The 52,956-nt window shown below is 32.7% G+C and overlaps 1 protein-coding gene across 1 annotated transcript; it reads left to right on the forward strand.

The window, feature by feature from the left end:
• The first annotated feature begins 378 nt into the window (after positions 1–378).
• On the forward strand, positions 379–52,736 carry LOC126892998 (uncharacterized). The gene is made up of 7 exons (XM_050662933.1): positions 379–583; positions 638–719; positions 26,398–26,562; positions 31,841–31,969; positions 32,720–32,979; positions 43,668–43,849; positions 52,157–52,736. Exons 2-7 carry the CDS (start codon positions 668–670, stop codon positions 52,602–52,604), a joined length of 1,236 nt encoding a protein of 411 aa, XP_050518890.1. The 5' UTR covers positions 379–583; positions 638–667; the 3' UTR covers positions 52,605–52,736.
• The last annotated feature ends 220 nt before the right edge of the window (positions 52,737–52,956 follow it).

Below are 52,956 nucleotides of genomic sequence, written 5' to 3' on the forward strand. Positions count from 1 at the left end.
AATAACTAAATTTCTCGTCCAAACTGTGACGGGCATTTTTGTATTTATAATGTATTATGTATATAGTACCCAAAAAAACCCATTTGCAACCTGGCTGCTCAAGTGTCCCGTACATGGTATATTTTTGCCTTATTTCCCTGGTGTAATATGTATTATTCATTTTTGTTGATTAAAATCTTTAAATAAATATTAAATTAATGAAATCAGTTAATATTGATCATCAATCCGTTCGGAGGGAAATCAAAGCTTGTGGTTTTCATTATCTTTCATCTCATAACATTGCAATTTTTAATTATAATGACAAACTTATTGTCAGTAGGTCGAAAGCGGATATGCCGCGCTATCAGCGGTCTGACGAATAGATTAAGTATTTTAATAATTTTAGATATATTTCGGTATATACAGATCACACTAAAAAGACAGCACTGTAAATTACAGGGCGTGGGTATAGAAGAGAGATGGCAATGTCAGAGTTCGTGATACACTTTTTACGCGAGTTTAAGTGCTAGCTCTGCTTTAGCGACCTGTGGGGCCAAAATGATATTTTCACATTATGATTGAGTTAAAAATAGACAGATGTTAGGTGACTAAAAGACACTTTTACCGTTTAAATCTACAATAATTAGTGTTGTTTTAGTTAGAAGATATTCAGTTTTTGTCAGTTACAATGGGAAGTGATTTTGAACAAATGTATTTTGATTTGAACGCACTGCTGCAAGGTAGGTACCTAACTAGTTAATTAGATTTAATTTTTAACAATTAACTTAAGTAGGTATGACGGTCTTAGTCCATCAGTATTAATTAACCGCATTTATAGCAGTCTTTTCTTATGTTAAAACATTACTTCATTAAGTAGAATCTTGCAATGTGCGATTTTCAAGAACCCTGTTTTCTATAACTCTGTATTAGTAGATACCTATGTTAAATTTAATTTACTTCTTTTTCTTATTCTCTTCTCTTTATATATCTAATTTCTCCATAGTCAATGTAAAACAATTGTTCATCTTAAATGTTGTTCCGAAACTATATCATGTTGGAACTAAACCACAGATTACAAATAAGTCGTTATTATTTTTGACGTTTTGATTTTCAAAATAATGTCATGTCATTAAATAATTTGTTTTGTTTTGCTATATTGGAAACAAAATAAACCGATTTTATCTCATGAATAAATATTAACTGCTTCAGTTGTATATTGTATACCTACATAATTTGAAAATGTTATTATACAGGGTGTAACAAAAATGCAGGTCATAAGTTAAATCACATATTCTGGGGCCAAAAATAGTTCGATTGAACCTAACTTACCTTAGTACAAATGAGCACATAAACAAAGTTACAGCCCGTTGAAGTTACAAAATGAAAATCGATTTTTTCCAATATATCGAAAACTATTAAAGATTTTTTATTGAAAATGGACATGTGGCATTCCTATGACAGGAAGATTTAAAAAAAAATTTGTAGTGAAATTTGTGCACCCTATAAAAATTTTATGGGGGTTTTGTTCCCTTAAACCCCCCCCCCCCAAACTTTTGTGTACGTTACAATTAAATTATTATTGTGGTACTATTAATTAAACACAATATTTTTAAAACTTTTTTACCTCTTAGTACTTTTTCGATAAGCCGGTGTTTATCGAAATATTTTGAATATTTGTCGACCACACATTACTATACAGGGTGATTGATTAGTAGGGTAAAGCAAAATAGCTCCGCTATAGTAATAGATAGCAATAAAAGTTAATAACAAAAATTTTAGCCACCTTTGAGCTTCACATTACAAAATTAGTTAGAATGTTACAGGGTGTTCGATAACACAGTGGCAGACCTAACTTATGTTTTTTTTTTAAATGGGACACCCTATATTTTATTTTATATTCGAAATCCTGTTAACTTCTCAATCACAAAAATATAAAGGTTTGTAATGTTATACAAGGTATTTACAAAGTTATAACCAATTTTGTATGAAAATCGTAACAAGTTCAACTCCCTGTATAAATAAAAATAAGCACAACAGCAGTGGTTTATTAATGCTATATTTTTTTATTTATTGTCAAAATTTTTAAGAATTATTGATATTGCTAATTTTCTTTATATCAAATACAGGGTGAGTCAAAACGCAATTACATTATTTTCTCAGTAATTTTAAATGGAACACCCTGTATTTTATAGCATTATTGAAAAGTAACATTAACGTACTTTAATTTTTATATAACATTCCCTATGCCCAAATTTATTAGTTTTCGAGATATTTTCATTTTTCAGAGCAAATTATTTTAGGTGTTTAAATTTATCTAAATTTTAAGTAAGCCATGACTGAATTGACAATTGAAGATAACCGATTATCAATCCGGTAATCAATGTAACACTGTAGCAAATAAAGAAATAAAAAGAATTTATTAGTAATACATTTTACACACAAAAACACAACCACTACATGCAACATTTTTGAAACAATTAAAAACTATCTTTTTATGTAAATGCAACAAATAAACAAAGAAAATTAGTAAGAAATTTTACAAAAAACACACAAACACAAAATACAATATTTTGTGAAGACAATTAAACACTACTTTTGTATGTAAATGTAACAATGTAACAAATAAAGAACGAAACATAATTTATCAGTAATACATTTTGCAAAAAAAACATGTTTGAAAAAAATAGAAGGTACTTTTAATAAAATATTTTTAATATTTAATTACATAAGGTGTTCAAAATTATCTCCTAATGCATTTATGTACGCCTAAAAACGATCATTGAATGAGCTACTTACTCTACGGAGCATTTGTAAATTAACACATCGAAATACACTTTGTATTCTATTTTTCATCTCATCCCTTGTTGTTGGAGGTATTTTATAAACTTCATTATTAACGTAACCCCAAAAAATCAGTCCAGTTTATTAAATTCGGGTGATTTGGGTGGCCACACTACTGGTCCATTGAAAAATGAAAATATCTCGAAAACTAATAAATTTAGACATAGGGAATGTTATCTAAAAATTAAAGTAAGGTAATGGTACTTTTCAATAGTGATATAAAATACAGGGTGTTCCATTTAAAATTACTGAGAAAATAATGTAATTGCGTTTTGACTCACCCTGTATTTGATATAAAGAAAATTAGCAATATCGACCATTCTTGAAAATTTTGACAATACGTTAAAAAATATGGCATTAATAAACCATTGTTGTTTTGCTTATTTTTATTTATACAGTGGGTTGAACTTGTTACGCTTTTCATATAAAATTGGTTATAACTTTGTAAATACCCTGTATAACATAACAAACCTTTATATTTTTGTGATGGAGAAGTTAACAGGATTTCGAATTTAAAATAAAATATAGGGTGTTCCATTTAAAAAACATAAGTTTGGTCTGCCACTGTGTTATCGAACACCCTGTAACATTCTAACTAATTTTGTAATGTGAAGCTCAAAGGTGGCTAAAATTTTTGTTATTAACTTTTATTGCTATCTATTACTATAGCGGAGCTATTGAGCTTTACCCTACTAATCAATCACCATGTATGGTAGTACGATTTTATTGATATGAAAATTTATTTTTTATAATTTACATTTTTAGGTATATATGTATTTTAAATCATATTAAAAAAGAAGCCACATCTCGATAAAAGGTGACTTAAAGAAAAAATACTAGGAGGCAAAAAAGTTTTAAAAACACTGTGTTTAACTAATGGTACCACAATAATAGTCTAATTATTGGAACGTACACAAACATTTGGGAAGTTTAAAGGATCAAATCTTTTATGTAAAAATATTAAAAAAGAAGTGGCATCTCGATAAAAACTGGCTTATCGAAAAAATTCTAAGAGGCAAAAAAGTTTTAAAAACATTGTGTTTAACTAATGGCACCACAATAATAATTTAATTGGAACGTACACAAAAGTTTGGGGGGTTTAAGGGAGTAAAACCCCCATAAAATTTTTATGGGATGCACAAATTTCACTATAAATTTTTTTAAGATATTTCTGCCATAAGAATGCCACATGGCTATTTTCAATAAAAAATCTCGAATAGTTTTCGATATATTGAAAAAAATCGATTTTCATTTTGTAACTTCAAAGGGCTGTAACTTTTTTTATGTACCTACACATTTTGTACTAAGGTAAGTTAGGTTCAATCGAACTATTTTTGGTCCTAGAATATGTGATTTAATTTATGACCTGCATTTTTGGTACACCCTGTATATTTTAAAATATACTTCTTCACTGCAAAAAGTTGCACTGATGTTGTGTTGAAACAGGTTCTGAGGTTCTTCAACCAGGATGTTCTTCCTCCTGGACCTCGCTTTCCAAATATTTTTCCTTGCAGGATGGCTTGTAGAAGAGAATATCTGGATTAATTTCGCATAATGTGTTCGAAGTATAGTGACTTTCGAGATTTGATGGTAGTCAGTACCTCTCTGTTCTTCTTTGTTCTTCTGAGGACCTCCTCATTTGTGACTCGGTCAGTCCACGGGGATTTAAGTATTCTTCTATATAGCTACATCTCAAATGCTTTCACTTTTCTGCACATATTCGCAGAGCTGTGCGGTACATCTTTTCAATATGATGCAAGTCTTCGAAATGCCGCCCCCTAAATATTATTGAAACTTAATAATAGTATTTATTTTTATTAAATGAAATTACACAAAATGAACGAAAACCTTTATGTTAAAAACAAAACATACTTTAAATTAAATGAAATATGTATTAACATTAAATAACATTTATCAAAATTAAAATTTTATCCTTTTGATTTTAATTTTGGCAAACTCGCCAATCAGATTGGTGTAGTCTAAAGTAGCAGCTAGTGAGGACTCTATCGAAATAAGTGCTACTTTTTTTAGTTTTATTTGTCTTATGGAGCTTCGTAAATAGTTTTTAATCATTTTTAATTTTGAAAAACTTCTTTCCCCAAGCTACCGAGACAGAGAGTGTTACCTAATAAAATTCTTAGGGCCGGTACTTTCTGCACCTCGCATGACAAAATTCCTCTAACCGTGGTTTAATCGGGACAGATAATACCGGCCCTTAGTGATTCAACTATATTTGGATATAAATAAATTAGGTTATTTTGGCACAAATAGTTCAAACCTCTAAAGGTTTCATGGAGTATGGTATCATTTGGGATAAATCATGCAATAATTCTACCAGAAAATCATTTGCCTCCATATCCGATTCTTTTTCTATGAAAAGTATTGAATGAAGATTTTCTAGTATTTTATCATCTTTCTCTTTTCCCTTTTCTTATATTTCCCTCAATTTAAAAATATCATATAAAAATTTAAAATTTTTATTATATGAGTTTCTAAAAGCGAAAATCGATCAATCAAAGAATAAAAGGCAATGTCTAAAATATAGATGAAAAAATATACTTTAAATTTATCTTCCTCTGTTGAGAGCTAATCCACAGATCAAATTGAAGCATTTTTCTCTTGCCTCAATATTCGTTTTCAGCAGGAAATTTGGAACTTTTTTACAAGATTTTCTGCAATTTCATTATCAGTAATTTTCATTTGGTCATAGCCAAATTGTCAGTAAATTTTCATTTTTTCCATAGTTTCTGACAATATTTTTACACAATCTGACAAATTTATAGTTACATGTTGCAACATCTTCGAGACTGAATTTATATGAAATAAAATATCATTCCAAAGGACTACACGGCATATAAATTTATAATTTTTAATATTTTTTACTAATCCTCCTGCTTTGACTTTAGTTTCTGAATCATTGTTAACGTCTTCTATTATTTCGAATAAGGCATTATATATTTCACAAAATTGAAATCTTAGAGGTTTCAATGCATCTATTCGACTTAACCATCTAGTAGTACTCAACGGTTTTAGTATTAGTTGTGAAATATGTTTTTTTCAGAACTTCCCAACGCTTTGTAAGACCAGACAAGTGTACAGTTCTTGTATACCTAATACAAAAAAAGGTTGTTTCTGTAGAAGAAGTCGCTGCGTCATTTATGACTAAGGTGGCATGCGCAGGGCACGTAAAACGCCCTCGGATATTTTTCAAATATTCTGTTTTGCACACCCTTTCTTATTCCTTTCATATTAACCCCGTTATCATAGCCTTGTCCTCTGAGCCGTTTTAAATCAAGAACTAATTTTTCCAAATTTGTCAAAATAAGTTCTGTTAAACCTTCACCAGTTAAATATTTTCGGCTGACACTTGGTCCTATATATATATTTTTAATTATTGAATGGCTCAATTAGTATTTTGATTTTACTGATTATGCCGCCCCTCTTGTGATGCCGCCTGATGCGGCTGCCTCACCGCATCATAGCACCGCACGCCCTGCATATTCGTTCAAAGTCACGATCCAATACAATAAAAAAGAACAGAGAAGACATCGCAGCATTCTTAATTTTATACTAAGGCCGCTATTATATGGACCGTGATAGTGTGACGTCAAAACGTCAAAATTTTTCCAAACACGTTGTGTCTAGGTATATGCTAACGTGTACGCAAATAAAAAAAGTTAGGTAGAATTAAAGGTCATAACAAATATTTTTCTATCAAACAAACACTATACATATCAAAATAGCGTGTATCAAAATATACAGTCACTGCCCACGCTAAATAGTCACTAGCTTGATGAAGTTTAACTTTTTTATTTGCGTACATTTCAGCGTGTACCTAGACACAACGTGTTTGGAAAACTTTTTTTGACGTTTTGACGTCACGACTATCGCGGTCCATTAGGCAACTGGTGACGCCACCAAGTTGCTCCACCAGTGACTCATGACGTCACGGGGCATTTAAGTAAATGAGACCTATAAGACCATTATTAGACTAGGTAACTGGTGACGCAACTAGTGGCGCAACTGGTGGCGTAACTAGTGGCTCCACCAAATTAAAGCACACAAAATATTATGGGCAACTGGTGGCCGATATGGGCAACTGGTGGCGCAACCAGTTACCGTAGTCTAATAGGTCTCATTTACTGAAATGCCTCGTGACGTAATGAGTCACTGGTGGAGCAACTTGGTAGCGTCACCAGTTGCCTAATATAATACTGGCCTTAGGGCTCTATTAGTCTAGGTAACTGGTGGCGCAACTAGTGGGCCCACCAAATTGTGAGCACGGGCAACTGGTGGCCGGGAATAGCCACCAGCAAAAATAATAAAATTAATTGGAATTGGAAAAATAATCAAATGCAATTGAACTTGTTTGTTATCAATTTTACGAAAAAAAATTATTCTTCATAAAATGCTCTTAATAGTATAAAATATAAGATGCAACCATCAGATTCAAATTTTGTGAATTTTATACGAGGTATGTCAAAAAAGATGAATTTCGCTCAAGAGTAAAGTATCCTTATATTAAACAATATCGAAAAATGTTTTATAAAAAGTTGTTCGGAATTAAAAGCTATGTTTGAATATGCAATTACATTCTTCTAATTGAAATATTGTGAACTGTAATTTACAGTAAAGATGAATTTCGCTCAAGAGTAAAGTATCCTTATATTAAACAATATCGAAAAATGTTTTATAAAAAGTTGTTCGGAATTAAAAGCTATGTTTGAATATGCAATTACATTCTTCTAATTGAAATATTGTGAACTGTAATTTACAGTTCACAATATTTCAATTAGAAGAATGTAATTGCATATTCAAACATAGCTTTTAATTCCGAACAACTTTTTATAAATGTTGTTTTACAATACGTTTTATAAAAAGTTGTTCGGAATTAAAAGCTATGTTTGAATATGCAATTACATTATGTAAACAGTAAAACAAAAATTACAACTGTAAATTACAGTTCACAATATTTCTTCTAATTGAAATATTGTGAACTGTAAATTACAGTTCACAATATTTCAGTTAGAAGAATGTAATTGCATATTCAAACATAGCTTTTAATTCTGAACTGTAAATTACAGTTCACAATATTTCAATTAGAAGAATGTAATTGCATATTCAAACATAGCTTTTAATTCCGAACAACTTTTTATAAAACATTTTTCGATATTTTTTAATATAAGGATACTTTACTCTTGAGCGAAATTCATATTTTTTAACATACCTCGTATAGAATTGATAAAAGTGTATATATTATGATTGCATCTTATATTTTAGACCATATAAACTTTTTTGTAAAAAATAACTTTTTTCGTAAAATTAATAATAAAATACTCATTAGTATTTTATATAATAAAATAGATATCTATAATAAAATTATGTTGGGTATCCGTAATTTAAAAAAAATTGCATTTTTTTTCAATTAGAATGATGTAATAAAATTAATACGTCCCAAAACATAGTTTTTTTTTTAATTCTTAACAACTTTTCATAATAACAATGTTCGATGTTGTGAAATCTAAAGGTACTTTACATACAATATTTTTGACATACCTCGTATAACATAGAATATGCAGAGCATTTTATAAAGAATATTTTTTTTTTCGTAAAATTGATAAGAAAAAAGTTTCCCATATGGTTCCAAGTTACGCAGACATAGTGTACTTATCTATATATAAAAGCTCAATTTTTTTAAATTTTCCAATTAACGTCACATTCGGATTCAGCATAATTAAAAACAAAATGGAAACGTTTTTGATCAAGGTAAAGTGATGAATTCACCGATATTTCTAAAATATAAAAATAGCTTTTATTGTTTAAACAATGAATAAACAATTAACGGCTAAATGTGCGAGAAGAACTTTTTAATATAGCATATTTATAAATCAACAAAAAAGGTTTTAGAAAAATATACGCTTGTTAATAGAAAATATAGAAGTTAATAGAAAAGAAATACGAAGCACTCGATTACAATACAAATGAACTAGTGGTGGCCGACACCAGTTGCTCATTCTAATAGGGTCCATATAACATAATGCCCCGGCTTGGTGGCGCCACCAGACCCGGTTACCCGGCTGGTGGACTGGTTCGGCCACCAGATTGACAACAATTTCTGGTGGCGCAACCAGTTGCCGTAGTCTAATAGGTCTCATTTACTTAAATGCCCCGTGACGTCATGAGTCACTGGTGGAGCAAAGTGGTGGCGTCATCAGTTGCCTAACAAAATAGAGGCCTTATAGACTACGGCAACTGGTTGCGCCACCAGAAATTGTTGTCGATCTGGTGGCCGAACAAGTCCACCAGCCGGGTAACCGGGTCTGGTGGCGCCACCAAGCCGGAGCATTATGTTATATGGACCCTATTAGACTGAGCAACTGGTGTCGGCCACCACTAGTTCATTTGTATTGTAATCGAGTGCTTCGTATTTCTTTTCTATTAACTTCTACATTTTCTATTAACAAGCGTATATTTTTCTAAAACCTTTTTTGTTGATTTATAAATATGCTATAATAAAAAGTTCTTCTCGCAGATTTAGCCGTTAATTGTTTATTCATTGTTTAAACAATAAAAGCTCTTTTTATATTTTAGAAATATCGGTGAATTCATCACTTTACCTTGATCAAAAATGTTTCTATTTTGTTTTTAATTATGCTGAATCCGAATGTGACGTTAATTGGAAAATTTAAAAAAATTGAGCTTTTATATATAGGTACACTATGTCTGCGTAACTTGGAACCATATGGGAAACTTTTTTCTTATAAATTTTACGAAAAAAAAAATATTCTTTATAAAATGCTCTGCATAGTCTATGTTATACGAGGTATGTCAAAAAAATTGTATGTAAAGTACCTTTAGATTTCACAACATCGAAAATTGTTATTATGAAAAGTTGTTAAGAATTAAAAAAACTATGTTTTGGGACGCATTCATTTTATTACATCATTCTAATTAAAAAAAAATGCAATTTTTTTTAAATTACGGATACTCAACATCATTTTATTACAAATATCTATAAGTATTTTATTATTAATTCTACGAAAAAAGTTATTTTTTTACAAAAAGCTTTATATGGTCTAAAATCCAAGATGCAATCATAATATATAAACTTTTATCAATTCTATACGAGGTATGTTAAAAATATGAATTTCGTCCAAGAGTAAAGTACCTTTACAGTTCACAATATTTCAATTAGAAGAATGTAATTGCATATTCAAACATAGCTTTTAATTCCGAACAACTTTTTATAAAACATTTTTCGATATTGTTTAATATAAGGATACTTTACTCTTGAGCGAAATTCATCTTTTTTGACATACCTCGTATAAAATTCACAAAATTTAAATCTGATGGTTGCATGTTATATTTTATACTATTAAGAGCATTTTACGAAGAATAAGTTTTTTTCGTAAAATTGATAACAAACAAGTTTCCAATTGCATTTGATTATTTTTCCAATTCCAATTATTTTATTATTTTTGCTGGTGGCTATTCTCGGCCACCACTTGCCCGTGCTCACAATTTGGTGGGCCCACTAGTTGCGCCACTAGTTGCGTCACCAGTTACCTAGACTAATAGAGCCCTAAGAGAAAGGTTGTGGCTCTTGAAGACGGCCCCCATCCGATTGAAGGTGGATCTAGCTTTTCCGATGCGTGCTCTTATCTCTTGGTTGTTGGTCCATTCTTCATTTATTATAGTACCGAGGTGTTTGTAGTGCGTCACGCTTTCTACAGGAGTTTAGTTGAGGTAGAGTTGACCTTCTGTTATCATTTTCTTGCTAATTATCATGAGCTTTGACTTCTTTACGTTTATAGTCGTTTGCATAGGTAGTTCTTTACATTTTGAGTCCGTACTGTTGATTGTAATACGTGATTTTGTTTATAAGGACTTGCAGGTCTTCTAAGTTGTGTGCAAATACCATGGTGTCACCTGCACATCTGATGTTATTTTAGTCGATAGCCGTTTAATAGAATATCTTTTTCAGTTTCGTGCAAAGCTTCGATAAATATTCTTTTGAGAGATAGAATAGAGATTGAAAATTAGAGGAGACAAGATCAAAATACAGGCTTGCCTCACTCCACGCATGATTTTCACATATTCGGTGTGTTCACCTCCAACTCTGAGATTTGCGGTCTGATTTAAGCATAAGTTTCTAATTATTTTCAGATCTTGGTTGTTAATTCCAGCTTCATTTAGTATTTGCATAAACTTGGCGTACTGTACCGGGTGTCCCAATAAGAATGGCGCTCGGCCATATCTCAGGAACCGTTTATAGTACAGCTTTGGGAAAAAACAATGATAACAAAAGTTGCTTCGAGAAAAGCCTGGAAATTATTTTCATAATTGTAAGTCCACCGCTAGAGGGCGTAATTGAATATCAAAAATTTAAAAATCGAAATTTTACAAAATTTGCCTAATGAAAGGGCACTGAAAATCCGATTATCGTATTCTTCATAAAATTCTGCGCGTATTTTATTTCACAAGTGTAAGCCTACCTGTGCAAATAAGAGGTGGGGGTGAGTGGGAACCTTGTTATGAAAAAATCGCTGTAAGTCCGGTTCTGCTTAATCGATTTTTGCAAACTTGGTCTTGTTGAAAACAGCTCTTTTTCGTCAATGTAATAGTTATAATTTGGAAACAGTCTATTACGTAATATGCCGGCTAGGAGGCGCTATTTATTTTATTTTTAGAAATCTAGTTTTCTTTGGAAAATATTAACTACAAGTATGTATTTTTTTTCCTGTATTACAAAATTAGACCAAATTAGCAATAGAATACCGAAAACCGCATGTCTATACCTTTTTTCTATCTCGAGATATCTTAAGAAACGTGTAAATTTTAAACATAACTGTTGCTGTCATATAAGTGGAAATATATAGAAGCAAGTAGTGTGCAATGGAAAAAAACAAAGAAACATTTTCCAGATGTCACCGTATATAATAAATCAAAACAAAATATGAAAAACTCTACTACTGGGGACGTCTTTGGGGATATTTCATTGCATATATTCTAGCCGCAACAGTTGCATTTCTTATGCATTCAAAGAATGTGGCTATCATGTCAAATGCTTCTTAGTTTGTAAGAATCATCTTGAATTTCACTCTGTAAAAATTTTATATAAAATTTAATAGAAACAAACCGCAACAAACAATCAATGAACAAATTTTCATGTTTTACTGATTTGACACATAATGACTTTTTGAAGTTAATACTTCTAATAGTTCTATTTTTTCCATAGCACACTACTTGTTTCCACTTTGACTTCCTAACTTAGTTTACCGGTGACAATAACAGTTATGTATTTATCTTAGTTGGGAATAGGATAATTGCTATTAAAATATAATGAAAAAAAAATTAAAAATTTGTGTAGAAAATCAGACGTTTTACATTTTCTACGATTCATCGAGAGAAAAGCAAATGCGCGGAGGCAACAATTAATAAAAATTTACATATTAACGCTATTTTTTTGGTGTTATTTTAAGTATTAAAATTAGTGTAATATTTAAATAAAAATAAAATTAAACTGTTTAAAATATATTTATTTCGTTAAAATCATAATAATAGAAATATAACTTCTTACTCGCGTACAAAGTACACACACTATTTTTTTGTTATATTTTATAGTGTTATTTGTCTTATTGTTGTTTTGATTTATTATATACGGTGACATCTGGAAAATGTTTCTTTGTTTTTTTCCATTGCACACTACTTGCTTCTATATATTTCCACTTATATGACAGCAACAGTTATGTTTAAAATTTACACGTTTCTTAAGATATCTCGAGATAGAAAAAAGGTATAGACATGCGGTTTTCGGTATTCTATTGCTAATTTGGTCTAATTTTGTAATACAGGAAAAAAATACATACTTGTATTTAATATTTTCCAAAGAAAACTAGATTTCTAAAAATAAAATAAATAGCGCCTCCTAGCCGGCATATTACGTAATAGGCTGTTTCCAAATTATAACTATTACATTGACGAAAAAGAGCTGTTTTCAACAAGACCAAGTTTGCAAAAATCGATTAAGCAGAACCGGACTTACAGCGATATTTTCATAACAAGGTTCCCACTCACCCCCACCTCTTATTTGCACAGGTAGACTTAAACTTGTGAAATGAAATATGCACAGAATTGTATGAAGAATACGATGATTGGATTTCCAGTGCCCTTTCATTAGGCAAATTTTGTGAAATTTCGATTTTTTTATTTTTTATATTCAATTACGCCCTCTAGCGGTGGACTTACAATTATGAAAATAATTTCCAGGCTTTTCTCGGGGCCACTTTTGTTATAAAAATTTTTTTCCCAAAGCTGTAGTATAAACGGTTCCTGAGATATGGCCGAGAGCCATTCTTATTGGGACACCCGGTACAATCCGACAAGCGAGAGCTGGCGGGTGATCTTAATCGCAGGTGTCACAAATAGGTGGTTGCTGTATCAAAAATTTAGTTGGGATCTGAAAATTACCTTAGTAGATATTATTCACTACGATGTGAACTCCTTGCAGACAGCAATAGCAATGAGCAATCCCTTCCACTTTTCAATTTGTTCTACGGGCAACCCGCCAGCACTCACTTGTCGGATAGTACTCGATCAAACGCTTTCTCGTAATCAACCAGACATGCGTATACGTCACTTTTGACGTCTCTGCATCTCTTGAATAAGACTTGTGCGAACAAAGCCTCTCCCGTACCAATAGCATTTATAAACCCGAACTGGCTGGAAGAAATTTGACTTATCTACGCACAGCTTTTAAATTTTATTATGGATTATCTTAAGAAATATTTTTAGGAGATGACTCATGAGGAATATCGTACGGTATTCTTTAGGAATTACAGGTGTATTACAGAGACGCAAATATTGACTAAGAACACTTATACTCAATTTACCTATTACTTTTTCTGTCAATATTAAACAAAATTTAAATCTAACACGTGTATGATCTTTCTATACTAAGATGCAGTAGAATAAACAAACCAAGACACGTTAAATGCACTGAAAAAAATATTGTACATAGTACCAATGAACGCCAATCATTGACTTTTTTTACATTGATTCAATGAAAATTTCGTTAATACTATGAACACGTAGTCATTAAGTAATGACCATATTCATTATTACAATGTAATTCTATTCATTAAAAAATAATAAATAGAATCATTAATCCAATGAATCGTTTTTTCTATCCAATGACTTTTTTCATAATACTAATAGTTTGTTCATTGTATATATGAAACTATACATCAGGATTATGCGGTTAAATTAATGAATATAAAACGTTGCACTGATGTACAGTGTTCTTTAAATTACGAACTCGTTTATTGAATCAATGTTTTCGTAACATTAAATTAATGTTTTCGACTTTGATTAATAACTCGATACATTGTTTTGATGTAACGCAATCATTGTATTAATGTAATATACCTGAATCAATGATCAATACATTGTAGCAATTATCTTGTGCATAAACCGATACATTTCTTAAAACTCTATAAGCATTTTTATTGGTGTAAAAAATCACGTGACAACAGTTGCAGCCTCCTAGCAGACAGTCACCCTGCAGACTCTGAGGAGCGGTGTTTGGCACTAGTGATTTGGTTGATTTTTCTAAGGTATGTATTTACATATATTTTTAACTATTTATAAATTATTTTGTTGGATTTCTATAAAAAAAAGTTGTACTTCTATTTCCACTTTTGTAGATTGATATGGACTTTGGAGTGGCATTTGGAAATGGAAATGGACTTATTTATGGATGGGACAGCAATTTCGAAAGAATTATCTCATTTCTTCGGTGTGAAAGTCATATCAAGGATAAAATAAATAAATTTTTATTTGAAAAGATTACCCATGAAGACATTACGGAATATAAGTACCTATTTCATTATTCAATCCTGCATATAGTTGTAAATTTTTTCAAAAGCTAATTCGACACATAGGTAAAAGAAAATAGGAACCATTTGAAAATATTTCTAAATGGTATAATCTTATAAAAGATTAGTAAATTAAATCTTTAGGTGATTAAACCGTAAATAATTGAAAAATATTAATAACTCTTGCAGTCGGTAGTATCTATCAAAGTAAAAATAAATTAATTAAAATAAAATTAATAAATTAAAATATTTCTATAAAAAAGTGATACCCAAAAATACAACTATGTTCACTATTTAGATTTATTTTTTTATAATAATTATTAATATAAATTGTAGATGGCTAACATGCAGTTCTTCTTTGGGTTCTATATCGATATTTTATACGAACTAATAAAATGGTTAAAAAAAGATCTTAATGGACAACCAAATATATAATAAAATATACCATTTTAACTATTTAGAATGGGAAATAAGCCACAATATTATTAAAAAATGATTTTTATTAACGTTTCGACGCCCAAATCGGGTGCCGTTGTCAAAATACGATTATTATTTTGACAACGGCACCCGATTTGGGCGTCGAAACGTTAATAAAAATCATTTTTTAATAATATTGTGGCTTATTTCCCATTCTAAATAGTTAAAATTGTAAAAATGCCACAAGAAAATAGCTTCAGAACAACAATAAAATATACCATCAGAGATTTCCAGTAATCATTCTTACATCGGGAAGACCCAGCAAGAAGTCGAAGATCATATTAGATTTTTGAAGTCAAAGAAAAATGCCATTCAACCATTTGTTTTTTGTATGGGTGGTGATAGTTAATCCCAGAGAGATGTATTTATGGAGATGTTATTGTAGATGTATTTATTTTCAAGATATCAGGTATACATTTTTTATATAATATAAATATATTATATATATTTTTATATATTTTAAAGAAGAATCAATTTCTGTTATATTTAGTTTTTTCCAAATTACATTATAAAAAGTTGTTTGTGTTAATTAAAAATATAATGTTTGTTTTTCTTTAAACTTATAAATACTTAACATTAGTTTGAGAATCGGCAAAAAATCGTTGCTTCAACCTATAGGTTTGTTCGTAGTACGATCCAAACGATCAGCAACCGTTGCCAACCATCAGACGCATGCGCAGTTAACAGTTGGCGCTGCGCAGTTAACAGTTAGAGTTCGTAGACTACGAACACGCATGCGTTTGATCGTTGGCAACAGTTGCTGATCGTTCTACGAACAAACCTTATATTTGTAATATTTATGTAGATATTAAGTTGTCATTTTGTTTACTTATTAACTATTTGTATTTTATATACAAATATACATGAAGATGACATTCACTGAACCAAAAAAGTACGTAAATAAAATGAAAAAAACATTGATTCAAAAACGAGGAGCATTATTTTCGTCCAAAGATCAGTATCGTTGGTCCAATGTAAGTAGATACATTAACTAATGCTCGAAAACATTAACTTCTATGAATTAGTACGTTCATTCAATGTACTTTCTAGTTAAGAATTAATCTACCGATACATTGATTCAATGTACCGATCCATTGATTCTTAACTAGAAAGTACATTGAATGAACGTTCTAATTCATAAAAATTAATGTTTTTGAGCATTAGTTAATGTATCTACTTACATTGGACCAATGATACCTACTGATCTTTGGACGAAAATTAATGCTTCCCGTTTTTGAATCAATTTTTTTTCATTATATTTACGTACTTTTTTGGTTCAGTGTGCTACTAGGAGCACTCCCGAATCATAATTTACAACGTATATACATTTTGAATCCCAAATCATGATTTCCAAAGTTTATACATTGTAAATTATAATTCAGGAGTGCTCCTAGAATTACGAAAGTCAGGGCCGAAAACGGGTTTTTAAAAAATTGTCTTTCCTAATAAAATTTATTTTTGAGAACGGATTTCGAAAATACAGTAACAAGGTACAAACTAATAGCTAAAACTAACTAAGAACTGAGAAACAGCGAAAAAGCCCTGAAATTATAAAACATTCGTATATATAGTCTCTGTATCCTGCGTCATACATTGGATAATCCAGGGACGTAACACCTCCACCCTCAGAAAAAAGCATATTCTTGTGGTGTGCTTCTTACAAAATAAATCCTTGGGATTCTTCTAGTTTTCTTTCTTCTTGTCTTCTTTGACGCACGTTTATCAAATATTTAGTTAAGTAATTTAAAATTAAAATAAAAATTATTATGTATATACAGATTGTCCAAAAACTTGTTCTTTTATAATAAATTGAATTAATGTCTTTTAAATTATTTTTCTGAGATTCTAATTTTTCTAATATGTCTTTAGTTGTTCTAAGGTTAATTGTATTAATGTTATTGAAAAACATTAATAGAAGGAATAATTTTTGGAAGATTTATATGAGCAAAGTGACTTTTACTGGTTTTTACTGTCTGGAAAACTTCATTCTTGATTTTCATGGTACATTCAGGAACTGATTCTAAATCGTAGTTTCCATGTACTGGTAGATTTTCTTTCGAGTTTCGGCACTCGATAATTGCTAATTCTTCTTCTGGAACTGCAACTATCCATTTTCCGTCGCTGATTCTTGTAGATTCTATCTTCTTTATTTCCACTTCGAAATGTTCACATGGCAATGTCTTTTTCTTGAAATTTATTAACTGTACTGCACAAGGGGCATCTTCGGTTATCATTAATTTATTACTTCCTTTACATATGTATTCGTCTTTGTCTATTTCTGTGCATAAATCTTCCATATAGATATAGCTAAATTCATTAAGTGCAAGGAAATGTTTGTAAGGTAAATGAATAAGGTATTTTGAATTGTTCATAGGAATGGGAATAGGGAATAATTGGTAATAATCATATACCTTCGATTCAACTAATGGAATCTCTAATACAAATGTTATTATAGAATTTACTGAATAGCTCTTAATATTTATTATTTTCTCATACTGAATTATTTTTTCTAGTGTAGTTTCAAATGGCATTAATATTGACTTTGTCTGAGATTTTGCTTTCTTTATTTCATTTTTTAATATGTCGTTTATTTGTCTGCTAACTTCTTTCTTATATACTTCTGGATATCTATAGTTTCTTGTATAAACTGGGGTATCATTAGTTAAATCTATTTTGTGCTTTATTTCATTCGTAAAACTAAGTTGTGTTCCATCTATATAAAAAATATCTCTACAGTACATATATTCATAACATAATTTACTTATGGCTTCGTATTCTTCTTCGTTGCAATGATTAAGTCTAAGTTTCTTTTGTAAATAATCCATTTCTTCTTCGTCTATGTCCATCTCCTCAATATGATATGACGTATTTAAATTTTCTTCTTGGATATAATCTACATTAAGTGGTTCTGAAAATTGAATTTCTGCTGGGGTTTCTCCTAGGTTACTTATCATAGTAGATGCTTTGGCGTTGTGATTATTTAGCTCAACTAAACATCAAGGGATTAACTGGGACTTTAACTTTTTGAGCAGTTCTTGCAGGTATTATTATTTTACTGGGCTTAAAATATTTTTTGTTTATTTGGATCTTGTGAAGTAAAAAATATAGGGAGAGAAATATTTGGGGTCTTTAATTTTGAGATTTTAAAATCAATAATAGCATTGATTTGTGACAAAAAGTTGCACCCTAGCCAACCGTCAAAATTAGGAGAGAAATCGAATAGATAAAATTTATGAAAATTTGAATTTGCGAAACAAGAGAATATTGAAATGGTCATTGTTTCATTATGGACTGATGTAGCGTGTGCAGTATGCACAGCAAATTGCTCAGGAATTATATATTTCGAAAATAGTTGTTTTGCGAGGTCGGGTCTGAAAAAACTTTGTTCCGATCCTGTATCTATCAAAAAGTAGCAATAATTTCTGAGACTATTATTTTAGGTAATTTATCATATTGTTTAATAGCATTAAAGTCTATGTGGCTGTACTTGTTGAGGCTTGGACTGGAAAATTTTCATCATTAGATACTCTTCTTTCATGTTCATTATATCCTCTTTCATTATCATTATATCTTCTTAAATTATTATTATATCTTCTTGAATTATCATTATATCTTTCTGCTTTTACATTATTGCTTGTTATTTTATGGTTAAATAAATTATTTGGAGAACGTCCATTATTTCTAAAGTTACTTCGTAAACTAAAGTTATTGGAACTTGTGTCCATTGACTCTGGTTGTATTGTATTTCTACTTTGATTTTGGGTATGAATTGATTGCTGATATCTAGGCATATTTGAAAATTGTCTTGGAAATTGATTATCATTATTATTATTAAAACTACTGTTCGAAAAACTTGGTTGATTTTGAAAATTATTATTAGGATTTCTGAAAAAATTATTATTTTTGTATTGACTAGAACTTTGGGAAGAATGGCGATTTTGAAAATTATTGTAATTTGAAAAAATATGATTTCTAGAATAATTATTTCTATTTGAAAATGAAGAATGTGAATTATTATTTGAATTTCTGTGAGAAAGATTAGGGGATCTAGAATTATTAAAATTTGAAGGTCTTGTATTATTACTTCGATTTTTTAAGTAATAAAATTTTCCTCCTCTTTAGCGAAAGCCATTGCTTGTTCTATGGAATATGGATTCTTTAATCGAACTGAACTACTAACTGCATGTGATAATTAAGGCCATTAATAAAAGTTTTAAGACAAATATCTTCGTATTGCTGTATCTTTAATAATTTTACATTTAATTGGTCATTAGACCTATTAATTTTAGAAAAAAGGATGCTTCTAGCATCTTGGATTCTTAAACCAAAATTTTGAGGATTTTCATTCTTTTCTGGTTTCATAGAAATTATATCTTGAACTAAGCAATCAATGGATCTCTGGTCAGAAAATGTTACTATGAGAGAATCTTTAACTTTTACCCAAGAATCGAGTTCGGTTCTTGAAGCAATAAGGTCTGCTGCTCTATCAGTTAATTTACTCAAAACATTGTCAAAAAAACAAACATTAATAGGATTATTTGCATCTCTGTTGCTATGATTATTTAAAAAAATTTCACATGATCTAATGAATCTGTTTAGTTGCTTTGGGTTGCCATTGAATTTAGGAATATTATCTGCCTGGTATTTAATAAGTTGAAAGTTAGGTTGAGCCATTTCCTTAAATGTTAAATTAATTAAACTTTCTAAAATATCCTCCAGTATGAATCAAAAATATACAAAATATCACTTTTATATGTAAAAATATGGATTGGTAAAACATAGGAAACACTTACATGAATATTTTCATTTTCTATAGACTTCGGACTATTTTGTTCTTCCGTCTGCAGTCTGCACCAATAGGAATCTGGACGATGCTGGTTCCTTTTCCCTGGTCTTGGCTTCTCCAATGGGTTGTGGACAATGCTTGTTCCTAGCCCTGGACGTTTGACCATTACCGTACCCGAAAATAAATATTTTTCCGTTAATCTTTAAAAAGAAAAATTGCACGCGAAATTCGGCAAAGGTTAACACGAACACTTGTACAATTCCGGAAAATCCTACTGTCTGGCTGCGCCAATTACGAAAGTCAGGGCCGAAAACGGGTTTTTTAAAAATTGTCTTTCGTAATAAAATTTATTTTTGAGAATGGATTTCGAAAATACAGTAACAAGGTACAAACTAATAGCTGAAACTAACTAAGAAACGAGAAGTGGCGAAAAAGCCATGAAAATTATAAAACACTCGTATATACAGTCTCTCTCTGTGAGGCCCATGGAAGCGGGGGAAGCACCGCTTCCATATACTTCGATATACCTAAGAAAATATATTATTAATTAATATTTAATTATCAACAAATTTTCCCTAATCTAAGTAATCTATTATGTAGGCAATAGGATCGAAAATATTAAAAATTTATCGCATAAACGAACTCAAATAATAATATAATACACACAATTTAACGCATCCTATTCGCTTCGAGCGTTAACAAAGTGTCAAAGCAAAATCGACCGACCTGCTCATGGTGGCGGTTTTTTGAAATTTTATAAGGACGCTTTGTGTATGTTTAAATGAGACATTTAAAAAAATGTCGTGTCACGCTAGTGATATTATGTATTAATATAAACAGAAAATAAAAACGCACTATAAATTCTTCACTTTCCAATATTGATTTATCAGTTTGATTTTGTATGCATAACCTCGCTATCGCAGTTTATGTCAATAAATATTTATTAACGAAAAAGAAAATATTTTGTTGCACTATAAATTACAGTATAAATTAATAACTAATGAATTCTAACAATTGTATTCGGTTATTATCACTACAAAATAAAATATTCAAGTTTAACAAAATAATCCCATAAGACTCAATGTTAAAACGTCCTTACAAAATCTGACAGCGTATCACGTGACTATACGTAGAGGGGAGACGCACGGAGCCAATACCAAGGGTCCGTGTCTGTACGGAAGCTCTTGCAGTTGATCCATCCAAATGTTGGCCAGGGGTGGTCAGGGTTTAATGACCTCACCCACAAGTCATCTTGAGTTCGCGCGAATTTTCTAAAAGCGATTCGCTGGTCGCCTTTATGGCCAGTATTTACTTAAGTCAGTCGAAATTCGTAGTGTTATGAGACGACGTTTTTTTAAATTGTAAATTTTGTGCTTTCGTTTATCTTTTTCTGCAATGGAAGGAGCGAGTGGACCGTCCTGTGGATTTATGAACAATATAGACAACTGTTTTTGTATTTGAATTGTGTGTAGTTTATTAAAAAAAGGATTTTCAAGTCGAAGTTATCAAGAGAAAGTGGACATTATGAAGTCTGGTAGGTCAAAGGAGCCCATTAATTTGGAGACAAAAGTGGAAAAATCGGCAAAGAAATTTACCAGACATTTCCATGTGGGTTTTTATGAAAAATATGAATGGTTAACTGGCTGCAAAATTTTATCAAAATTATTTTGTTGGCCCTGTATTCTTGTTAATACAAGCGAAAAAACACATTGGAACTCGGTCGGCATTACAGATTTAAATAATTTGCACAAAAGTGTAAAGCGACATGTAAATAGTAAGTGCCATTTAAGTGCTACAATTAAAGAAAAAACATTCGGGGCATATCGCATTGAACATAGTTTGGACAATCATTTAAAAATAAGCCATATACTTCACAATAAAAGCGTTAAGAAAAATAGGGATGTGTTAAAACGGTTGATTGATGTAACTTGTTTCTTGGGAGAGCTTGAATTAAGTTTCAGAGGTCATAATGAAACAAGTGAATCGGCCAATCGAGGCAATTATATAGACCTTACGAGGAAAACAACGAAAAGCCCTAGATACAAAGTTTACTACCTTTTAAACAATTAGAATAATTGAAATAAAAATATAATAAACAATATTTTAAATCTAAGACTTTTCGCTAATAAACTGCTTTCTGGCTGCATCCCGTATCTCCGGATTTTACAATATATAATCACAAGAGACGACGAAAGTAGGAGAAAGCAAATAGAGGACGCTTAGGCCACGCATTTACCTTCTCTTCGTCAAGGAAAAGGACCGAAAGACTTTCTAAATACTCAAACTGAGTAAAATTAAAAAGATGAAAAAGGGGTTCGAGGCAGGTTTTGTTTATATTTGATTCAGAGTTGGACCACCATCTCCATATAGCTATTTCAGCATCCTTATGCGTCTTCAGTGAAGCTCAGAAGACCTTGTAAATTTTTTGGCTAAATATGATGAAACCCTAAAAAATCATTTTATTAATTCCACAGTTTTCCGAGGTAGGTACCTCAAACAAAATCCAAAGCGACTTAATTAAATGTACTGCTGACGTTGTAATGGATCATATTAAAAATGAGATAAAAAAAGCTCCAATGTACTTAACGTTAAAATGTAATTCCCCGGCCTATGCATAAACAAATAAGTCCAATATTTTTAAATTTAGAGAATTATGAGCATGTGAATATTCAAACATCTCGAAAATTATGAAACGTAACGAAATAACTAGTCTTACACGGTTTCAATAAATTTTTGCGAATTGGAAACCAGCCGATAAGTACAGTTATTTGCTTATTCACCACGCGATTTATCGGACTGGGTTCACTTGTAACTTCTATAGTAGGCATTTTACCCATGTTATAAATGTTATTCTTTTTCATTCTTTTCTCACGCCATCGTCAACTAGATGTTTATGACGCCATAAGCCATAAAAAATATGGGACTTAGGCGAAAAAATATGGAACTTATGGAACTGAAAAGCCCCAAAAAGATACGTGTTCTAAATGCGATAGTTTAGCAATTAAAATATCATATGCAGAAGAAACTGAAAAGGAAAACTTAATTTTAGAGCAGAATAAGCATCACGTAGCAGCTCAAGAAGCGTATAACGCAAAGTCAAGTGATAAAACTTTAGCCATAAATGATGCGACAACTGCAGTATTTGCTTTCATTTGCAACAATGTTTGCCAACCCCTTATTTGAAAACATCCATTTCATTTTACAAACGGCAACTCTGTACCTACAATCTAACTGTACACAATTTAGTTACTGGTATAGCTACTTGCTATATTTGGAATGAGTCTGTTTCAGCCAGAGGAGGAAATCAAATTTCCTCATGTTTGTATCAACATCTTATGGACCTTCCATCAACCATAAAAAGAGTATGTTTATATTCGGATACATGCCAGGGTCAGAATAAAAACAGTCACATGTCAGCAATGTTTATGCGCGTTTTGCAAAACAAAAGTAGAATAGAGTATATTGATCACAAGTTTCTTGTAAGTGGTCATACTCATATGGAATGTGATGCAGATCATTATTTTATTGAAAAGGAGAAGAAGAAAACTACGATGAAAATTAACCATCCGTATGATTTGGTACAGCATTGTAACATGTAGCATATAAAAAAAAGAATTCTTTTATAGTAAAAGTAATGGAATCCAACGATTTTCATAATTTTGTAGTATTATTGAAAACTGATTTGATACAAAAAAAAGTTACTGAGAGTGGTGAAAAGTTTCTTTGGAAAGATCTGCAGTGGGCACGTTATTCTGCAGATAATTTTACAGCTCTGTGTTTCAAGGCGTCACTTAATAATGAAGAAGAATTTAAGTCTGTCAACTACAGAAGAAGGGGAAAACAATCAGCCCAGCTTTAACTACTAAAGCTGCATGATGGGCCGGTTGCGATAAGCAAAGGGAAGAAGAAAAACCTTATGGAGCTTTTGCCTTTCATAGATAAACAAGTTTGGCCATTTTATCAAGAGTTTTTGGTAGCTGATGTTCCTGACACCTCGATCCCGATTTAGTGGAGGTCGATCCTGATGATATTTAGATATTTTTTGTGCTACTTTGCTTTAGAATAAAATATTTTGATTAAAATTTTGTGGAATTATTTTAGATGTAAGCAAATAAATCATCGCTAAATGTGCGTAATACATATCACTATTTAAGATATCTTGAGTTATGTCAAATTTGCACCTAAAGTACAACCGGATAAGTCATTCAATATCTTCTAAAATTTAATTTAATGTAACTCATAATATTTTTATTCAATAATAGCCTCTTGTTATCGTCAAAAAAGTGCTTTTAAATGTTTCAACGTTATTCTGCGATTTTGCACGATCCCGTAAACATTTTTTCGGCTCTCCTGAAAAATTTACTAAAGTTGACTTATGTGCTTATTCACAGGAGCCAGAGATTTATAAGCTAGAATGTAATTCCAAGCTTATCGCTCAGAGCTATGATGGTGCTGCAGTAATGGCTGGTCAGTTAGCAGGTCTTCAAGCTAAAGTAAAGGAACATTTTAAACATGCAATATTTGTTCACTGTTTAGCACACAGATTTAATTTGGTTTTATCGTGAGGCATGGATAATATTAATTAAAGTTTTCTTTTCGACGCTAAGTGGCTTGTCATCCTATTTTTCAAAATCATCAAAAAGAACGCAAGCTTTGGATATGCACGTTCAGAAAAGGTTTCCAAAAGTTGCTCAGATGAGATGGAACTACAATGGACGCTTATGCAAACGGTGTTTCAATACCGTGATTTATTGATAGACTTTTTTCAAGACGTTTGGGATAATAAAGGAAAATGGGATGCTGAGACTGTTACTGCTGCTACTAAGGGGTACTTACATTGGCTTAAAGAAAATATCGATTTCAATTTTTTGCTAAATATTTTTGTAGAGATTTTTCCTTTTACTGATATTTCATTTGACATTTTACAAACGAAGTCAAATGACATTGGATTTTGTATAAGACAAATAGATGAGTTTCGAAATATACTAATTAAAAAACGAGAGCAGTTCAAAAATATTTGGGAGAAAACTGTAACTATGGGGTTAGAACCTGAAAGTAAAAGAATAAAGATTGCTAATATCGGCGATAGAGAGACCTCCTATCGACGATTATACATCAAAATTTTTGACAGTATCATACAACAAATGAATTCTCCATTTTAAAATTTTAACGAATTAAAATTTGTAGAATTATGTAATTTTAATATATCCATTTATAACTCATCAAAATTTCCCACAGAGGCATTTAATTCCCTACGATTAAATTATGGAAATTGTTTTGATGTCCCAGCTTTGAACTCTCAGTTAAATGTCGTTTATGAAACAAGTGACATATTAGTGAAAAAGAAATTCCCAGGAATTTGTTAAATTTTTTAAACACTACTGGTTTAAATAAGTCCCTGTGTGAAGTGGTCAAATTGTGTGAATTAGTACTAACTATCCCAGCCACAAGTGCACCAGTTGAACGCAATTTTTCAGTGTTAAAACGCATTAAAAGTATTACACGAAATTCAACCAGCGAAGACAGACTTTCCAAGTTAGCCCTATTACCTATTGAAAAAGTTGTCAGAAAATCCAAAATTTTACGACGATGTTATAGACAAATTTGCACTGGTTGATAGGAGAATAGACCTCAAATATAAAGAAGTGTTAAAAGGTGCGTGTTGCGGAAATGCCTCGGAACATAATAACAATTTTAAATGGAACTCTTCTTTTTAAGTTTAAAGAAACCAAGCCCGGAGTCGAGGTCCGAGCAAGTAATACAGATCGATAAGTCACTAGAAATATCGGGAATAGAGCGCCTCACGCTGGCCTGCATTGATCGGGGTAGGATTTCGTGTGTGAGTCCTTGTACCCAGGACTCCCACATGATAAGCACTTTGCTGATAGAGAGCCCCTATAGCGCATCAGAGTGCTATCGGGAGGGAAGTGGATAGTCTGGAGCATTGGGGCGGGGTGAAGTGACGGCCGCTTCTAGGAGTAAGTCCTCCTCTCCCCAATGAATTGTATCACCCGAATGTCTTTCTCAAGGGGCGTGCAAGTCTCTCAAGCTGGGTTAAACACTATTGCTTGCTTGCTTGCTTGCTTCGTGTTACAGGTAATTTTTAATAGTTTTTGTTTTTAATTCATACTTATAAGTTAAGAAGTAGTATAATATTGGGTATATACCTACTGTTTACCTATTAAGTAGGTACATATATACTTATCACATAGTATATTATATTTTGATCTCGACCCCCGTAAGAAAATAATTTTATACTCTTATTGAATCGTTTCCCCTTCCGAAAATGTCACCGCACGCCACTGTGCGTCATACATTGGATAATCCAAGGACGTAACACTAGTAGCATTTAACGTGTCTTGGTTTGTTTATTTCTACTGCATCTTGATTATAAATTTAGTATAGTATCGTTTTTTGAACCTGCATTTTCTATTTTAGATATTTGCAAGTTTTTGTCTTCAGATAAATTGGAGAATTTATCACCAAAAGATCAAAAACTAGCCGAATCTTTGATAAACAGATCCAAACAACAGCTCCAAACTATAGCTAAAATTCAACCGCCCTTACAGCCTAGTGAAGATTATGTTATTATGAATAATCCAGGTAAAAATTTTAAGCCTTTTTTAAAAAACTTAAAACTTTTTTATCTGTTTTATATGTTATTATTTTTAAGTCTTTTGATCTGTTGAATTCAAACCTAGATTATCAATAGTTAGAAACAGAACAGGAGAGATCATTGATGATTAGGACCAGATAGGTACTTGAAAGATGGGCAGAAAGTTTTGAGGAGAGACTTGTAGGTTAGTAGAACTAATTTGAGAGCAGTTAAAACTACCAGAAGACTAGAACGTAGATTATAATTGTACATATTCACAATAAAGGAGACCAAACAGTTTGTAATAACTACGGAGGCATTACCCTGTTAAACGTGACCTACAAAATATTAGTACTGTTTCACATTATAAGAATTTGGTACTAGTACACTTTAGAAGACAACAAATAAGCATTTTTTCAAGATTTTTTAAAAATGAACATAAAACTTTTTACATATTATTATCTAACTCTTATAAAATACAAACAAATTTCTTTTTTCATTTATGCACGTACACTAATATTGTAGAGGGCGCCAAAGTCGAGGCCTCGAAAAAGAGTAATTCCGATGGCGGACAGTTAATCTCAGGATTGGGATCTCTGAAACAAAAAAAATCGTACGGCATTTGAAAAAGGAAGGTCTCTTACGTGACAATTTACCACCGTTAGTGAAAAATTCCGTAAAAAAAATTTGTGAAAAAGTCCCCCGTTTTTCTTCAGTTTTTCATGGTTAAAAAATATTTATTTTTTTATTTTTTGGTCAAATTGTGGTAAATTGTCACGTTAAAAACCTTCCTTTTTCAAATGCAGTACGATTTTTTTATTTCAGTTATCCCAATTCTGACATTAACTGTCCGCCATCATTTTTTGAGGCCTCGACTTTTGTACCCTCTACAATATTAGTGTACGTGCATAAATAAAAAAAATATATTTTTTGTACTCTCTAAGAGTTAGATATTAATATGTAAATAGCTTTATGTTAATTTTTAAGGTTCTGAGAAAAAAATTCTTGAAAAGAATGATTATTTTTGGTCTTCTAAACATTGGCGTAGCTGAAGATTGGGGGGCCCCCCCGCGACAATTTTTGTGGGCCCTTATAAACATAACGACACCAAATAACAGTATAATTTTTAAAATATGTGTAAAGGACAATATCTATCCTTTCTTTAATAATTCTTCATCCTTTAATGTTAATAGATTTTTTGGGAATATACATCAAAAATCATTATACATGTCTCTTAATCCGAAAAAAATATTAGCCAGTTGTTGCAATATTTAAATTTACAATGTAATCATTAACTTCAAAACTTTTTTTGCTATAAGTTATTTTTTCGTCGCAGCTAAGCTCATCGTAAATTTTTTTTATACGTTTTATACGTTTATGTTTAAATGCTGGTATATTACCCTACTATTCTGCTATTCCTGCAGCTATTGCCAAAGTTTCGGAAAACGAATTTCTCATTTCTCTAAGATTATTACGAGTTTTTTCAAAAAGTTGAAGCGCGACCGTTAACTCTGCCTTTTCAGATTGCAAAAGTTTTGATGTTAGATTAATAAAGTTGAGTATTTTAGATTGAATAGTAGGTACAGATTATGGGATGCACAATGAACATAGGAAGCTGTTTCTTCAATGTCAGTTATGCGCCTTTGTACGCCTGAATATACACCACTCATAACGCTTGTCCCAGTATACCTTTTTGCTCTTCAGTTGTGTACGGAAAGGTTTTTTTATTTTATTTACAAAAAAAATTTTATTTACAAGATTACCTGCACTTTGGTCCAAAATGCGAATAAATCCCAAAAAACTTTAAAAAACTTCTGCTTTGGAAGATAAATTATTTTCATCGCAAGTTAGTTTTAGATAACGGAAAACAAAACTAAGCTGATCGTGTTTTGAAATATCTTGAGTGGTATCAATAATTATTGAATCAAAACAACTTTTTTAATTAAATTTATCAATTGGTTTTCAGTTTCTTGAGCCAACAAATTTATAACTTAATTGGGGCTCAAGTAATTTGTTTTTAAGTTTTCAAGTAATTGTTTTTATCGATTAATTTAGCTGAAACAGGATCAGATTGAGCTAGTAAAAAAACCACCGACAAAAAATTCCTTTTTTGGGATTCACTTTCATCTAAACTACCAACTTGTCCACGAAACGCTAAATTGCACCCGGAAGGGTTATACCCGCTTTACACCAACAATAAATTGATCAAGAAATTGACGAATTTATTCAAGGCCAAATTTGACGTGTACAAAATGTATGGTTTGTGGTACAAAGCACAATTTGAACTCAAATTTTAACCACAGATCATCTAAAGTGTTCTGTGATTTTACCGTGAAAATCAAGAAATAAAACATATCCTATAAAAGAACATGTTCTATTTCGTCAAATTTCTTCATTTTCTTTTTATTCACGGCAAAATTGGTGTAAAATTGTATTTTGTACACGTCAAATTTGACCTTGAAGAAGTTGGTCAATTTCTTCATCAATTTATTGTTGGTGTAAAGCCAGCGGGTTTAAGAATTACGTTACGTCAATAGCCGCTTCATTACTTCCTTTCAAATTCTCTATTTTGATGCTTATTAGGAAAATATGTTTTGGTCCCTAATTTAAAAAAAGTAGAAGTATGAAGCTTGAAGGATTTAAGGGGCCCCGACGTTAGGAGGGGCCCCCCGCCTTGCGGGCCTGTCAGCTACGCCACTGTTATAGTGTACTAGTACCTTAATCCTGGGTGTCCTCGAAAGCGGCACCGACAAACTGCGACCGTAACACTGTGATGAATTACGTCAGATTATGGTGAAAAATTCAAGGTTCTTCACTGCGGCAATGGAATGTGCAACAAACTCAGCAAGCGGTGGCTTCCAACGCATCCTTGGAAACCACCGCTATTATTTTGCGTGGTACAGTTTATTATGACGTCATTCATCGCAATGTTACGCTCGCAGTTTTTCGGTGCCGCTTTCGCGGAAACCGAGGCTTTACACGTGCGAGGGTTAGAACGCACGACGACATTCCAATGGTGGCGCATGTAATCATATGGAGCGTTTCTCACTAGACGGTGGTTGGAACGTTTGGTGAAGTCGCCGTGTTTATGCCGTCCCTCGCTTACAACAACAGACGTCAGCCGTGCCGTCTTTACGCACCCAGTAGCATAGGGGACTTAATGCATCCTTTCATATGATACTGTCGTTCAGTCGCACGAAGGTAGTTTCTTTGGTTGTTTGGTACATTATTTTAATTTACACTTTGTGGCTGTTTATAGTAGGTGCATATATTTTATATTATGATGTCTCAGATTGATAGTGAAATATTAATAACATTAATTGAACCGAGACCTGTTCATTGGGACAAAACAATAGAAATATATAAAGATAGAAACTTGACGAGAAATGCTTGGAATGGTGTATGCCGTGCACTTAACAGTGCACGAATTAATTTGAATTAATTAATTTGACGAATTAAGTGATAAAGAAAAAAACACATTTTATAAGTACAGCAAAATTAATTATATGTTACTGATAACAACCGTAATTAAAACTGCTAAGTATATTATAATAAACTTTATTTTACATAGTTCCAATTAACGTTGAGTATACAGGGTGTTCCATCAATATGTGTGAATATAAAAATATATAAATCGTATCTTTTTGTGTTAATAGGGTGGACCCAATGAATTCGGTTCCTCTTATTTCTCTTTCTTCGGCGATAAAGTAAACACAACGCTATAATTTGATTTCGCTCCATATAAAATATACCTTTTATTCTACGAAATGATATTTAGTTTTATAGGGTAAACAACTCGGTGAAAACTGGAGTAGGGCGGCGGTCACGTCTTGTGTGAAATTATCTAAAAACAACATTTAAAACGAGGGGAACATTTAAAAATGAATGGCTGACAGAGGGTCTTTTAAATTCTGTACATGAAAAACATAGATTGTAATGTTGTTCTGAAGCTGTTTCCTTGTGTAATTTTTATAATAAACTAGTCTAAATGGGAAATAAGCCACAATTTAACTAAAAAAAATAATTTTATTAACGTTTCGGCGCCCACATCGGATGTCGAAACATCTAATAAAATCATTTTTTTAGTTCAATTGTGGCTTATTTCCTATTTAGAATAGTTTATTACATATATTGTATGAGCTAATCCAAGATCCCACAAATAACTTAGTAGAACAACGATTATAAAAACAAATTAAGTCTTTTAATTAAAAACATAAGAAATAATAACTGACAAAATAGAAATTGCAAATGAATTAAATACGCATTACAGTACATTAGGACAAAAGTATGGACAAAAAATACCCATTTGTAATGATACATCGTAATGATAGATACATATCCGACATCGTATCATGTACCTACCTCAGTCATAAAGTGTAAATAAAAATAATATACCAAACAACACAGCAAAATATCTTCGTGCGACTCAATTCTTATTGTGTGAAAAGGATAGGTGCGTCAAAACTATCGCACGAGAAAACCCTCGCACGTTCAAAATTCTTATAATGTGAAACATCACTTAGCCTAAGTTTTTTACGATCGACTGTCGGGATATTGTGAAAGCAGAATAGGCAAATGCCAGTGTGGGTTTCGTAAAGAAAAGTATACTATCCATCAAACATTCCTTCTAAGACAAGCTTTGGAAAAAACATATGAGTATGGAATTGATACTCACCATTTGTTTGTGGATTTTAGATGAACCTACGACAGTGTAGACAGAAACGCATTATATAAACTCATGGTAGAATTCAATATCCCAATACACTTGGTAAAATTGGTAAAAACAAGCCTCTCAACAGTCTAGTGTAAGGTTAGAGTGCAGAACGGAGTATCAAGAATTTTCCAGACTATAGGCTTTCAATATTGCCCTAGAGAAAGCTATTAGAGCATCTGATGACATTGATATCGTGGCAAGAAGAAAAGCAGACCTGGTTCAATCGTTCACGGCATTGGAAGCAGCAGCAAACAGAATGTGACAAATAATAAGCATATAGCAAAAGCCGAAGATCTAACAGTTGGAATATATTTATACTTTCGAAGGAGTACGAGAGTTCATATATCTAGGCTCACAAATCAATCAAAGTGATAACTGCAGAACCACCCATATACGGAGGGACATGTTTCTCATCTCATCTTCCTTTACATACTGCATCTGATGATTCCAAAAGGCTGAAATTAGTATAATACAGTACCCATTCGTATATTCTTTTACATTACTTTATACTTTTGTTACAGTAGAAAGTTGGAAATTATTTTTACATTACGGAGTTTTTATTTTGATTTTAGCACCTAACGAAGACGATGACAAACCAAATGATATTTACTCATCCGTAGAAGATTTAAATAATATATCAGAAAACGTTACCATTAGACATAGCATTGCCACACAGTCAAGTGATATTAAATTATTTATAGGTAAGAAAAATATTACACTTTTGTTAGCTAACTTTAGATAATATAGATAGATAGTATTCCGATATAATAACGACCTTCACGAAGTACGAAGTAATCAGAGTAATCAAAGTAGATACAATAGTAGTTACTCGCTCTGTTACGATTGATACGAAGTAATCAGAGTAATCAAAGTAATCAAAGTAGATACAATAGTCGTTACTCGCTCTGATACGATTGGTACGAAGTAATCAGAGTAATCAAAGTAGATACAATAGTCTTCAGCATTATTTTTGCATCATCCATACGATCGGCTATAAGGACGATATCATCTGCGAATCTCAAATATGACTGAGCTTCTCTCCATTTATGTTGATACCATCCTTTAGATCTGCCTTCTTAAAAGTGTGTTCTAAAAGGGTTGTGAATAGCTTTGGTGATATGGTATCTCCTTGCCGTACTCCTCACTGTATACAGAATTTATTTATTTATTTTGTTGTTCAGATAGTCTTACGCTAGCCGTTCCCTTTTGGTAAAATAATATATATGAGGAATCATAGATATATTTGATCATCTTACGGCCGGTTTCACAAAGTAAACTTAAGAGATAACCAGAGGTTACCCCAATATATTATAATGGGGGAACCTCTGGTTATCTCTTAACCACAAGTTAACTTTACTTTGTGAAACCGGCCGTTAATGTAGCGATGGTCTATTCGGCATTCTGGCAATCCTTTTAACATTTTCTGCTGGCTTATAATTATATTTTTTAAGATCTCCCTGCCAGGGAAGCTTCCCAAAGTACTAAATATGGTTGGATATTCATGAAAAGAAAATTTCTGTTGGGTTTCGAGAAAATGAAACGAGTTTACGCAACTATACACAAGAATTGTCTGTTGATCTATTTAAATGAAAGGGAAATGAAACCTTTGTCAACTTTTAATCTAGAATATTTTGAAGCTAAGGAATCACATGGAGACAAATGTAATTTTCAACTAATAAGTACCGTACCAGATGAGACTAAGATTTTATATGTAAGTACCTACATTTCTATTATACAGGGTAGAAACCACTTATGGAATATTTATTTCTGTCCTTGTTTTAAAAAATATACAGGTTTAATTATATATGTTACAGTTCAAGTTGATTCTCAGTTAGAGTTGACTTTTCCTAATTCGAGTCAACTCCAACTGAAACGAGCAGTAAAAGTTGATTTGAAAAATTTAAATCAACTTTTACTAGTTGAAGTTGACTCTTCCTAACTCTTGTTAGTAAAAGTAGATTATACAATTTATACGAGTATAATCTCACGTGCATTTTTGATGAGTGTGCGTCTCTTTGTTTTGGCCGTTTCAACTACTTATTAGTCCAGGCTTTAACGTCGCCCCCGTTAGGTAAATTATTCTGATTCGATTTTTTTGCACAAACTTACTCAAACAAACATCCTTATAACAAATACACAGTGTCAGGCGGTACCGCGGTCGAAAAATTGTTTAACCAATTTTCGTTAACCAAATTCACAAAAATAATTCTTATGTACTCTACCTCATATTATGTATAAGTTTTTATTGTGTGAAAATTGTAAATATAGATAGCAGTACATGAAGGGTTTAAAGTGTGCCTGAAGTAATAATGTATTTTAAATGGGATTTACTTTTTCGCACTGTTTTTTAGCACACTTTCATATAATCAAATATCCTTAACTTTCGCCTTGTCATGGTGATGACATGTGAGCAATAAATTATAAAAAAAGTTTTGACTGTTTTGTGGTTTGACAGAAGTTTGAATTTTTAAATGTCAAAGTTCTAAAAAATTGTAAAATAGGAATGTATTCCAGTGACGAAGAGTTGCAGTTTTTTATTTGTTTTTTGGCACATAAAATATTGTATGAAACTGTGCGTGAAGTACTTTTTGCGCACTTAGGCGATGTATAGTACTCCGCCCGCTCGTGCTCTAAACATCGCGTGCGTGCGCAAAAAGCATAGGTACTCCACGAACTGTATAAATAACTAAGTATTTAAGACAATTAGTAAGACAATTTTTTTTTAGATTATTTTGGTCATTCGGAGCAAATAAGGTCTCTTGTGATTTTTCTCTAAAATTGATAGTTTTCGAGTTATACGCGATTTACAATTTGAAAAATGCGAAATTTTTACCATTTTTAAGGTAAAACCATTTTCACCGAAAACTATTTTTAAGGCTTAATAACTCGATTAAAAACTATTATTATGAAAGTCAGAAAGTCACCTAATCAAATTTTAAAGCCCCCCCCCCCCCCTACAAGATCCCGAAGAAATTTTTGTCATTATTTGATTACTAAGCTGTTATTTTTAATTATCAACAATGAGCGCTAAAAACGTATTGAGGCGGCCGTCAATGTGAGTGCGAGTAAGATCCTCCATTCCGACCGTCCAATGGTGCATCTCAGTCGCACTCACATTGACAGCCGCCTCAATACGCTCCTAGCGCTTATTGTTAATAATTAAAAATAACAGCTTAGTAATACAATAATGACAAATATTTCTTCAGTGCCTTGTAGGGGGGTCGTTAAAATTTGATTTGGTGACTTTCTGACTTTCATAATAATAATTTTTAACTGAGTTATTAAGCCTTGAAAATGGTCATTTTCGCATTTTTCAAATTTTAAATCGCGTATAACTCTAGAACAATAAATTTTACAGAAAAATCACAAAAGACCTCTTTTGCTCCGAATGACCCAAATTAATGATGTAAAAAACATGTCCGAAGTGAATTTTTTTTGTGAAGTAAAAACATGTCCGAAGTGAATTTTTTTTGTGAATTTGTTTAAAAAAAATTGTTTAAACATTTTTTCGATTACGGTACCACGTGACACCCTGTCGATTCGTTATAAGGACCTCTTTTTGTTTGTGTAAAAAAATCGAACTGGAATAATTTATCTAACGGGGGCGACGATACACCCGGACTATAAATATCACGATTTGAACATAATATACAGTAACATTTAATTTCTAGAATCGGTTGTTTGTGTGAATCACCTTTTACTAAACGGCATTGGGAAGAGTATACTTTAAGGCCGCGTCCCACGATCAAATAATTTGATCAAACTGGTTTGAGCAAACTGAAAGTGACAGTTAGTGACGTCACATCCTGAGTGTTCATTGTGGATAATAATGAAAAATTTTAATTTTAAATAAAGTACAAACAAGTTAGACAACTCAATACAATAAATTTGATCAAACTAGACTGATAGTGAGAGCACAGATTTTTAAAATTTCAAAAAAAACTGCAATTGTGACGTCACTTTGACGTACTTCCTCAAGTACGTCAAGTTTGCTCAAACTGTTTGATCAAATTATTTGATGGTGAGACGCGGCCTTTAACTAGTTGGAGTCTACTTTTAGTAGTAAATGTTGAATAAAAATCTTCATTTTATATTTATAATCAACTTTTACTAAAACCAGCCGTTTGAGTCGACTCGAACTAGGAAAAGTCAACTCCAACTGGATAATCAACTTGAACTGTAAATATAATGTACAGGGAATAATTTAAATGTACAATTAAATGATTCCCGAAAGCCTAGCATAGTCAAAAAGCTTTATATTTAATGGAACACCCTGTATATTTTTGTATTTTTAAAATTTCCTTAATGAGCTTATCTCAACGAACTATATCATGTAGGGTCTATTGCGAATATTACAGGGTGATTCCTGCAAGCCTACATGGTCCATAATCTTTATTTTTAATGGAACACCCTGTGTATTCTTATGTTTTTAAATGCTCCTTTCGAAATTTAACGAAGCCTTTGAAGGGCAATGTGTAGTTAGAATTGGGGAGATACTTCAATGCTCTGGATAGCAATGGAAAAACAAGGAATAAGCAAAAACTATATACAAGCAGTACAACAGCTTTACAAAGATATGACGGTAAACATTAAAACTGGAAACAAATTAACGAGAGAAATTCCTATTAGTAAGGGCCTAAAGCAAGGCTGCTGCATAGGGAGCATCCATAAACTACGTCGTAAAAAATTTGGACTTTTTAATACCCTCCCCCCCGTCGTAATTCGTCGATTAAGAGACGACCCCCCCCCCCCCCAAGTCGACGTCGTCATTGCAACTCACGACCCCCCTTTCATTGATTAAAAAAAAATCAATATTATTTCTGTTTTTTTTTTAATCAAATATGAGGGGGTACGCGTAAAATCTTGGTCCAAAGCTATTTAAATGCATTAATTTTTTTCGAATCCTGAGAAAACTAATAAATATATTTGAAAATTTTAAACGTAGAATAAAATATTACATTATTACCGAGGGCTGAAAGTCCCTTAGAATAAACAAAAGGTTTCTTTTGAATGAAATATTTGAAATGAAAAATCAGACTAAATTTTCTCTTTTTTTTCACCCCTGTAACTTAAATAAATACGACTTACTAACTAAATAGAAAACAATATTTTATTTTTATTCGTTCTTTTTGTTTCACACACAGTATGCAGCACATAAATGAACTAACAATTTAATATTTTTTGCTTCCAGACGTTGCTCTCTATATAGAACCGATTGTTTAAACCCAAAGAACAATGTCTTATTGTTTGTTGTCCTGTACAAAAGTGCTATTTACCTAATATTATTTTAACGCTGTGACTGATAAAAACGAAATGAAAAGTATGCGATAAAAGTATCTATATGTAATAGAATTATTCTTTTTAATTTTAACAAAGGTATATTTATTCGTAAACGTTTTGTTTTATTTTCAATTTCATATCAAAAACTATACGTTTTTATATGAATATCTGATACTTTAATGCTGGTAGAAGCTAGTAAAAAATTATTTTTATAGACACAATAGCGACAAATTTAAATATACATACCAATATATTAAACGATGTCGAATGGGCACTCTTACCCCCCTCCCCATGTCGTATTCCGTCGTAATAAGCAAGCCCCCCTCCCTCTTCTCAACGACATAGTTTATGGATGATCCCATAGCACCTACACTCTTTAAAATATATTTAAATGAGGTTTCACTGTGGAGAAGAAAGTGCTGCAATATGGGCATCCCAATCGATGACGATAGATTGTACACAATACACTTCGCTGACGACCAAGCCATTCTAGCTGAAGACGAGAGTGATATAGACTATATGCTCAGAAAACTGGAAGAGGAATACACTAAGTGGGGCCTTACAATTAATATACAAAAAACCGAGTACTTAGTTGTAACAGAAAATCCAGAACGTCTACAAATTGAAATGGGAACTATAAACCCAACAGAAGTCTTCAAATACTTAGGAGTCCAAATAACTTCAAAAGCAGGGAGTAACGATGAAATACATTCCAGGATTGGCCAAGCAAGATCAGCCACCAGACAGCTACACGGACTATTGTGGAGTAATAAAATAACAAAAGAAAATAAAAGAAGAATGTATAAAACAATAATAGAAAGTATTGGGTTGTACGGCGCTGAACTCTGGGAAATCAACCAAAGAAACAAGTCAAAAATTAAGGCCATGGAAATGAACTATTGGACACGATGTTGCCGACTCACTAGACTTGATAGGGTGAGAAACGAAGATATTAGGAGACAAATGGAAATTGATCTAGATATAATAGACACAATCGAAGCCAAAAGACTTAACTGGTATGGACACCTTCAGAGAATGCCCGAAAATAGATGGCCGAAAAAAATAGAAAAATGGACTCCACCCACTAAAATAAAACGAGGTAGACCAAGACGATCCTGGAGACAAGATGTCGAAGATGCAATGACCGCCAGAGACCGAAAAACTGAAGATTGCTTCGACAGAAAACGCTGGAATTAGGATTACAAGACTCGCTTATTATTATTATTACTATTAATAACATCAGATATGCAGATGACACAGCGATCGTGGCTGAAAGCATCGACGATCTTCAATTCTTTATAGATCGAGTCACTGGACTAGAGAATGATCCAATAACGGACTTGGCATAAATGCATCAAAAACAAAGTTATTTGTGGTTAGTAAACAAGACGTCGGCCCTATGCAACTAATTGTCAACAATGAACGGATTACAAAAGTTAACCAATTTAAATATCTAGGATTTTGGATAAGCGAGACACTAAATCCTGATGAAGAAATTAAAATTCGGATAGAAATTGCAAGAGGAGTATTTATGAAACTTAGATTTATACTGAGCAATTCTCAGCTGAATATACAACTAAGGATCAAGTTCCTAAAATGTTATGTGTGTCCTGTATTACTATATGGATGTGAAACCTGGATCATGAAGGTTAATATGAAGAACAAATTAGAAGCCTTCGAGATGTGGTCATATCGTAGAATGCTCAAAATATCATGGGTTTAACGCATTTCAAACATAGAAGTCTTACACCAAATAGGTCAAGGCGAAGGTGACTTGATGAAGATGATAAAAAGAGAAAACTTTGAATATCTGGGGCATATAATGAGAGGCTGAGAGGCAACAGATACTGGATGCTGCAGTCAGTGGCGGATCCAAGGGGGATGTCACGGGGGTCATTATCCCCCCCAGACGAAAATAAATATCAATTCAATTGATAACCCGTCAAACAAAAAAATTTAGACCCATCCAAAAAATAATTGGAGAACCCACTTATCCTAGGGATGGTAAGACTAAGTTACCTTGCATCAGAGAAAAGTAGTTAAATCACCCTCAAGATCCATGACCCCCCCCCCCCAAATTTCTGGATTCGCCACTGGCTGCAGTTAATACTCAACGGAAAGATCGACGGAAAAGGAGGAATTGGTAGAAAGAAATATTCATGGCTCCGAAACCTTCGTCAATGGATTGGATTATCAGCAGATGAATTGTTACATTGTTAATAGCAGATGAATTGGGCAAAAAGAAGAAGAAGACATGGACGTGCTCGTTAACAACCCGATCTTAAAAAATTATATTATGAAGGTCTGTTTTAAATAATATAAGATGAGATTTTGAACTTACGTAAAATTTTCGTCAAGTAATGAAATAAAAATTTCAACACATTGATAATAATTGATGTATGTATTTAGCTAATTAAAAAATCTTCTTCTTCAAGTGCCATCTCCGCGACGGAGGTCGGCAATCAGCATAGCTATTCGGATTTTAGAGACGGCTGCTCTGAAAAATTCATTTGATGTACATCCGTACCATTCTTTCAGGTTGCGCAGCCACGATATTCTGCGTCTCGCTATGCTTCTTTTTCCTTGAATCTTTCCCTGCATAATGAGGTAGCTCTCTCCACGTGTAATATGTCCGAGATATTCCAATTTTCTGGTTTTTATTGTATTTAAGAGTTCCATTTCTTTATCCAGAAGTCAAGAAAACGTAGCACCTAGCCAACCTTACTCTTAGCTCTAACTTAGCTTTAAAAAAATACCATTATTGAAAGTGTGGTAAATTATTAATTTTAAAATTTTATGTCTTTAATGTCTTGACGAAACCTATACAAAATTTCAAAATTTTACCTTGTTTTATTCATAATAGACCCTACCTAATAATACCTTTAATAGAAATACCCTACCTTTAATAGAAATGGGCACACCAATGCACCTGACAATGACACTTAAAAATCTGTACCAGTCCAATATAGCAGCAGTACGACTAGATCTGAAGTTCTCAAACCAATTCAAGACCAAGAAAGGTGTTAGACAAGGATGCGGGTTGTCACCTGACTTATTCAACATCTATGGTATTCAACGTTACAGAATCGGAGCTTGGAACGTCAGGACCATGTATGAAGCGTCAAGACTAGCGCAAGTAGTAAAAGAAATGGAAGAATTAAGGATACACATTATGGGGCTATCTGAAATAAGATGGCCTGGGCAAGGAGAGACAACAATATCAAACGGAGGAGTGCTGTTACACTCAGGAAACGATATAAAAGAAGACAGGAGGAATGGAGTTGGGATCCTTCTAAGTAAAGAGGCAAAAAGAGGGCTAATAAAATGGCATCCTATATCAGACAGACTAATAGTAGCACAATTCAATTCTCAAATAAGAAAGATAACCATTATTCAATGTTACGCACCGACAGAGGTAAGCGCAGAAGATGAGAAAGAAAATTTCTACCAACAATTAACAGATACTATCGGAAAGGTGAACAAAGGAGATATACTAGTAGTCATGGGAGATCTGAACGCGAAAGTTGGCAAAGACAACAAGGGAGTGGAAACATGCATGGGAACACATGGACTAGAGAATAGAAACAACAATGGAGAGAAACTCATAGAACTTAGCCTAGAAAACAATCTTGTCATTGGAGGAACGATTTTTCCACACAAAAACTGCCACAAAATAACTTGGACATCACCAGATAATAAAACGCAAAATCAAATAGACCACATTTTGATTAATAAAAAATGGAGAAGTAGCCTTCTAGATGTACGAAATAAAAGATCAGCAGATGTAGGAAGTGATCACCACCTACTAATAGCAGAAATAAAAGTAAAAATTAAAGCAAAACGCGGGAGTAAACAATATAACAAACGAAGAAGATACAATATACAACGACTGAAAGACAGTGAAACCCAAAAAATGTGGAGTAACAAAATAAAGTTGAACACAGAAACTGTAAACAACACACAGACAAATATAGCAAACAAATGGGAGATGATCAAAGAGGATGTACACCAAACCGCACAAGAAATGTTGGGCTACAACGAAGAAAAGAAATCAGAGTGGCTAAGTGATAACACATGGCAACTGATAAAAAAGAGGAAAGACTTAAAAGCCGAACTAAATAGAATACAAAAATTAGAAGATAGAATCAGAATAACCCAAGATTATGCAGATACAAATAAACAAGTAAAAAAGAGCGCTAGAAATGACAAAAGAAAATGGACAGAGAAGATGGCGCGCTTAGCAGAAGAGGCAGCCGAAACAAATAATCAGAGAGAGCTATATAGAACCACTAAACGTCTTGCAAACAAGAACTTCAACAGTGACAAACCACTAAAAGACAAACATGGACAACTGCTTACAACAACTGAAGAGCAAACACGAAGATGGCATGAGTACTATAGCGAGCTTATGACAGAAGAAGAAAATGAGCCGCCGTTCCAAGAGGGTAACGACGTAGAGCCAAATGAAAATTATCTAAGGATAAACGAGGAAATTCCAACGAAAAAAGAAATAGCTGAAGCAATCCGGCACCTGAGGAACAACAAAGCAGCGGGAATGGACGATATCCCAGCAGAACTGTGGAAAGCGGACACTGAGAGAACCGTGGACCTAATAGCACCATTATTAGCAGATGTATGGACTGAAGAAATCCTACCTAAGGAATGGAATAATGGAATTATAGTCAAGCTTCCAAAAAAAGGGGACGTACAGCTATGCGAAAACTGGAGAGGAATAACGCTGTTATGTTCCATAAATAAAATATTAGCATTTATTGTTCATCAAAGAATCAACAATATAATAGACAAAACTCTCAGAAAAGAACAAGCGGGTTTCAGAAGGGGAAGATCCTGTATAGACCAAATCTCGACGGCAAGAATCATCATAGACGAAACTATAGAGAAGAACGCAGCCTTGATAATGGCCTTTATAGACTTTGCTAAAGCCTTCGACAGCATAAAACAGACAGCCCTGTGGAAAATCTTAAGACTAAATAGATTACCTCCAAAGATCATTGGAATAATCAAAATGATGTATCAGCAAACAACATGTCAGGTATTGCATAAAGGGCAAATGACAGATAAAATACCAATTGAAGTAGGTTTAAAACAAGGTTGCATACTGTCACCTTTGCTCTTCAATATATGTCTTAATCATATACTGGAAAAAACAATTGAAAGAAAAAATGGGATCCCTTGGAACTACCTTCAGAACAAGAAACTAGCAGATATGGAATACGCAGATGATATCTGTTTCGTAGCGAACACAATAGATGATATGAAGAACATGTTAAGGAAGCTAGAGGTGAAATCGGCAGAAGTGGGTCTTAAAATCAACACGAACAAGACAGTAGAGATGAGAATAGGAGTAACTAACTGTGACAAACTATACATCAACCAACAAGAAATAAAACAGGTTCAAGAATTTTGCTACCTAGGCAGTATAATCAGTGCAAAAGGTGGAGCTCAAGCAGATATTAAACAGAGAATACGAAAAGCACAACAAGCCTTTGGAACCCTCGCAAATATATGGAGATCAACACAGATCAGCCAAAATACTAAAATAAGGCTATTTAATAGTAACGTGAAAACTGTGCTACTTTATGGGAGTGAAACATGGGCAATAACTGACGGAAATGTAAATAAAATCCAAGTTTTTGTAAATAGATGTCTACGTAAAATTCTAAAGATATACTGGCCCAATATCATAACAAATGTAGCACTATGGAAAAAAACCAAACAAGAACCCATCAGAACAACAATAAAGAGGAAAAGATGGAACTGGCTGGGACACACACTGAGGAAAGAAAATGCAGACATAACAAAACAGGCACTCAAATGGAATGCAGTAGGACGAAGAAGCAGAGGACGCCCGACCGAAACATGGAGGAGTACCGTTGAAGAAGACCACAAAAGTATGAAGAAAACCTGGGGAGAAATAGCAACCATGGCCAGAAATAGAGGAGAATGGAGAAGCTTCGTGGATGCCCTATGCTCCTTCACGGAGTAACAGGATTGGATATATATATATATATATATATATATATATATATATATATATATATATATATATATTTGGTGAACATGTCTTGAGGATGGCTTTAGAGGGATGGGCCGGTGGAGTAACAGTAGCTGGTAGAAAAATCTCCAATTGAAGATTTGCTGATGACACTACACTTATAGCAGCAAATGAGCAAGAAATGTTTGATCTCCTGCGAAGAGTTGAGTACGAAAGCAATAATGTTGGTCTGAAAATCAATAAAGCTAAGACAAAAATAATGGTGGTCGACAGATTCGACACTATTCAACTGAGTAACATGTTACAGGAATACCAGATAGTAAACACCTTTGTCTATCTGGGGTATAATATGACTAACGATGGTAACTGTGAAACAGAAGTTCGGAGACGTATTAGTATGGCAAAAAATGCGATGAGTCTCCTAACTAAAGTTTGGAAAAACAGATCTATCTCTCAAAATATCAAGATGAGTCTGGTGACTGCCCTTGTATTCTCAATATTTCTATACAGGCGCACGCGAGCGCCAAAAAATGTATGCCTTTGAGATGTGGTGCTGGAGAAGAATGCTGCGCATACCTTGGGCAGCTCATAGGACAAACGTTTCCATTCTAAACCAACTCGAGATTAAAAAAAGGCTGTCCACAATATGTCTGCAACGAATTCTGCAATTCTTCGGTCATGTGGTTCGCAGAGGTGACGATAGTTTGGAGAGATTAGTTGTTTCTGGAGATGTTCAAGGGAGGAGATCAAGAGGACGATCACCAACTAGATGGTCCGGCCAAATAAAGAATTCAGCTGGACTGTGAAGCTCTTAGAGCAGCTGAAGATAAAAACCAATGGAAAAAAATTGTTAGGAATATTGGAAGAAATCATTATCCTCAGTAATGGGGAAACGACAATAGAGAGAGAGAGACCCTACCTAATAGACTGGTTGTTAAGTAGCTTCTAAAAACATAAAAATATACAGGATGATTCATTTAAAAAAATGATTGGCTATGCTGGGCTTGCGTGAATCACCCTGTGCATTTAAAGTTATGTTTAAAAAGTGCACATTTGAATTTAAAAATTGTCCTTTATTAGATAAAAATGATATCCGTTTTCAGTTTATCGCTTTAACACCCAAGGATAGGTTGCAATGGACAACGCATATTAACACATGTCATGACAAGGCCATCACACAATATAAAATTGAAGAAGATACCATTTCACTTCCAGAAACGATTTATAATATTTCTCCCGATGAGGATGAGGATGATTCTGACGGTATATATGAACAACTTACGATGTAAGTACTTTCTGATTTTTTTTAAAGCATACTAATTGTATCGTGGAACGTGGAACTCACACAACCGAATTCGTGAAAAGAATAGATAAATCGGATGGTGACAAAATATCTCCTAACTTTTCCCATGAGTTGCGATTCATTTTCAAACAATTTAAGTCAAAACATAAAGTGAAACGAACGTCGATGTGTATATCTATAAATTTTGTATACTTTTTTACTATATACTATACACATCGGCGTACGTTTCAATTTATGTTTTGATTTAATTTGTTTGACAATGAATCGTGACGCATGGGCAAAGATAAAATGGAACAACTATAACATCGACATTTCGTAACTATAACTATTCGTAACGGTATGGTTCGTAACGTAAAAATTAAATGATTCTGTTTATTTTTATTGAGGTGAAAATAAACTTTTATTACAGTTGCAATTGAAATTACGTTTATCAATTTAACGAACCAGAATCATTAAACATTTTTAACACATTTCATATTTCGTGGAGAAATATATTTTTAAAATTGTGTCTTAAAATAAATATAAATCTACCTGTAACAGTAGTGTTACTCAGTGGCGTAACAAACTCCGTCGGGGCCCTCCCGCATAATGGGAAATGGGGCCCCCTTTAAAAAATTACTATGTGTGGCTTGTGTAACAAAAACTTGTGTGTTATAGCCCACTAAATGAACGTGAAATAGGGCGATACCGTGGAATTTTTTAGTGTAAAGTCAATACTTTTTGAGTTATTTGTGAGTGTAAATGTTTATTGTTCAACAAAAACACTACGTTTTCAGGCGGGTTTTCGCAAATAACTCATTTGATCGAAAACAATAGAATGATGCACTTTTCGGGGAAAACTCATTAAAACTTTTTTAAAATGTTTAAAATATGGTTTATTTTTATTTTTTATGAAAGTTTCTAGCATAAAGACTAAGCGCTTTACGCTTAAAATCAAAACCCCTATTTTCGGTAAAAAAACCTTGAAAATCTCCCCTATTTAGCACCCCAAATGAAACTAATCATTAGCACTTGTCAATTTCTTCAAAGACTTCAATTTAGGAAATAAAAAATAAGTTAATTAGTGAATTGGGGAAATGTAGTGCTACCTCCCTTAAAAAACCTTTTACCAATAATTGTTATGTCTTTGTGCTTTTAAACCCTATGTGTTATGTGTTAATTTATTTATTTATTTTAAAAAACTATTCTCAAGTAAGTGCCTACACCCTTCCATTAATATTTCGTTTCTTTCTTTTTCTTTGTACATATCCCATTATACAATAGCTCAAACAAAATAATCTTTAATTTTCTCAATTTCTTACCTTTTTCAATTTTTCAATTTAAGGTTTCTTAACCAACTTTTTGATAATAATAATTTTTTCATTTAACTAACTTGCTTTCTTTTAATTTCTATACACTTCATAGTTTCACAGTGTATGGCACTTACTACTTCATAATATTATAATGTTATTATTATACTTATGACATCCCTCAGTTAATTTACTGAGAACAACACATCTTAAATTAGATTAATGTATTACAACAATTTCCTATTTGTCGTTTCCTATGCTTTGACCTCTGCCCGCATCGTATAACATCTACGAGCTAAGACCATCACATTTGTACAAGAGTCTAGAATAACATTTCATACTTTGCTACAATTAATACGCAACCCCTGGAGCATTGTCTTTCTCCATTCGAACAAAACATCACCCGTTTCACATACGCATCTTCCTTCAGGATCCATTCCAAATTCGTAATCTTACTGTGTTTTAACCTACGTAACATGTCTGTTTACCCTATCACTATCCCAACAAACCAATTAGCATAATTTGGACGTACTAATATGACAACAACTAAGTTGCAACGCAATCCTTGTAACGGCATCATTTAACTACTTGTAACGCCGACCTGAAGATGATCTGTATATTGTAGAGATCGAAACCGGTCGTCAAAGTATAATTAAATGATTGTGAGTAGGTCTGTGTTTCATTACTATATTTAAAAAATTCATATTTTGTTCAATTTTAGTCCAAGTCCATCATTTTTGATGAGCTGTAGCCTTCCCGCAATTGCTTTTCATTTGAGGAATCTTATAAACTCTAAAAAAGTCAACAAAGTAAGTTATCAATCGAAGTAGCACAGAAAACGACAATAAATATCGTCTCCATACCACCAGATTGACAACAGGTGGAATACTTTCTTTGGTTACACCTCCTGAGATTTTTAAAATTTATAAATCATACAGGATGCCGAGGAAATTAGGATGAGAGAATTTTAAATAATTCACAACTCATCTGCTCAGCGTGGTAAAAGCTCCAACAACAAGGATTTCTTAATACTCAAACAAAAGAGTAAATGAATTAAAAATGTATAAACATTCTCAGTTTCTTTGCAACACGAAAATGCAGCAGCTGCATAATACTATGGTCAAATCTGAGAGTGCAGGAAGAGTCTATACCGCTTTCGGGGGCTGTTTCCCCCTTATCAGTAGTCCCATATCCTCTTCTCTCAGATTCTTCCACGTACCACACTTTGGGCCTTTCCTGCTGCATTTTCGTGTACTTTTGTTTGAGTATTAAGGAATCTTTCTTGTTGGGGCTTTTACCACGCTGAGCAGATGAGTTGTGAATTATTTAAAATTATCTCATCTTAATTTCCTCGGCATCCTGTATGATTTATAAATTTTGAAAATCTCAGGAGGTGTAACCAAAGAAAGTATCCCACCTGTTGTCAATCTGGTGGTATGGAGACGATATTTATTGTCGTTTTCTGTGATACTTCGATTGATAACTTACTTTGTTTTTCGGTAGATGGCCCTAGTTCATCCGTGACATTTCTTTCTTTGCAATTCGGAAAGGCCCAAAGTGTGGTACGTGGAAGAATCTGAGAGAGGAGGATATGGGACTACTGATGAGGGGGAAACAACCCCGAAACCGGTATAGACTCTTCCTGCACTCTCAGATTTGACCATAGTATTATGCAGCTGCTGCATTTTCATGTTGCAAAGAAATTGAGAATGTTTATACATTTCTAAAAAAGTAGATTTTCTACAAAAAATTTTATACCATAATTTTTTATTTTCATTTTTTCAATTTTAAAAGCATTAAAAAGAGTAAACTGTAGCCCTTTTCATTCATAAAATATGCCACTCATTTTTCTTCTGTGCTCAGAATTTTTCTACGGTTTCGTTTAGAGATTTGGAAATTTTGTTAAATTAAAAAATTCATATTTTGTCCAATTTGAGTCCAAGAGTTACACTGTAGCCCTTTTCCTACATAAAATATGCCGCTCGTCCTTATGTGCTCAGAATTTTTCTACGGCTTACGGTTCGTCAGAGAAAAAATTCGTTTAGAGATTTGCAAATTTCGTAAAATTAAAAAATTCATATTTTGTCCAATTTGAGTCCAAGAGTTAAACTGTAGCCCTTTTCTTACATGAAATATGCCACTAGTTCTTCTTCTGTGAACGGGGTGAATTAAAAAATTCATATTTTATCCAATTTGAGTCTAAATCCGTCATTTTTTAATAAACTGTATCCCCCCGCAATGGCTCTTTTCTTGAGGAGTGGTATAAACAATAAAAAAGTAGATTTTCTACAAAAAATTTTTTGCTTACCATATTTTTTCATGGACTAGATACTACTTTTAATAATATAGGACAGTATGCAAAATACATTCATTGTGTACATTCTGTAATGCTAATTTGCTAAAAAAAACTGAACGTTGGCGTTACGAATTATACCGTTACGACTAGTTATAGTTACCAACTGTCGATGTTACGAAGGGTCGCTGTTACAAATTGTTCGTTACATTTGTGGGGTTACGAACTGTCGCGTAACGAGGTGTCATGGAACCAAATCGAATAGTTTGCTTCCATTAACGTCTTCCATTTTTATTTATTTTTCCTTAAACTCTTCTTTACCGTCACCTTAAAGATGACGTAACAACATATAAAATGTGTGTCTAAAATAAAATAAAAAAAAAAGTAAAAAATATGAAAAAAATATTTTAAAGAAACGCTTTTCTTTAGTTACGAGTGACTAAAATTAAAAATATTATAAAAAAATCAGCCAAAAAGCAAAAAATAAAAAATTTCAAACTCGAAGGATTATTCGAAAAAAACTGTTATGACAGATTAAGTATACAAAAATCTCACACATTCGTTAAAAAATTGAAAAAATCTAACACATTCGACAAAGAAAAGCGTGGGGCGTGTCTTCATCGAATAAACTGTTTTCTCCCACGCTTTTCTTTAACGAATGTGTTAGATTTTTTCAATTTTTTAACGAATGTGTGAGATTTTTGTATATTTAATCTGTCTGACAGTTTGTTTTTGAATAATCCTTCGAGTTTGAATTTTTTTATTTTTTGCTTTTTAGTTGATTTTTTTATAATATTTTTAATTTTAGTTACTCGTAACTAAAGAAAAGCATTTCTTAAAAATATTTTTTTCATATTTTTTTATCTTTTACTTTTTAGTCTTACAATTTTCAAACATTATCATATGTATATCATCATGTTTATTAAAATGTAGGTATGTATAAAATACACTACTCAACAATTGAAGTGGATAATTTTAAAATTCCTAAAATTAACATATAAAACTATTTTTAAAATAATTGCCTGTACTATACTCTATATGCTATCTTTATTGCCAATATTTTTTGCATGTGGTTTTTTTCTCCCTATTCTTATCGGCCCTTATCTCGTACAAAGAGAGAAATGTTGTTCCAAACATGAATATATCATTCGTATAAAAGTGCTTGTATTGGCTTTACCAGTTGTCAATAAGTCAAGAAATCTATTTATCACAAAAACATTATGCCGCAAAGACGTTTAGAACTAGTGCAGCTCGAGCAATTAGTTCGTTGGATCCAACAAGGCATAACTCAACAAGAGGTTGCTATGATGCCTCCTCTACATATCAGCAGACGCGTCTGCAGATGCATCTGCGGATGCATCTGCCGATGTAAGAAAGTGCCTCCTCTACACATCGGCAGACGCGTCCGCCGAAACCTTATGATCCATTCTTGGAAAACCGACAACAACCGCATGCCTTAAAAATAAACAACAGACCACCAACAGACGACCAAATTACCCCATCTACACATCTGCGGATGCATACGGGGATGTCATCCGCGGACGCGTCTGCTTATATGTAGAGGAGGCATGAGGCTAAATGTGTCGCAAAGTGTGATAAGTCGTGCATAGAATCGGTATAGGAATGGAGGAGGAAGAGAACGATCTACAACTCGTCGGCAAGACCGTTTTGTAGTTCTGACGGCAAGAAGAAACCCAACATTCACGGCTTCCAGAATTAACAGTATCTTCAGGCATGCTACTGGAAGAGCGATTTTCAGTCAAACTGTCAGAAGACGGTTACATGCATCCAATTTAAGGGCTAGACGGCGCGCTACCCATCCCATCCACGACTAACTAGGGAGCAGCGTGCATGCAGATATCGCTGGGCGATGGAACACTATCTGTGGAATTTCGAAAATTGGAGGAATTGCCTCTTTACTGGCGAGTCCAGATTTCGTTTGTATACGAATGTTGACCGAATATTGGTGTGGAGGGAAAGAGGACATCGCAGCGTTACAATGAAAATCTGAGAGTCCCAACCACTCTTTTTTGAGGTGGATCCGTTTGCGTATGGGAAGGCATATGTTTTGACGGTCGCACGGACTTAGTCGTTTTAATTAATGAGATAATGACTGCTACACGATATCGAGACAGAGTCATAGTACCAATAGTTGTTCCATTTTTTGGTGCAATAGGCGAACAATTTGTTCTGATTGATGATAATGCTCGCCCTCACCGTGCGAGAATTGTCAACGAGTGTATAGAAGCTCATGGCATTACAAGAATGGAGCGGCCACCGTATTCACCTGATATGAATTGCATTGAACATGTTTGGGCCGAAATGTCTAGGCAACAAAACAAGCTCCTTCAACCGCCCCAAACCTTATGTAGATCAGTTGGCCAATACATTACGCGCGATTTGGGAACGTATACCGCAGCAGTTCATCAATAATTAATTTAATAAGAGGTCTTCCAAATAGAGTTAGAGCGCCAAGACAACACAGAGGTGGACCCACACACTATTCATTTTTCTTTTCGGGATATTAGAAATTGAGCGGGAATAGAAATTTTAGGTTGTTAATTTTACAATTTTTGTTTATTTTCTATTTTTTTTTCTTAAAGAATTTCTTTCTTTCGGTTCATTTGTATGAAAATACGAAGTAAAAATAAATCTTTATTTATATCACTCCATTTTTCTATTTGACCTTATGAACAAAAAATAAAATACACATTTTCATAATATCCACTTCAATTGTTGAGAAGTGTATAGGGTGAGGCAGATAACTGGCCTATTCGAAATATCTCGAGAACTAAAGGCAACAGAATCATGAAAATTAGATTGAAGCGGTTTTGAAGGATGATCTATTAAATGAAAATATTTTCATCTCTTTGCAACTTCCGGTTATACCGGAAGTTGCTTATAACTTCGTTTTTTTAAATGGGACACCCTGTATATTTTTACATTTTTAAATTCTCTTCGATGTCTTCTTTCTTAAAACATAAGGTTTTGTAATATTATACAGGGTATTTTAAAAGATAATTACGTTTTTTTATTAATTTCGTAGCAACATTCACACCCTGTAGAATTGTAGTAGTTTGACATCTAAAACTCTACTTGCGTTCAAATTATTTTTAATATACTCTACTATTGTTAAGAATCATTAGTATAGCTAATTTTTTAATTTTAGTATACAGGGTTGGTCGAAACTCGGAATGAGTATTTTCTGAGTTTTCTTAAATGGAACACCCTGTATTTTTGTATTGTAGTGAAATGATATTTTATAGCAGCGGTTCTCAATCTTTTTGAGTCATGTACCACCAAATATTTATTTATTATTTTTGGTACCACCTAACTGAAATTCTTATCTAGCTAGGCGATCTAATTAACTTAATAGTGGTGCTGATTTTGGCTGTTTTGCGTTTTGTGTACCACCTCAAATAATGAAATGTACCACCAGTGGTACATGTACCACAGATTGAGAACCGCTGTTTTATAGTACTTTTTTATTTCTTAAGCATTCCCTATACCCAACTGCTTTAATTTGTGAGTTATTGGTGATTCAAGCTAAACATTAATTGCAACAAAAAATACGTAAAATTTTATTAGGTTGGCCGTGAAAATACTCAATCCCAGATAATTTTTCAGAAATAAATACATATTAATCCAGACTGGTCCTTAAAATTACCAATAATGGTTTAGCTATCGAAATACCTACTTAGTTAAGATTGTTGGTGCGATTAACAGTTAAGCACAAATTAAAGCAGTTAGGTATAGGGAATGCTTAAGAAATAAAAAAGTACCATAAAATATCATTTTATTACAATACTAAAATACAGGGTGTTCCATTTAAGAAAACTCAGAAAATACTCATTCCGAGTTTCGACCAACCCTGTATACTAAAATTAAAAATTTAGCTATACTAATGATTCTTAACAATAGTAGAGTATATTAAAAATCATTTGAACGTAAGTAGAGTTTTAGATGTCAAACTACTACAATTCTACAGGGTGTTAATTTTGCTACGAAATTAATAAAAAAAACGTAATTATCTTTTAAAATACCCTGTATAATATTACAAAACCTTATATTTTAAGAAAGAAGACACCGAAGAGAATCCAAAAATGTAAAAATATACAGGGTGTCCCATTTAAAAAAACCAAGTTATAAGCAACTTCCGGTATAACCGGAAGTTGCAAAGAGATGAAAATATTTTCATTTAATAGATCATCCTTCAAAATCCCTTTATTCCAATTTTCATGATTCTGTTGCCTTTAGTTCCCGAGATATTTCTAATAGGCCCTTTATTTGCCTCACCCTGTATATGATGTACCTACAAACACGAAAAGTAACCGGAATCGGCAAAAAATTTGAAACTTTATTATTTATTTATGAAGCATAACGTAAACAATTAACGTAAAAAGGGAAATTATGTATAGTTCGTATAATTAGCTACAATATGTAAAAGTCTCAATTTTCTTCATTGTAAAAAACAGAGAATTTAAGCATTTTCAATTGAAATCGTGGTTTTTTATTTAAATAATAATTAATAAACATAAAAAAAGGTTATTGACTATTCGTGTATTATTCCCGCGAATGCATATGTCTGCAAGTTTTCATTCATTTGCATTGAAGAAAAGGCAGTCAAATTAACGTCTAAAGATTTGCCCCAAACGATTGAACTAAAGAAAAGCGTTTAAAAATAATAACTATTATTCAATATTTTAGGGTAAAGAAGCCAGCTATCCAAAATAAACCATCTCGACCACCTTCAATGGCAGATTCTAATAATAGCCCACTTAATTCACCAACAACTAAGCTTCAACCATTTTTGCGACGAGGATCAAAGATCAAAGGCCCTTTGAAGATACCTCCCCCACAAATACAACCCAGAGTTCTCGAGAAGCAAAGTTCTGTGGAGTCAGACGTTTCGTACCACGAAATTAGCAGTTATCAGGTTGAAACTAAAAGATTTAATAGTGATTCAAATAACAGTTTGGAAGTTGATGATTCTTTTTCGGAAGGCAGTGTTGATTCGACTTACGAAACCTTCTCTAACGTCCAAGAAACGATAAAAAATTTTAAAACACTCGAAAAAAGCGGTATCGGTGATGGACGTAAGAGTAAACCCATTGATGATCGGCCTGCTGTACCAGTTAGGAAGAAAAGCTACTAATTTAGTAGTTTCTGTAACATATGGTGCAATTTTACATTTTATTCAGCTTTTATGTTTATATAAATATGTGTATGTTTAAATATATGTATACAATTAAAATAAATAAACTTTTATAGTTATTTGTAAAAAAAATACTTTTGTATGCCTTAAAAAACTCCTGAAATTAGCCTGTTAGTAATCATGCGCCCTTAAGTAACGCCTCCACATCACATACCAAGTCTTCGTCATTCAGTGATATCCATTGATAAAAGTTGTTGTGTTATATACAGGAGGGTTATTCCACTTCTTCTAAAGTAAAGGAGGGTTAAATTTGGTCTGAGGAGCAAATGCCTGAAGAATGGAGCCTATAGGC

This window comes from Diabrotica virgifera, chromosome 10 (assembly GCF_917563875.1).
Source record: "Diabrotica virgifera virgifera chromosome 10, PGI_DIABVI_V3a".
Taxonomy (NCBI): Eukaryota; Metazoa; Arthropoda; class Insecta; order Coleoptera; family Chrysomelidae; genus Diabrotica; species Diabrotica virgifera.

What these genes read in the sequence shown, in the direction of transcription:
- LOC126892998 (XM_050662933.1), top strand. Translation starts at nt 668, where the DNA reads ATGGGAAGTGATTTTGAACAAATGTATTTTGATTTGAACGCACTGCTG. An exon ending in TTTGAACGCACTGCTGCAAG is followed by an intron (nt 720 to 26,397) that starts GTAGGTACCTAA and finishes TTTCTATTTTAG; the next exon opens with ATATTTGCAAGTTTTTGTCT. An exon ending in TGATATTAAATTATTTATAG is followed by an intron (nt 31,970 to 32,719) that starts GTAAGAAAAATA and finishes ATATTTTTTAAG; the next exon opens with ATCTCCCTGCCAGGGAAGCT.